At 42.9% G+C, this 72,089-nt stretch overlaps 1 protein-coding gene across 5 annotated transcripts; it reads right to left on the minus strand.

The window, feature by feature from the left end:
• Positions 1-4,522: 4,522 nt before the first annotated feature.
• TP53INP1 (tumor protein p53 inducible nuclear protein 1) lies at positions 4,523-24,437 on the minus strand. 5 transcript variants are annotated; one of them, XM_060195981.1, is made up of 5 exons: positions 18,567-20,647; positions 17,449-17,708; positions 15,708-16,065; positions 11,612-11,649; positions 9,513-9,651 (listed from the first exon to the last, which is right to left on the minus strand). In XM_060195981.1, the coding sequence occupies exons 1-4, from the start codon at positions 18,590-18,592 to the stop codon at positions 11,628-11,630; spliced, it is 666 nt and encodes a 221-aa protein (XP_060051964.1). In that variant the 5' UTR covers positions 18,593-20,647; the 3' UTR covers positions 9,513-9,651; positions 11,612-11,627. The 5 variants fall into 5 exon arrangements, with proteins under 5 accessions (XP_007532230.1, XP_060051962.1, XP_060051961.1 ...); XM_007532168.3 differs by lacking the exons at positions 11,612-11,649; positions 18,567-20,647 and adding an exon at positions 24,327-24,437 and having other exon boundaries at positions 4,523-9,651; XM_060195979.1 differs by lacking the exons at positions 11,612-11,649; positions 18,567-20,647 and adding an exon at positions 24,039-24,430 and having other exon boundaries at positions 4,523-9,651.
• Positions 24,438-72,089: the final 47,652 nt, after the last annotated feature.

Genomic DNA, 72,089 nt, shown 5'->3' on the forward strand with positions numbered 1-72,089 from the left:
GTCCAGTGTTTCATTCACTGTGTCACCTCCTAGGCTGCAAACTAGAGAACTTCTTAGTGAACCCAGCTAAACAGTCTTTCTGATCAGTGCTGTTGACATAGTTCAGGCCTCATCAGACAGACAACAACAGCAGGTGGTCTTCCTGACTCCAGCAGCCCAGACTTAGTTTGCAGTGGGGACTCCTAGCCCAGTGCTCTGGAGGTAACGGGGACAGGATAGATCCTGAGAGATTGGCCTCAAAAGATGCTGTCCAGTCACCATTTAAAACCCTTATTGCTATTTCAGAGGTTTCACTTCTCACAAAGCCTGGTCTGTTATTAACTATTAGTCTTTCCTTCACTTTTACAAATTTCTCTCAAAAACTCTTGTAGCCTGTGGGATAGCTGTGTAAAATGTCACTTTGTTACTGTTCTGACCTAGCTTTTGAATGATTGATTGTGTGCAGTCTTTAGGACTTGCTCCATCATTTTCAGAAAAATTTAAAATTCAGTCTCGAATCTACCCACCTGACTTTTGGCCACATTTAGTCCATGCCAGGGTAGAGAGAACTCTAAACACTTTGGAATATGTTGTCCCTTCTCTCCAGGCCACTTGGTGGCACCAAACATTAATATGCTGTCTCTTGAATGCCAGTTTTCAGTATCGTTAGAGCTCTCAAGTTCTAGTTACACTTTTTTATCAGAACTCATTCCCCACATATGTCGGGATCTATATGTTAGGACCAAGATTCTAAATAAAGCTGAGCTAACTCAAGGAGTCATATACACGCTTTTTTTAAATTAGTGACTTAATGGTGATTTACAAAATAATAAGATATAGGGGGTATAATTTTGCACCGTTCCTCCCATCAGAGTTCTGAATTCCCAATCTCCCCATTGGAAGGTGTAGTAGTTCTCCCAAGGTTAACTATTGTTTCTGTAACTATCTGTATATATTTGCCCATTTTTAAAAATGGTCCTGCCTTCTCTTTCTTTCTTTTTTTTTTTTTTTTAAAGATTTTATTTATTTAGTAATGAGAAACATAGGAGGAGAGAGAAAGAGCCAGACACCACTCTGGTACATGTGCTGTGGTACATGTGCTGTGGGGGATTGAACTCAGGACCTCATGCTTGAGAGTCTGATGCTTTTTCCACTGCGCCACCTCCCAGACCACCTGCCTTCTCTTTCTAAGTCACACCTACACTTATTACTACTTCCAAATGCTCTTCCTTTTTTCTTGTTCTTTTTCTGTGTCCTGATAGAGTTTGAGTCCAGAGCCTTTTGGTCATCTTCCCCTATTATTTTTCCCCCACTGGGATTACAGATCAAAAAAAGTTTGGGGGGTTGCAGAAGGTGGGAATTCTGGCTTCTGTAATTGCTTCTCCATTGGCTATGGTCATTGGCAGATAAGTCCATATTCCTAGCCTGTTTCTTCTATCTTTCCCTAGTCGGGTAGGGCTCTGGACAGGTGAGGTGAGGTCATCTGCCCAGGGAAATCAGGATGGAATCATAGTAGTATCTGCAATATGGTGGCTGAAGATATAAAGCAGGCTCTCTTTCCTTTCTGGACCTTTCATCTTACTGATAAGTAAAGCTCTAAGAAATGTCAAACATTCGGGAGTTGGCTGGTAGCGCAGCGGGTTAAGTGCACGTGGCGCAAAGCACAAGGACTGGCGTAAGGATCCCAGTTCGAGCTCCCTGCTCCCCACCTGCAGGGGAGTCACTTCACTAGCAGTGAGGCAGGTCTGCAGGTGTCTCTCTTTCTCTCCCCCTCTTTGTCTTCCCCTCCACTCTATCCTATCCAACAATGATGACAACAATAACAACAATAATAACTACAACAATAAAACAAGGGCAACAAAAGGGAATAAATAAATATTTTTTTAAAAAGAAATGTCAAACATTCATCTAACAAGGAAAGCAAATGGATATAAGGTGTGACAGTATAGCACTATATACAACACTATATACAGTATAGCACTATATACAACACTAGATGTCAAGACACATTAAGTCAGATCTAGTCAACTCCAAGTGCCCCTCTCATTGGCCCAAGGACAGCAATCACTGGGGCTCCTCCCTACTTCCTTACCAGTGGCAATCCAGAAAGCCAGGGCATGGCTGCGTCTGAACTCTTGCAGTTCAGTGTGGCTGCTGACTGCTTCCTTGAGGCTGAGTGCTGTTTTAGAGCACACACTGGCCCTTAGCCCCCACGCAGAGCAAGCAGAAACCTTGAACATCCCACAGCAATTCCTCATTTGGGGTTACTCTATTTAGGGATCCCCCCTCCTCAGCTCCTGGCTTTTTGATGGTGCTGAAGTCAGTAGAACATAATAGGACATAGATATACACAGATTTTTTTTTTATTTATGTCTTTATTCCCTTTTGTTGCCCTTGTTTTCATTGCTGTAGTAGTTGTTGTCATCGTTATAGGATAGGACAGAAAGAAATGGAGAGAGGAAGGGAAGACAGAGAGGAGGACAGAAAGACAGACACCTGCAGACCTGCTTCACCACCTGTGAAGCGACTCCCCTGCAGATGGGGAGCTGGGGGCTCGAACCGGGATCCTTAAGCCAGTCCTTGCACTTGTTGCCACATTTGCTTAACCTGCTGCGCTACCGCCCAACTCCCACACAGATCTTTTTGGATGAGTGTGTTTGGTTCCTTAGCCTGTTTCTATCTTATGAAAGTCTTTTTGCATATTTATTATTCTATCTTCCTAGCCCTGCGTGTTCTGTTGTTGAGCCGCTGTAATGGGCTCAGACTTTTTGGAAAGGGGTTAGAAGTTGTGACTCAGTAGGGAATCTCCCTAAGGTTTATCTCCCATATCCTGCAACAAGCTGGCTCTTGTTATCCACCAAATACTTGTTTAGTCCTAGTTCATACATAAAATAATGACAAATGCTAAGGCATTCCTTCAAGTAAATTCTACTAATTATAACAGTAGATTTGTATAGCTCTTTTGTTTGATTTTTCCAGTACTCAGCTCAATGACTGATTTCCATTGCTTGGATTACTTGCCTTCTTCCCTCAGTGAGGTAATTATTTCAGTTACTCCTCCCTGTCCACTCACAATGATTGATTTTTTTTTTTTTTTTTACAGGAGGAGGGGGTGTTGGAAGGATCACTATGATTCTAAAAGCTTGGGACTTAGCAAAATGGTCATGCAAAAAGATTTTCATGCCTGAGGCACCAAGGATCCTAGGTTCAATCTCCAGCATCACCATTAGCCAGAGCTAAGCAGTGCTCTGGTAATAGTGATGATGATGATGATAAGAATCTTTCCTAGGGAATAACATTTTGGGGCTAGGCAGTAGCATTATCTGGTAGAATGCACATATTATAGTGCACAAGGATCCAGGCTTATGGTCCTAGTCCCTGCCTGCAGAGAAGAAACTTCATGAACAGTGAAGTAGTGCTACAGGTCTCTCTCTCTCTCTCCGTATTGTCCACTTTCAATTTGTTTTTATTTATAAAAAATAAAAACTAGTATAGTCAAAGGCCCTTTGAAATAGAACTAAAATAGGCCTACTAGCTATCTATAAAATAGAGATCCCCCCCCAACTCTTCATCTGCACTAGTCCAGCCTTTAAGTTCATGATTAGTCAACAGTTTGTTTGGCTTTATATGTTAACTCTCTTTTCAGCCACCAGGTTCCAGATGCCAGCATGATGCCAACCAGACCTCCCTGGACAGACAATCCCACCAATGTGTCCTGGAGCTCCGCTTCCCCAGAGCCCCGCTCCACTAGGGAAAGAGAGGCAGGCTGGGAATATGGATCAACCTGTCAATACCCATGTTCAGCAGGGAAGCAATTAGAGAAGCCAGACCTTCCACCTTCTGCATCCCATAATGACCCTGGGTCCATACTCCCAGAGGGTTAAAAAATAGGAAAGCTATGGGGGGGGGGGGTGAGATGCAGAGTTCTGATGATGGGAATTGTGTGGAGTTGAACCCCTCTTACCCTACGGTTTTGTTAATATTTCATATATATATTAAAAAAAAAAAAAGCTAATGCTAGGAAGAGGGTACTCAGAGAGAAGTTGCTTTTTCAATGGCCTTCAATAGGAAACCAATCTCTTTAGATTCTGGTTTATTCTGATTTTTACACAAATGAGCAAGTGTGTCTCTGTGTGTGTGTGTAATAAACACATAAATTTTGGGGCTGGGTGGTGGTGAACCTGGTTGAGTGCACATATTACAATTCACAAGGGCCTGGGTTCAAGCCCCTAGTCCCTACCTGCAAGGGGAAAGGTTCCCAAGTGGTGAAGCAGAGCTGCAGATGTCTCTCTCCTTCTCTGTCTCCCTCTTTCTCTCAGTTTCTCTATCAAGTAAATAAAGATAATAAAAATAAACATTATAAAAATCTTTTAATAGAGCAAATGAAAGATATTACAGCACCAAAGCTTCCTTCATTACAATGGGGGCCAGACTCTAACCTGGGTTCCACATGGCAGTGCAGGTACACTTTCCAGATAAGCTATTTTGCCCACTCTTTTAAGACTCATGACCATAAAGATTAAGTCAGAGAATCTGACAAAGGTGAGGTTAAAGGACATTTTATTTTACTGACAGATTAAAAACTGTAACTCCAGAGAATGCAAAATGCACCCCTGTACCCAAATACAAAGAACTGGTATTCATACACAATGTTTAAGCAATGCTACACTTATTTTTGGCAGAGTGCTGTATTATTGATTCTCTGTATAAAATGAACCATCTATGAACCAATCTGTATAAAAAAGTTCTGTAAAAACAGAAAAAGAATTTAAACAGTGGCTCAAGAAAACAAGCTGCCATTTATGCATAGATGGATATACAGTATTAGTCTCATCAAATGTCCCTTTTGAGTTTTCAAGTTGCTGAAGAAAAAAAAAAAATTGTGTCCAGAAACATATCAAGAAGGCACATAGGACAATCTACAATACTCTTCAGTTTCTATAACTGATGCCCTGCTTTTGAACAACGAATGTTTTCACAATTTTACTTAATAAAAAGCCACTTTTTTTTTTTTTTTTTAAATAACACACACAATCATTGATCAAAGTTTAAAACTTCTGGAAGAAAACACAAACCAAAAAAGCAAGCAAAACACTCATACACACCAAGCCTGAAAGCACATCAAACCTCCCCCAAGTACTGGTTTGGGCTGAAGAATTCCATTAGAAAACAAATGCTAATACTTCAGGCAAAAAATACAGAACCGAGTATTTAACAATCACACAACTGAAAAAATATATATATATTGACATACACAATATTATGCGCTTAAGCTACTTTTCTCTGATTAGTACTTTCTCTTTCCACATAATAGATACTGTTGCAAATGGAAAAAAATATCCTTATCTATACGCTTTCCAGTACATCTTTCTCCACAGGCCACCACAGTTGGTGCCAAATTTCAAGAGGAAACTGGTACATGTCAAGACTGACAACATTGTATTATGAACATTTTCTAAATAGAGCATTTTATATAACATTTTTAAGCATTAAAACAAGTTGTTGATATGGATATCATTTATAATACGTCTACATGGCTGATGACAAGAAAGCCATCTATAACAACAGCCCAACTTTTTTTAAAAAAAGATTAATGGGTATGTATGAACCTTATAAAATAAAAATAAAATAATTCTAAGGTAATATTATATATACTAGAATCTCCCAGTGCAAGGAGCAGTCTCTTACTGGATTCTTGGAAAAAAGGGAAAAAGGAATACCTGGAAATCCAAACATTCTCTATTGGTAAAATCTAAATTTCTATCTTACTGGAGTCCCTTTATGTTATATTTTGTCTCTAATCCAAAGGAAAAGGAGCTAAAGAAGATACTTTTTTCCCCCCTTAAAAGTGGATAAAGACAATATATTTCCTTGAGGAAGAAATGGCAAAGACACTCAAAACAGTGTATCACAGAGTTGAGAAGGAAAAACAATAAGCAATGATATATAGCCCTCCAGTTTTAAATAAACTGTCTTTTCATAATCAAAGTACTGATACAAGAGAAAGTATGCAAACAGGAACAGTTTGGGAATTGGAAAATGTACAGAAGTTTTTTTTTAAAAAAAAGCTTCCTAGAATAGAAAGCCAATAATCCAATCATTTTGCATCTTCTGCAAAAATTTCCTTACTCAGCTAGTCATACAAATGTATTGCCACAGGAGATAAATGATAGATGGCTATTCTTCAACTTAACAATGCAGTACATAGCTCAATTAGTTTATGAAAAAAAAGGAACATCTATTATAAAATGTTTTATTAACAAACCACAAATACTGAGAAACATGGTGTGTTATTTAAAAAAAAAAAAAAAAAACCAAAAAAAAAAAAAAAAAGCCAAAACGGGAGTCGGGCGGCAGCGCAGCGGGTTAAGCGCAGGTGGTGTAAAGCGCAGGTGGCGCGCAAAGCGCAAGGACCGGAGTTCGAGCCCCCGGGGAGTCGCTTCACAGGCAGTGAAGGTCTGCAGGTGTCTTTCTCTCCCCCTTTCTGTCTTCCCTTCCTCTCTCCATATCTCTGTCCTACCCAACAACGATGACAACAATAATAACTACTACAACAATGAAAAACAAGAGAAACAAAAGGGAAAATAAATAAAAAATAAAAAACCAAGAAACTCACTCACGAAGCACTGCTTGTGTGCGCCACATCTTCCAGACTTTTTCTTAGTGATATTCTCTATTTCCACTTTAGAAATAGTCTACGCAGTAAACTCAGAGGGGCCTTATTTCTCACTGCTTGAAGTTTTAAAGGATATGCGCTAAAGCACATTGTAAACCACTAATATTTACAAGAGCAAAGATAACCCATAGTAAATAGTCTGACCAGGTTTCAAAGAATACTTCATAGATCAACTTCATTCTGTGTTATTATTGGTCTTGTACTCAGGAGATGTCTGACAAATGTCTATGACCAAGAACTTCCGATGAATTAATGTAACCACTTCATTCAATTTTCCAGGTGCCAATTTTAGATAGAAATATAAGAGGCTGATACAAAAGCCACATTAAGATATTATGGATCAGGTGCGTTAACCCTTACCCTGAAGAGGAAAAAAAAAAAAAAAAAAAAAAAAAACCTCAAAAGACTAAAATTGTTTTCTAGGTACAAAACGTGAAAAAACTAGGCCCAGCTAAGAAAGTAGTCAATAACTGATATAGATGTACATGTATTTAAAGAAATATCAGATCTGAAACAAATAAACAAAAACAAAACAATAAAAGGCCGTTGCAGTTTTATATACAAATCTTTTGTTCATGCTTCTAAACAAATCCTAATGGCTGAACTTCTGAAGCTTGTGAGGTACTGACAATGTGCATGTGATACGAAGAAAAGAGAAATCCCATGTATTCAGAGGCTTACATCCAGAAAACATTTAGCTGGGCTATTTTCAAGTTACCAACATATGGCCCTGTAACAGACATGGTGTAGAACGTACACACCTTCATGAAAGCTATACCTTAACTCCCAACTCTGGTAAACACAAATAGTAAAATAATGTCTATCCTTTAGATGAGACTTGACCCCTACTTAGAAAACAAATAAATAAAGGGGAAGTCAGAATGAAGGGACATAAGGAAAGAGTGTGTGTGTGTGTGTGGGGGGGGGGATCTAGACTCTTGCTCTAGAGATATTCCTAGCACTTTACCACCACTGGAAAAACCGCCTAATGATACCATCTGAGGATGCTACTTCACCTCTTCTGATGAGAGGCCCCTGTGTAGTAAGAAAAGAACATAACTCTTCACTTTAAAAAAAAAAAAAAAAAAAAAAGCAAGCTCCTGTGGGTCCTCTACACCAAGCCATGCAGGGTTACAGAGAAAAAAAAATAAGACTAACACTTTATATAACTTGAAAATACTTTGTAGATGTGTATTTACTCAATTTGAGTTGAAGAGGAGATGGGAAAATAAGACATTTTGATGACAGCGAGACTACTATTGATCAGAAGAATGTGCTTTGGATTGCAGATACAAATAACATAGTTTCAAGGGAAATGGTTGAGAGTGTGAATGGCTCAGGAAGGCCCATCACCACCGTTAAAAATAAAGTGACTGGCTAGAGGTCTGAAAATACATTTTCTATGCATCAAGTTCATTGGCCTCTGTGTGCATTGAATCCTGAACTTCAACCTCATTAGCACCAACATTCCTGACGAACCGTTATGGCAGGAAATTTTCCAGAGGCCCCACCTCATGACTGGATTTAGTAGACAGGCCCCTGGAATTTCATAGAAGGTCCAGTTCTGGATAGTTCCTCTCCTTCAAATCATATTTCTAGCCCTTACAACAGGAGGTAATATTACTATCTCCTATTTGTGGAGGAAACAGAGGCCAAAGTGGTTATAGATTCTGCTTCAAGTCCAACTTCAAACAGCTGAAAACATAATGAAAAAACTGGTCACTCTTCTGCTATAAAGATGTCACTGGGAACTTCCCACCACTATGGATTGCTACTGGGCAGGGGAGACTCCATAGCAGAGGATTTGTCATGGTATCAGAAACACACAGCCTCTCTCTCTCCCTTTGAGTAGATAAAAATATGGAATAACTCAAGAGCTTGGACAAATGCTTTTGAATTTGTAGCTGACATTCGGCGACCAATGGACAGAGCTGGCAGGAAAGAAGCCAAAGGACTTAATAGTGGACTAATGGATTAGTTACAGAAAAACATTCTTCCAAATATAATTTCACAGGTCAAATTTTACCCCTCTGCATGCGAGACCAGTGTTTTTGTCCCACAATACCTGTACTAAGTGTACCATGTCACACAGTCACATCAGAGTAACTAAATGAACCTAACTGTTCAATAAAACTTAATGTACCTGAAATGCAAAATGAACTGTGTGGCTAATCTGGGAGGGAACATACACGCAAAATATATCAAGTTTTCGTTCAAAACAAAGTTCAGCCATAATTCCATTACATGGCAACTACCATCTGTTAATGCTTAAGTTAGTGTGTAAAATGTTTTCATAATATACAGAAAAGATTATCAAGTACTGGTCAATAAAATGATGGCTGACCCTGAGAATAAATTTTTGATTACTCAAAAGCTTGATTTTGTAATACAAACTGAAACTGAAAGATACCTATTCTTGTACTTGGGAAGAAATGTCTTTAAATTGCTGACTCATTCATTACACCTTCACAGATGGAAAGACATCCCCCAACACTGCAACTGTACTGATATGTTTCAAAAAATATTCTGAAGAAAGTCTACCCAAAAAGTTGCTGTTAAGGACAAGGCATTATGTGATGCACAGCATGTAAGTCTGGTTTTCACAATAGTGTCTAAACACACAAATAATAAAACTATGTGATTGGTCATCAGTTGGCTGTAAGGAAACAATGTCTTCATTGTTCTCAGACACACATTCACACACATGCACAAACCACGAAAAACCAATCAGCCAGTCTTGCAGCTCTCAGTAATTGTATTGACGTGGGCAGGGCTGGTGGACGGCCCAGCCATTATGTTTGATTTGCCGAGAGTGGCAATCTCGGGTAAGATTTTGGCGACGAAGGCTATTTCGGTTCAGAGACTGTCTTTCATTATGCTCTTTTATCCACTGGGAAGGGCGAAAGCTCTTGGGTTGTTCCATAAAAGTTGTATGAGCAGCAAGAGCTGCAACATAGCAGTGAATGTGCTGTCCTTTTTCATTTGGAGCTTCCACTCTGAAACAGAAAGAAATAGGGAACTCTAAATTATCAAGTGCATTTAAAAAAATATTTATTTCCTTTTGTTGCCCTTGTTGTTTTTATTGTTGGAGCTACTGACATCGTTGTTGGATAGGGCAGAGAGAAGTGGAGAGAGGAGGGGAAGACAGAGAGAAGGAGAGAAAGACAGACACCTGCAGACCTGCTTCCCCGCTTGTGAAGTGACTCCCCTGCAGGTGGGGAGCCGGGGGCTGGAACTGGGATCCTTATGCCGCTGGTCCTTGTGCTTTGTGCCACCTGCGTTTAACCATGAAGTGCATTTTTAATGAGACTGAAAAAGGTTCTTGGCAATTCAGTTTCTCATTAGTTTTAACAGTGAAATGAGAGCTTAGTGTCTCCTGAAGTGAGGCAGGAACAGACTGACCTGATAGTGGCAGAAAATCGAAGCCAACTTTTCATTGAAAATACGCTATTTGGCCCACAGGTGGTTAATCAACACTGCATTTAAAAAAGCTTTCTAGTTTAAGCGAATTTCAAATACACAGCAAATATTTTAAGTTCTTCTAGAAGGGGATCTACATTTATTAAATATCCACATCTGCCAATTATTTTATACATATATTTTAGTTCTCACCAAAGTCTTTATATATATAATATGTACAGATATCTACATGTTTTCTTTCTTGTCTTTTTACAGAGCTGGGTCATTGTGCATATGTGATTTCATTGCTCCCAGACTGCTATTTCATCTGGGAAAGAGAAAGTGAGAGAGACAGACACAGACACAGACAGGCAGACACCACAGCACTGCAGCTCCCCCTGATGCTGTCACACCCCTATGACATCCTGGGGCTGGAACCTGTGCCATATGCATTTATATAAAACACGTGTTTGTTTTATATGAATTTTTATTTATTAAATAGAGACAGAGAGAAACTGAGAAGGGAGGGGGAGATGGAGAGGGAAAGAGACAGAGACACCTGCAGCCCTACTTCACCACTCGTGAAACTTTCCCCCTACAGATAGGGAGGGACCAGGGGCTTGAACCTGAGTCCTTGTGCACTGTAATGTGTGCGCTTAACCCACCATATGGCCCTTTCACAGCTTACTTGTTGAGCTGTGTCTCTGTATCTCTCTCATTTTATTTATTTTACTTTAATAAGAGAGAGTTAAGAGTTACAGAGGGAATGAGACCAGCTCAACTCTGGATTATGGTGGTGCAAGGGGATAGAACCTGGGACCTCAAGAGACTTAGGCATGAAAGTCTTTTGCATAACCATTAGGCTGTTTCCCCTGCCCCCGAGCTATGTCTCTAGCACAGAAAGAATTTTAATTTTCCCAGTTTTACTGATCAGAAAACTATCACTCCGAAGTGTTAATCTATTAAGTGACCTCACCAGGACTCTAACAAAGGTCTTACTCCAAAGACCCCTTTAGAAGCAGGTTTAATACTGAGGGACTATGACAACGGCAACTTCATATTCACAGGGAAACAAGCTTTACATCTATATTTTATAGAAATATGCATAACTTCTGTCCACTTTAGTTTTTCTAAGTGAGAAAACACTGCTTACTACAGAAGACGCCTGTAAATTCTGAATTAATTATCATCATTGGGAACAGTTTGGAATGACATTTCCATAGCAATATTATACCCTCCTCTCCTGGGAAAACACACAACAATATAAGACTATACAGACTATATCATTAGTGTTTTCTACATTAAAAATGAACCAAATAAGATAACTCCATTATATTAACATGTAAAATGAAGAGTTTTAGGATTCTCCAATGTTATTTTAAAGAGGAAGGATAGTTATATAGTCCACCTATAACTACTAGAACTATACACACACACACACACACACACACACCAGAATTAAAAGAGTCACATCAAGAAACTAGCTGCAAGGAACTCTTCAACTCCCTGCTCAGACTGATACCCATATCACAGTCAGTCTCAAAGGGAAATACTTACTTTGTGCCAGTGAGTCTTATAAGCAGCTTTTTCTGGCCCTACAAATGTTAAATGGTCAACTATTAAATCACTAGTAAGATTTTAAAGTGCTATTTAATTTTACTGCTAGGATGTGGTCAACTTTTCTTTATTAAAACTTGGTTTAATAGAGGTCATTAAAGGTACATATATTACTTAATTTAAGGTTATGACAGCACAAATCTTCACAAACTAAGGCTAAAATGCAAGAGAATGTACATCCTAAAGACCACTTTAATTTTATAGGCTTGTGATAATATCCCCAAGAATAGGCAGAATGGAAACAATCTTACTGTTGAAAAGCACATGATTTATTTCCTGCTCAGAAAATATAGGGGGCCGAGCAGTAGTGCACTGAGTTTAGCGCACATAGTATGAAGCACAAGGATCCCAGCATAAGAACCCAGTTCTCCATCTGCGGAAGGTGGGGGGTTGCTTCATAAGTGGTGAGGCAGGTCTGCAGGTGTCTATTTTTCTTTCCCCTTCTTTATCTTCCCTTCCTCTTAATTTCACTCTGCCCTATCCTATAAAGAAAAAAAAGGGGAAGTCGGGCGGTAGTGCAGCGGGTTAAGCGCACGTGGTGTGAAGTGCAAGGACATGCGTAAGGATCCTGGTTTGTGCCCCCGGCTCCCCACCTGCAGGGGGGTCGCTTCAAAGGCAGTGAAGCAGGTCTGCAGGTGTCTTTCTCTCCCCTTCTCTGTCTTCCGCTCACCTCTCCATTTCTCTCTGTCCTATCTAACAAGGACGACATCAATAACAACAACAACAACAAAAAAGTTAACAAAAGGGAAAATTAAAAAAAAGTCTTTAAGGAAAAAAAAAAAAGAAAAAAATGGCCTTTGGGAGCAGTGGATTCATAGTGCCAGCACTGAGCCCCAGCAAAAACCCTGGAGGCAAAAAAAGATATTTATTGTTTTTTTTAAAATTTTTACTTACAAAATGGAAATATTGGCAAGACCATAGCATAAGAGGGGTACAATTCCACACAATTCCCACCACAGAACTCTGTATCCAATCCCCTCTCTTGATAGCTTCCCTATTCTTTATTCCTCTGGGAGTATGGACCCAGGATCATTATGGGGTGCAGAAGGTGGGAGGTATAAAACTGTAACAGTTTATAGTACTTATGTTCAGAAGGAATTCATGTAAAACTAAGTGTATTGCTTTGATCTTGTATTTTTTAAAAACATATTTATTTATTCCCTTTTGTTACCTTTGTTGTTGTGTTGTTGTAGTTACTGATGTTGTTGTTGTTGGATAGGATGGAGAAATGGAGAGAGGAGGGGGAGAGAAAGACACCTGTAGACCTGCTTCACTGCTTGTGAAGTGACTCCCCTACAGGTAGGGAGCCGGGGGCTCGAACCGGGATCCTTACGCCAGTCCTTGCGCTTTGGCTTATGCTGCTGCGCTACCTGATCTTGTATTTTTAACTTATCTTTGAGATAGTTAAAAATAAATAAATAAATAAATAAATAAATAAATAAATAAAAATGAGAGGGAGACCAGAGCACTGCTCATCTCGGGGTTATGGAGGATTGAACCTAGAGCTCAGGGGTCTCAGGGCATGAAAGGCTGGTCTACAACTACTATGCCATCTCCCCGACCCTTCTGATCCAATTTATATTTAAGCATGCATATTTAGCTATCATTTAAATTTCATCAAAAATGTAGTAAGATTTTTAAAAAATTTTGACCAGAGCACTACTTAACTCTGACTGACAGTGGTGCTAGGATTGAACCTGAGACCCTCAGGCATTGAGCCTCAGGCATGAAAGTCTCTGCATAACTGTTATGCTATGCCCTTGTATTCCACCAAATAATCATTTTCATTGGCTCAAAACTGTGGACCAGAGTGATGGCTTAGTGGCAGGTATCTGCCTCACATGTATGAGTCTCTTGATTTGATCCCTGGCACCACAGAGAAAGCTCCATAGATGATGGAACAGTGCTATGAGATCCCTCTGAGAAGAAAGTTAAATCCAGGAGGTGGCACAGTGGTAGTGAAATCTGTGAAATCTTGGGTTCAAACTCTGGCACTATGTAAAGTAAATAAATAAATAAATAAATCACAAAAAGCCTGAAAACAAAACCAGATACAGAACATAGGGCTGAATAGTGGTTTGGACAAACTGTTCAGACACAGGCGTGGATTATTCTGGGCTCTAGTGCAGAAATCTGAGTATGGCTTACGTAGTAGAGAAAATGAAATTTTCTTTTTTTATTATTAGTATTAAGAGTTCACTGCCTAAAGAACCAGAGAATAAAATAGTATATACTAGCTTGACCCCACTTAGGATAAAAAGTGTGTGTGTGTGTGTGTGTGTGTGTGTGTGTGTGTGTGTGTGTGTGTGTGTGTAAAAAGTGAGAGGCTATGTCTCAGGGCATTAATAGTATTCATCTCTGGGTATTGAGAATGTCATTTAAATTTGTGTGTATTTGCATTTTCTGACTTTCTGCTATGCATACATACTCCTTCAGTAATATCAGGTCATTTGTACAGCTGCAAACACACACACACTTTAGATGCTACAAAGTAAACAGTGTCTGTAAACTTAAGTGATTACTAACCATGCTAAATTGAGAGAAATTTATTACACAGGTGAGATCAGAAGCAGATGGGAAGAATTTTTTTAAATATTTATTTATTCTCTTTTGTTGCCCTTGTTGTTTTATTGTTGTTATTGATGTTGTTCGTTGTTGGATAGGACAGACAGAAATGGAGAGAGGAGGGGAAGACAGAGAGGGGGAGAGAAAGACACCTACAGACCTGCTTCACCACCTGTGAAGCGACACCTCTGCAGGTGGGGAGTTGGGGGCTTGAACCTGGATCCTTAAGCTGGTCCTTGCGCTTTGTGCCACCTGCGCTTAATCTGCTGTGCTACCGCCTGACTCCCTAGATGGGAAGAATTTTTAACAACTGAAGAAACTGATATAGTAAATCAATACCGCCTCCAAGAAATCATGTTTAATTTTTTTTGAATTAATTATGACACTGGCCTCTTTATAAACTTAGAAAACTGAATACAGTGCCAGTTAAAATAACATTGCCCACTAAAGGTCTCACTCAGTATAAAGCATAGGTAACTATATGAGCAAAGTGGTTCTTGATCTGGTGCAAGCACAGGCTTATCCTCATGCAAAATAATCTGCAATAAAGAGACTGGGAAGCAGAGCAGTAAACTCCCCCTAAAACTTTTAACAGAGTAATGAACTGGGTTTTGTTTATATTGAGCAAACAAGAAGTAGAAAATATAATGTTCTTGTAAGTAGAGCTGGAATCAACTATAGTCCGAAAGAATGCCCACTGGATTATGACACTAATGAAAACTATTCTGAACTGTTCCCAAGTTAAATTCACCTGCATCCTTGACTGAATCAGTGCCAGCAGCTTAACACCACAGGAACATTTTACTAACCCCAATCTGAGACAGTGTGACTTTGACCTAATTAGCATAGCCATGGACTTTATTTTAGTGGGTGGGAGCACTGCTGACTCTATTCCCTGGATAAAGGCCATAAAAAGCATTTCATTGTTCCATTTGCTATGGAACAATTTTTACCAACCTTTCTAGGTCCTTAGCCCACCGGCCCACTCAAGAGTCTTTCAGAGTACTTAGGACCCTCAGATGACAAGAAAGCATCATCTGGGTGTGAAATTTTTTCTCTCTGGCAGAAAGCAACAATTTGAACCCCAAGTTTTTTTTAAGGCTCATTTCATGCTAAAGATTTTTCAGGCTTTCAAGGTTAAGTACCACTTGGTGTGACCTCGCTACTACTACTTAGAAGAAAGTAAGGGTTGTTTTAAATTATATTCATGTTAAGTTTAAAGACCCAAATAGATAGTCTGTATACTGCCACAGTCATATTGTAAGATACTTAGCAGAAATGAGAGGATTTTTTTCCCCCATTCAATATCATAATGTAAAATAGACAGCTTTCTACTCTATTACTGGGGCTATGCTATAAATAAGGTTTTTATGCCATCAAATACCCTGTGCACTGTTCGTATGTCTCCATAAATCTAACAAGATAACTTTCCATATTCTAAAACTTTTAAACAGACTGAAATATAACGTACCTGGGACTAATTGGGTTATGAAATTCATCAGTCCCACAGTTGACCTCACTGAGACCGGGGCAAGAATTATGCACAGCATAGACAGACATACTGGGGTGTTCGATGAGAAGGTTTTCCATAGGACTGGTTTCCACCTTGAGAGTGCTTAAGCCACCTGCAGTGAAACACGGCGGAGGCGTGATAAACCAGCTCTCCTCCATTGGACAGGACTCAAACTGAAGAAAGCAGGAATCACTTGGATCAGCCAAGCACTCCAGAGATGCAGGTAAACAAGAAAAGACTGCAGAGTGCTCAGAAGAAGACGCTTCACCCATTTCTTCCTCCTCATCTTCTTCTGTGGAGAAGCCGGTGCAAGTATCTAATCGAAGTCCACATTCGTTGTCAGGAGACCCACAGGAGGATGATGGCCACATTGAAATCCAAGTCAGAGCACACACACACACACACAAAAAGATAAGTGATACTATTAGCTGCCGCTCACATTCTCTTCATTTAAGTCAGAAACAAAGCCACCTCTACCCGCTGGTAAAGATAATTTCTGAATCTAGTGTATGAGGGCATAACCTGTGATGTCATTGCATGGGACAGAGTATGCTGGTTTTCCAGGAATGCTTTTTTTTTTTTTCTCCTTTATTAGGGGGATTAGTGGTTGACAGTCAACAGTAAAATACAGTAGTTTATACATGTGTAACATTTCTCAGTTTTCCACATAACAAGTCAACCCCCTGTAGGTCCTCCTCTACCAGAATTCTAGAGGAATGGTTTGCAAAACCTTTTTCTTTTCTTTTTGTTCTTCTTTTTTTAATTGCCACCAGGATTATAACTAGGGCCTGGTGCCTGTACAATGAATCCATGGTTTTGGCTGGCCATTTTTTTTTAAATAATTAATTTTATTTGATAGGACAGAGAGACATTGAGAGGAAGTGGGAGAGAGAGACAGACAGACTGCTTCACTATGAAGTATTCACTTTGCAGGTGGAGGCTAAGGGCTTGAACCTGGGTCCTTGCGTATGCGACCCCCCTTTTCTTAATAGACAAATGGAGGAGAAGATAGAGGAGAGACTGACACCTGTAGCACTGCTTCACCATTCATGAAGCTGCCTCCACCACACACACACACAGGTGGGGATTGAGATCTTGAACCCAGGTCCTTACACATGACAAAGTGCCCTTTACTGGATGTGTCATCATCTGACCCCCAAGAACATTTCCACTGTGATGCATAAACACACAATGGCTTGTACGGGTTACGGCTTCTCTAGTATGAGGGTTTCCTGGTAAAGAGCCTCTGATTTGATCAGGGTGGAAGAGTTGCAAAACTGGAAAGTCTGACGTCAGTCAGTTTCCCTGAGTGATCATTTGGCACAGGATGTTTCCTGTAATTTTTTTTTTTTTGGACAAACTCTTGTCTATTTACTTAAAAAAAACTTTATTTATTGGATAGAGACTACCAGAAATCAACAGGAAAGAGGGAGGTAGAGAGGGAGGGAGACAAGATAGACCTGAAACGCTGCTTTACCACTCACTAAACTTTCCCCCTGTAGCTGCGGACTGGGGGCTTGGACCCAGGTCCTTGAGCACTGCACCATGTGTGCTCAACCAAGTGCACCACCGCCCAGTTCCTGTCTATTTACTTTTAAGACTGAAAAGCCTGCAGAGTTACTGGTTTACTTGTACAAAAGTTGAAATGCTTGAGTTTTCACCGTTGCTTTGACAACAAGCCCCTGGGAACACACCTTACCTATGAAGTCAACGAGAATCCATTCATCATCTTCTTTCTCACTAAATTCTGGTTCTTGGTTGGAGGAAGTATTGACTTCACCCATGAACATTTTGCTCAGTTTCTGGAACATTGTTAAGGCAAGATGGAGACTTTGGCTGGATATCTGTATCACTGAGTTTTCTGTCCTTGTCTTCAGCCAGTCAAGTGGCACCAACAGGAGATTAAAGTGCACAAGGTGCTCATTCAGCTGAGGTGAGAAGCTGGCAGAGTGATCATCCCTAAAGTAGAGCAGAAGAGGCTTTTCAAATCACTGTATATTTATGGAATAAGTACATATGTGTGTTTGCCAACAGGGCTTACTGGGGCTTCTCTGTGAGGTTAGTTCCACCATTCCCACTGAATTCCCTCCCCCCTTTTTTTCCTTCAAGACAGAGGGTGAGAGACAGTTCACAGACTTTGTCAACTATTATTCTATAAATATTTACTGGGCACCTACTACACATCACCGAAGGCTGTAGTGAATGAGGCCTTCCCCAGATGAGGCTAACGACCCAGTGTGATGAGTGCCCAGAAAGGAGAAATACTGCGCTTGTGGTAAGTAACTTTCATCTTAAGTGTGGGGGAAGATTAAAGATGGAGCTGAAGGAACAGTGGAAGGCTGCAGGTGAGTGGGGACTTGGCACCTTTAGTGTGGTTCTAAAATCCAGATAGAGAGGCTGCTTCAAGCAGGCCGGATGGGAGAGGGGGCAGTATAGGAACCAGGTCCTGCCATACCGTGGGTTGGGAGCCGGAAACTAGAGGGAGAGGAAAGGATGGCCTGGGTGTACAGGCCGGTCCAGCTGGGACCATGTGGGGTTATGCAATGGAACAGAAATAGTGCAGAGGGCACAGGTTGGGCACAGGTTGGGCACTGTTTGAAACAGATACCTAAACCTAGGAAAATCTACAAGATGTACAAGAGGTACTTAATAAGCATCTACAAGATGCTTATTAAGTACCTCTACTGGAGGTACTTAATAAGCAGCCGGATAGAGGGCTGCTTAGGGAGTTCAGGAGTATGTGCCGGCCCGGGGAACACATTTACAAGGTGTTAACACACAAATGAGCAACGGAATCATAGCTGTAGACGAACTCACCCCTGGGATGGTGAAGCACACCACATTGAACAACACTGCTCTTTCTCACCAGCACCAGTCTTCAATCCGAACTTCAGACTCCTGCCATTCCACTTTCAAAACCATCACCTTTCTCTCTCCTCGTTTTAATTATCTTTGTTTATTGGATAGAGACAGTCAAAAATCCAGAAAGTGGGAGATAGAGAAGAAGAGAGATAGAGAGACACCTGCAGTCCTGCCTCACCACTTGTAAAGTTTCCCCCCTGAGGATGGGGTCTGGGGCTTTGAACCTGGGTCCTTCTGCATCGTAACATGTGCACTTGACAAGGTGTGCCACCACCCGGCCCCAAACCATCATCTTTTTCTAGAAAAAAGACTGGACTCTGCAACTGATGAGTTTCCTGGTTTTATCCTTTATGTGCAAACTGGACTGTTAGAACTGTTTGGCAAGCTACCATAACAGTAAAACATTTCAAATCAATGACATTTGGACACTTTTGTGGTCATGAACTGTCATCCTTGGCCATTAATTATTAAAAGCGGGTAAACAGGAAGTATCACTTGCATAACCAGTCTTCCTGAACCCCTTCTGGAAAGACATGGCCAAGTTGTAAAGGCTGGAATTCTGGTCTGAGAAGTCAAATTCAGCTTTGTGGCCCATGCTAGAGGGATCAGAAGAAAAATGTGTTGTTTGTTTGTCCTACTGTGGAGTTATAGTTATATCCCTAGAAATGAAATTTGGTATAGATCACAGAGCCTGATATAACCAAAGGTTTTGAGCATACTGGCTAGAAGGGAAAGAAGATAGCTTTTTTTTTTTTTTTTTTTTTTGCCTCCAGGGTTATTGCTGGGGCTCAGTGCCTGCACCATGAATTCACTGCTCCTGGAGGCTATTTCCCCCCCTTTTGTTGCCCTTGTTGTTGGAGCCTTGTTGTGGTTATTATTGTTGATATCCTTCGTTGTTGGATAGGACAGAGAGGAGGGGAAGAGAAAGACAGACACCTGCAGACCTGCTTTACCACCTGTGAAGTGACTCCCCTGCAGGTGGGGAGCTGGGGCTTGAACCGGTCCTTGCGAATTGCGCTGCACTACCGCCCGACCCCCAGAGGATAGCTTTTAAGATAGCTGTCTTCTTTAAACGTGGGGGTCAATACTGGGCCCTAAGTACAGTTCTGTTTCTGTGGAATCAGTTGAGGAAATAAACCCAGTTCCCTAGAGTAGAAAACTAAGATCTGACCCCACATAACCTAGGAATCTAGGGCTGCTGGTGGAGAGGGGAGCACCCCAAAGGGGAACCATTGCTCATCCTGAATAAGGAGCTTGTCCCTCGACTCTGATACCCCACAAGGGGAAGTTCCTTGGCGGGTCAGAGACAGAGTACATGGCTGGGGCCGCTGTAATGGGGGTAGTTGTTGAGTTCTCAGCTGCAAACACTGCTAGGCTGAGAGGGTGCACAACCTTGCCACAGGAAAAGTACCTCTGGGGGTTTCCAAAGAGCGGCCAAGTGAATCTTTTGCCTTCCCAAAGTCAGAAATGCTCCCCGAAGCTGGGTAAATGATTCGACTTGCAGAGCATCAGGTTCAGATGCCTCAGACTCCTAGTTTAATCCCCTGGCACCACCGGTACCAGAGTGGTACCCTGGATTCTCTTTCTCCCCCATCTTCTCTTCCTTATACGAGACCTTCTCTTATAATTAGTAAAAGAGAGAGAGAAAAAAAAGCTGCCTCCAGATGAACTGACTTTGCTACAAGGCCACTGGCCTTGGACAGCTGAGGTCTTAGGAATTCAGCCAGGAAAGGTGAGAATTGGTTCTTATCTCTCCTGACTCACTTTTTTTTTCCATCACACCCATTGAAGTCCCTTGGAAAGATCATAAAGGGAGTCTTGTGAGGGTAGAAGGAGTGTTGGCCTCAGTAACAGAGTTCTGTTCCTGCCACAAGTGGTCAGAGCACTACAACTGAATTATTATTATTATTATTAGCCTCAAGGGTTATCTCTGGGGCTCAGTGCCTGCACTACGAGTCCACTGCTCCTGGAGGCCATTTTCTCCCCGTTTTTGTTGCCCTTGTTGTTGTCATTATTATTATTGTTGCCACTGATGTTGCTGTTGGATAGGACAGAGAGAAATGGAGAGGGGAGGGGAAGATGGGGAGAGAAAGACAGACACCTGCAGACCTGCTTCACTGCCTGTGAATTGACACCCCTGCAGGTGGGGAGCCAGGGTTTCGAAAGGGGATCCTTACTCTGGTTTGTGCGCTTTGCGCCATGTGCGCTTAACCCGCCTAGCTACAGCCCAGCCCCTGTAACTGAATTCTTAAAAGAGTCTGGCTTTCCCCACTGGGAACTTTTCAGTTGCCCACAGACCTCTAGCACAGAAGTAAGGCTGTTCTAAGCATGAGTATCCCTTAGGTCCTGCTGTCTGTAGTCCTGAAGTAAAGGGCTGTTAGAGAAACCCCTCTGCTCCCCAGTATACTAAAACTATTCAGGGAAGGCAGATTAGACAAATGAGTATTTGAAATGTGATTAGGAAACTGAATTTTTAATACTTTTAAATTTAAAAGCTTATCATTAAGGCATTTTCCGGGAAATTTTCAGGTATGTTTGGAACAACTGAGCAAGAATTTTTAGTGAAAAATTTATGAGTTAAAATATGGGTGTGTGTATGTGTAAAATATACACAAGAATGTATTTCAAAAACCTGGTACCGAAAAAAATCTCATTGTCCCCAGCCAGTCACTTCTACTCTTGACCTTGGCTCTGCCTAGGACTATAGGCTCTCCATGGGGCTGGTCCTATGTGAAACTAAAAGGTAAAACAGAATCTTAGACTTTATTCCTCAGCACAAGACATTAGCTTTTTGATATTCACAAGTCTCATCTAATGACAAAACTAAAGCAAAATTCTAGAAAAAGACCAAATTTACAAAGGCAGTTCTAGAATTCTGCAAAGTGACAGGTGCAGTGAAGGCTCCATGGACAAGCTTTCAGGAGGACCAACCTCAGGGGGGCAGTCGAAACTCAGAGAGGTGGAAAAAAAATTGTCTTGTCTTATCCCTGTTTTGCTTGGGCCAAAATGTCTCAGTCCCTCCCTTAAAAAGTGTTTTTTTCATTATAGGATGGACAAAACCATCTTACAGAAATTAAGAAAAAGATTGTTACTCCATGTCTTGTTGAAATCACTTAGTATATTGTTTACTTTCTTGTGCACATAAGGTCTCTTTTTCTCATAGTTGTAGTCTAGTGACTATACAATTTTGCATTCTATTTTTGCTACCTGACATTTTATCATCAGGATTTTCACATTATTATGAGTAAACAAGTTTTGTGGGCAGAGAAAGTAGCTGAGTTTACTGCTGATTATTATTATTACTAACAGCTTATTAATACATTTTCTAATTTTTTTTCAGTGTTGCCCCAGAATGTATGCTGAGATTTTGGGCTTTACAATTCTGAACTTCTATAAATTTAAAAAAATTAATGACTTGGTGCCTCAATTTTTCTATTCCTAAAAGGGGGGTGATGGTAGCAAACATGAGGTTTGTTGTAAGTCTACATGCCTGACACACGTAGACACCCAGTAAGTATTAAGTCAGGATCCTAAGTATTGAATATGATTTGGAATGGCATAGCTCATTAAGAGCCAGTTATGTGACTGAACCATTTATTATTTCTGGGCCTGAAGCATCTGTGATATGTTTACATAATAATCAATTCTCTGGATGTTCATGTATGTGACAGAAACTCATTTGTTCCATTTTATTAATAAGAACTGGAAGCTCAGAAATTAAATAACTTGCTAAAAAATAGCAGCCTGGGAGGTGGGGGTGGGGAAGAACACAGGTTCTGAGAGTCTTGCTTTTTAACCCAACATAAGATCCCGCAGGCTCACTTGGGAAATTTGATCTCAACTGTGGCTGGTGAAGTTCCTAGGCCAGCACTTTTCAGTTTCTTTGGGCTGCCAGTAGGCGGCTCCAGAAACATGTGTAAACTTCAAAACAAAGCAAAACTCCACAACTTTGATGATCTAAGTTTCTGAGTACATTGTGGCTTCTTGTCAGTTTCAAAACATCAGGTGGTTGAACTGACATAACTTGGTTGAACAGCAGCCTCAAAATTGCCTTTACTTCCTATTCTCTTGGTGGCCTAGAAAAAAATAAATATGCTGATGCAAGTAATTTAAAAGTGATTTTGAACTTAAAAAACAAATCAAACCAAAAACCTTTTTGATCTAGTGTTCCATTCACCCCCATCACTACTCCTTACCACCTAGTCCAGGAGGAGGCTGAGTGACAGCAATAAGTGGTCTTTATAGCCTGTTAACATTTATTTATTTATTTATTTACTTACTTACCTGACCACTGCTCAGCTCTGGCCTGTGGTGCTGGGGATTGAATTCGGGACCTTTGGTGCATCAGACATGAAAGTCTTTTTGCATAACCCTTATGCTGTCTCCCCAGCCCTTAATCTTGAATTATGAAACTAAGATCATTTCCCATGAGAAAGCCAAGGGAGCATCAAGAGTGAATGCACAGAAGAGAGATTAAAAAGAGAGACAAGGTGCAGGAGACAGCATAACTGTTAAACAAACAGACTAATGCCTGAGGCTCCAAGATCCCAGGTTCAATCCCCCACACCACCATAAGTCAGAGCTGAGAGTAAAAGAAAGACAGAGACAGACACAGACAGACCTGGGTCCAAGAAGTTAGTATGGTTCCAGCCAGTTCCAGTCTGGGGCCTTTGAAAAGTTCAAAAGCTTTTCAGTGATGTTCACATTTGCAATCATATATATATATATATATAATTTCAGTGACCAAGCAAGTCATTCTGGATCTTGGTAGCACTTATTTAAAAATATCTACATTTTAAATTTCTTGTTGGATAGAGACAGAGAGAAATCCAGAAGGAAAGGGGAGACAGAGAGGGAGAAAGACCTGTCCTGAAGCTTCCTCCCTACAGGTGGGGACCGGGAGACTTAACCTGGGTACTTGCGCACAGTAGCATGTGTGCAGTCTACCAGGTGCGCTGCCACTACCCAACCCCTTGGTAGCACTTCTCCCTCCCCTTTACCCAAACTACTTTGCATTCAGTGTCGGTTCTCTCTCCCTCTCTCTTTCTCTCTTTCCAAGGGGCACTCCACTCCTGGGAAGCTACAGATGGAAAGGGGCTGTTTCAATCTCCTCTGAATTGAAATGAATACAGGAGGTAAGCATAATTAGGGAAAGAAAGAAAGAAAGAAAGAAAGAAAAGAGGAATCCTCATCTTCTTCCCCCTCCCCCAACAAAATGCATTTGCAACTTGAAAAAGAGAAAACGTTTGCTTTCCACGGGCTGTGTGGCCTTGACTTCAATGGTTTTAATGGCTCGTGTTTCCTGCCCGGGAGGCGGCTGAGAGCATCAGCCGGGGGTGCAGGTGTCACAGTCCGGGTGTGTGTGTGTGTGGGGGGGGGGGGGGGTTGCAGGTGGCGGGCGAGGCCGAGCGCGGCCACAGGTGTCACCTCGAGGGGGCGGCGGGGCGCAAGTCCCGGGGGCCGCGGGGCGCGGTGCAGCCTCTCGGGGCAGGGCGGCACCGGCCGCTCGTTCGGGGGCCGGGAGCCGCGGGCGGGGCTCGGAGCTTCGGGGCTCGGAGCAGCTCGGGGCGCCGGGCTCCAGGAAGGAAGCTGAAACCACAGTCCCAGCCGCCGACCCTCCGCCCGGCTGGGCCTGTCGGGTCGCGATACTGGCGGCCCGGTCCGGCCCGGAGGACGCGAGCAGCCGGGCGGGCGGGCGCGCAGCCCCGCACTTACGTGGCCGGGGCCCGGCGCGCGTGCGGAGGTGGCCGCGGTTCCCGGGCGGTGGCGGTGGCGGCGGTGGTGGTGGTGGTGGTGGTGGTGGTGGTGGTGGTAGCGGCGGCGGCGGCCTCTGCGCTCAGACGTGCGCCGCTGCGGGCCGCCCGGCAGCTCCTTTTGTTGTCGAGCGGGGCTCGGAACAGCTGATCGCCGCCGCCCCGCCCCGGGGCTGCGCCAGGTCCGGCTCCACCAATCAGCGGCGCGGGGGAGCCCGAGACGAGCGGCTACAGGTTGTCGCCAACGCACGTGACCGGGCGGCCGGCCCGGGAGACGGCGCTCAAGTTAGAAACAAGCCCGGGCAACAGACGCCGGGGTGGGGGTAGAGGGCAGGGCGGGGAAGGGAAGGTGGGCGAGGAGGGGTGCAGCGGGCCAGGGAGAACAGGGGCTACGGTTGAGAGAGGGGTGGGGGGGAGGGAAAGAGGGAGAGATGGGGTGCGGTGGGGGAAGAGAGGAGGAGGGGTGGGGACACGGGCTGGAAGGATTTGGGAGAGAGGAGGAAAGGAGGAAGTGAAGGAGGGAAAGATGGCCTTGGGGAAAGGAAAGGGTGCACATGGGTCAGTGGGTGGGGACCCTGGAGATACTAGGAGAAAAAGAGGGAGAAAGAAGACAGGCCAGGCGTATTGCACCAAAGTAAAAGACTGGGGTGTGTGTGTGTGGGGAGAATACAGGTCCAAGAAGGATGACAGAGGACCTAGTGGGGGTTGTATTGTTATATGGAAAACTGGGAAATGTTATGCATGTACTGACTATTATATTTACTGTCGAATGTAAAACATTAATTCCCCAATAAAGAAATTTTTTTTAAAAAGTCCAGAAAGTGAGGAACCAGAAGGGAGGGAGGAGAGGGGAGAGGGAGAGAGAGAGAGAGAGCGCGAGCCAGAGAGAGAGCCAGACCTCAGGCCATAAGTGAGGTTTGGGACACAAGTTACATTTTGTAGGGAGGTGAAGGTGACAGAGGCCAGAGGACCCAGCGGTTTCATGCCAGAGCAGCCATGAAACCATAAACACGGTGCTGAAAGACTTGCCACTTAAGGGCTTTCCGGAGAAGGAATGTTGGAGCCCAGATTTGAGGGGGGGCACACACCTCGTTTATAAGACATGCATTCCCCCCCTCCAGTCAGTGTGCTCAAGCATCCTGCGCTTGCCCGCAGGCTCAGAAGCCTGAAGAGGCCTCAAAGAGCAGAAACAGACAGAGGACAGGCTCTCTCCCTCCATCAGGCCAAAAGAATCCAGCTTTCCCTCCAGACTTTGCATGGAGTCCTCACGTGCAGTGCAGAGGTTATGACCACTCCTACTGTTCGTAGAACTGCAGGCTGGGTCTTAATACACAGGGCTGCTGGCTCACATGCTTCTTTATAGTGAGAAGAAAATGAGACAGTGAGCTTGAAAATGCTACTCCATCCAAAGCCCTCTGCTTTGCAGATGGACTCAGGCGGTCTGGCAGTGGAACAGGGATGTGTTACATTCAGTCTCATGGGGACCTGGGTAGTCTGACAAGCAGCAGTCAGGAAGATGCCTCAGCCAGTAGAGTGCAGGGCTTGTGAGGCTGAGGCTTCTAGTTCCATCTGGGCATTGCATGTGCCATAGTGGGCCCTTGTCCCCCCCTGCCACTGTCTCTCTCATGAGATAAGTGAAATGTGTGTGTGTATCTTTAAACAGTAAAGCAATTCTCTGACCCAGGCTCATATTCTGAGCTTCAGGAGAGTACTCTAGGCAGTCCATTTCCAACAATGCCAGTTTCAAGACATGCAAGTCAAAGTGCAGGGGTTATCTGACAACATTTTAGAGTAACTATAAAAATACAATGACCATTTAACATTTTCTGAGAGGGTTAGCAATGGCTGTGACTTGTGGATTTGACAGCCTCACAAAACTGAATTTGCATTGGGTGTTTTTTTTTTTTTTTTTTTTTTTTTTAGCAAATCAGGCTTATCATAGTAAAAAAAAATTTTTTTGCCTCCAGTTACTACTGGGGCTCAGTGCCTGCACTACCAATCCACTACTCCCGGAGGCTTTTCCCCCCCCCCTTCTGTTGCTCTTGTTGCTTATTGTTGTTGGATAGGACAGAGAGAAATGGAGAGAGGAGGGGAAGACGAAGAGAGAAAGATAGACTCCTGCAGACCTACTTCACTACCTGTGAAGTGACCTCCCTGTAGGTGGGGAGCCAGGGACTTGAGCCAGGATCCTTAAGCCGCTCCTTGCGCTTTGTGCCAAGTGTGCTTAACTCACTGTGCTACTGCCCAGCCCCCGTCATAGTATTTTTCTTTTCTCTCAAGTGTCACTTATTTTAGGAGCCCTCAGCCTCTCTTATTCCTTCTAAGGAATCCATGAAGAGACCACCTTCCCATGCAGAGCCAAGTCAGTTTGAGACTTAAATTTTCTCAACTTGATAAAAGTTTATCACTGTTGAAATGTATAACTGCAATACCTTGTTATGATAGAGTAGGCCATGTGACATGGTGTTCCAAATATGATTACAGGAACAGCTCCTCCATGAAGTTGTCTATTTTTCCCCTCCTTGGATCTGTGACTAGATGTTGCTGTTGTTTGAACTAACAAAATATAATGGAAATAACCAGTCTCAAAGGACTGATGACTTCTGCATTGTACTCTGGGGAAAACTAGCAGACACAAAATCCAAGTTCACCAGTGCTATGAGGAGGCCCAAACTAGCTATGTGGAGAAGGTGCTTGGGAAGAAATGTCTGGCTAGCCACTCCTAGATGCTCAATTCATCCCAGTTGGGATACCATACATAGCTATGAAAAAACCTAGAAGGTTCTAACTCCAGCAGACACCATAATGGAAGGAGATGAGCCCCATTCTCAGCCCTTCCAAGACTATAGTCTTGTAGTCTTGTAAGCATTGTTATTTTTAAATATTTATTTATTCTCCCTTTTGTTGCCCTTGTTGTTTTTGTATTGTTGTAGCTATTATTGTTGTTGCTATTGATGTTGTCGTTAGATAGGACAGAGAGAAATGGAGAGAGGAGGGGAAGACAGGAGGAAAGAAAGAAAGACCTACAGACCTGCTTCACCGTCTGTGAAGCGACTCCCCTGCAGGTAGGGAGCCGGGGGCTTGAACCGGGATCCTTACGCCAGTCCTTGCACTTTGTGCCACTGCACTTAACCCATTAGGCTATGGCTTGACTCCCGTGAGCATTGTTATTTTAAGATGTGAAATGTTGGGGTGATTTTCTAAGCAGTCAAAGGTAACCCAAACACAAAGCCAAAGAACAGAAAGCCTGTAATAACTACTTCTAGATCCCACAAATTGGAGTTTGAGAATAAAATGATTTTTTATCTTATCTGGGGAGTCATTTACTTTTTGTTTACTTTCTTGCTGGTTTATAATATTCCCACCTGGTGCTTGTTTATCCCAGAGGACTGTGTGTGAGGGTGGGGTGGGGGGAGGTGATGGGAAAATCAGCCCCAGTGAGGGAGGAATATTTTACCCCAGCAATGTTTGCACAGTTGGAGCCTGAATATAGTAAAACACAAACTGACTTCCACTTCACTTTAACACTGTTTTTAAATTCTCTATAGATACACACACATAGAGACTCACTGCTTTGGAGTCACACTGGTATGGATGGCTCCCAGTGCCTCCATCCTTGGTCTGTCACTGGTTTTCATACACACAGGCAATTCCTTTCAGGAGTAATGTCATCTCCACAGCACAGAACTGTCTGGACACATCCAAACCATCAAATCCCACAGCTGCAAATCAAATCCCACAGCCTCTTGTCTGTGGGCTGACAAAGACCCAGCCAGCTTCCCTGCCTGGGCCAGCCGTAAATCCAACCATCCTTTGATTCACAGCATAATTCTCAGTAGGTTGCTATAGTAGTTCCCACTTCCAGCCTGACCCCTTGCTGTGGGGGTAACCCTTTCCCATCTGTCAGTGTCCTCCTTTCTGTTCTCCATGGAGCTCACTACACTCCCTTATCTACTTCAACAAAGGGGATTCAACCTCATGTTTTGTTCTGCAGGCCCACATTTATGCCAGCATCCAAAAATAGTACAAGGAATGCCCCTGCCCCCTGTTTACAAAAGCAGGCTGTGGGCATCAGTGCTCCTGCCAGTTACATCAAGACGGTGAAAAGAACATTGTCTTAATACCAAGGACAGATGGGGAACTCCATAGGGCAGCTTCTCAGAGCAGCCTTGGAATAGCAAAGCAACAAGTTGTCACCTGCCCCAGCTCCTTTCTCTCTTTCTTTCTTTTTTCTTTTTTTTTTTTAATTTTTATTTATAAAAAGGAAACACTGTGGTCGAGGAGGTGGCACAGTGGAAAAAGAACACTAGATTCTCAACCATGAGGTCCCAAGTTCGATCCCTGGCAGTACATGTACCAGAGTGGGAAAAAAAAAAAAAAGAAAACACTTACAAAACCATAGGATAAGAGGCGTACATTCCACCCTATTCCCACCACCAGAACTCTGCATCCCATCTCCTCCCCCGATAGCTTCCCTATTCTTTATCCCTCTGGGAGTATGGACCCAGGATCATTATGGGGTGCAGAAGGTGGAAGGTCTGGCTTCTGTAATTGCTTCCCCACTGAACATGGGCGTTGACAGGTCGATCCATACTCCCAGCCTGTTGCTCTCTTTCCCTAGTGGGGCGGGGCTCTGGGGAAGCGGAGCTCCAGGACACATTGGTGGGGTTGTCTGTCCAGGGAAGTCTGGTTGGCATCATGCTAGCATTTGGAACCTGGTGGCTGAAAAGAGAGTTAACATACAAAGCCAAACAAATTGCTGACTAATCATGAACCTAAAGGCTGGAATAGTGCAGATGAAGAGTTTGGGGGAGGGGTCTCCATTTTGTAGATAGTTAGTAGGCATATTTCGGTTATATTCCCAAGGGCCTGTGGCAAGATGTTTAGGAATGACAGAAGAATTTTTTTAAATTTATTTTTCATTAGTGATTTAATATTGATTTACAAAAATTATAAGATAATAGGGGTATAATTCCATACAGTTCACCCCACCAGAGTTCTGTGTCCTCATCCCCCTCCATTGGAAGCTGCAGTAGTTCTCCCAAGGTCACCAATAAGGGCTGACTCTATATAACTATGTGTCTATATCTATGCATGTGTATATTTTCCCCCATATTTAAACAGCCCTGCTTTCATTTCTAAGTCACCCCTACACCTACTACTACTTCTCAGTGTCTTTTTTCTCCTCTCTCTCTCTCTCTCTCAAAAAAAAGAGAAACAGCACCTGGCTTCCTCTGGTGTTTTCCAGATTCATTTCTCCTTCATTGATGATGTGAAAATAAGACTCCTGGTGACAAACATTTCAGGTCCTGGTGGAATTGGGGAGGGGGGGGGGTTGCAGAGTCCTCTGGTTTACTTCCCCTATCACTTATCCTCTGAGAGTATGGACCAAATTTTTCAGAAGGTGGGAGTTCTGGCTTCTGTAATTGATTCACCATTGGACATGGGTGTTAGCAGGTTGATCCATACCCCTAGAAAAGGAAGAACTTTCTAGAGAAAGAAAAGTCTGTTTGTCTTAGCAGGGAGTCTGGAATAGAAGGAAAGTAAAAGTTTCATGAATTTCACTTTCTGAAATCCTTCCTCAGGAGGGCCACTCAGGAAGAGGGCAGAACATGCTTGTGATATTGTAAGATGTCTTGGGGTTGGAGGGGCACATCGCATACCGTCCCAGCAAGCATGGGCAACCGTTGACCACCATTTGTGATGAGGACGAAGAGTTGCTGAGATTCTTAACGAATGAGAGGTTCCCTGTAAGTTAAAACCATAATCTTGTGTTGATTTAGTTACTGACCTTCCCCCTTCTTCCCCTCTCTATCCACCAGATTTATTGCTGGGGCTTGGCATTTTTCTTCCACACTCAGCAAACTCTTACTTTATTTTTACAGAGAGGGTGATAGCGAGGGAGAAGAGAGAAATGAAAAGAAGGAGAGAGCGAGAGATTGCAGCACTGCTCTACCACTTGTAAAGCTTCACATATGTAAGTGCTCCCATGCAGTGGCTAGAGGCTCATACCCAGGTCCTCACCAGCGGTAAAGTGTGAGCCATCTCCTGACCCCTTAGTTCCTGACCTGCGTACATCACCACCCATCACTTCTGTTGGCTGCATGGTAGAGCGAGAACCTCAAATAGTCTCACAGAACCATGCATAAGTGCTAGGTTTGTTTGTTTTAAGAATATGGGGCCTTCTTTAAAAAAAAAAAAGTGTTGCCTGAGCACAAACCCAGGACCTCTTGTTTTTGAAATAACGTTGAGCTGCCTCCCCATACCACTATTTTTAGTCTATATTTTAAGAGAGACCAAAGCATCACTCCCCCATGCATATCATACCCTAGGTGCTGTCTGTGATTCCCCTCCTCTCTCCATTTCTCTCTTGTCCTATCCAACAACAACGACATCAACAACAATAACTACAACAATAAAACAACAAGGTCAACAAAAGGGAATAAATAAATATTCAAAAAATAATAAAAAAAGAGTTAAAGAGAGACCTTTAACTGCTTCAAGCAGTAGAGTACACACATTACTATGTAAGGACCTGGGTTTGAACACTGCCTGGGTCACCACATTAAAAGGAAAGCTTTGGAGGCTGGGCGGTAGCGCAGTGGGTTAAGCACACGTGGTGCAAAGCACAAGGATCCGCATAAAGATCCCGGTTGGAGACTCCGGCTCCCCACCTGCAGGGAAGTCGCTTCACAAGCAGTGAAGCAGGTCTGCAGGTGTGTCTATCTTTCTCTCCCCCTCTCTGTCTTCCCCTCCTCTCTCCATTTCTCTCTGTCCTATCTAACAACAACAACAATAGTAGTAACAACAACACTGATAAACAGCGAGGAAGGGCAACAAAAGGGAAAAAATGGCCCCCGGAAGCAATGGATTCGTAGTGCAGTCACCAAGACCCAATAATAACCCTGGAGGCAAAAAAAAAAAAGATTTAAAAGGAAAGCTTCATGAGTAATGAAGTGGTGCTGTGGTGTCTCCTTTCTCTCCTCTTTTTTTGTCTCTCACCATTTCTCACCATGTGTCTAGAGAAGAGAAAAGGAAAAAATGGCTGCCAGGAGCAATGAAGTTATGCAGCCACTCAGTCTCAGAGATAACTGTCTCTGGTGAGGGAAAAATGGTGGTAGCTGGCTTGGAATGCTCTCTCTGGTTTCTTTGTATTTGAGGGCTTTTTAGTTTTTAGATGAATGTGAGCATTCTTCCCTTCATAGATGGGATCTAGCTAGGTGATATGGAATGTTCTTCCAGTCCCAAGGATCTTGGAGCTTGACAGGACCCTTTTATGTGGACAAACCTGAGCCATCGTGGCCCTGGGGTGTGTGAGTGTAGTGTTTCATCACTCCCACTGCCAAAGCACCTCTTCAATCACAAGGCTACTTCTGGGTCACTACTCAGTAGACCACCTGCACCATACACAGCTTGAGATGGGGTCTGTAGCCATGAAGTTTTCTATTTTGGGGACTGTGTGAGCAAGACGTATCTTCCTGCCCATCTCAAAAGAATGATACAAACGATATGATTGCTGTGTATGCAGACTTCACACTCTAAATTCCCTGCCTATGTAAAGAGAACTTGTTTATTGGGCCTTGTTGTTGTTTTGCTGGAATCAGCTACCTCAAATCTCCATTCTGTTTTGCAAGGATAATTTGTCTTTTTTTTTTTTCTTGCCTCCAGGCTTATCACTGGGGCTCAGTGCCTGCACTAAGAATCCACTGCTCATAGAAACCATTTTTTCCATTTTGTGGCTGCCGTTGTTATTGCTGTTATTGGATAGGACAGAGAAAAACTGAAAGAGGAGAGGAAGACAGAGAGAGGGAGAGAAAGATAGACACCTGCAAACCTGCTTCACCACTTATGAAGTGACCCCCACCCCTGCAGATGGGGAGCTGGGGGCTCAAACCAGGATCCTTGCACAGGTCCTTGAGCTTCGCATCATGTGCTCTTAGCCCAGTGTGCTACCGCCCAGCTTCCAATTTGTCTTCTTAAATGTCCACATTTGTCACCACACGGTGATGATCTAAGTCAGTGTTTTCTATTTCTCTCCTTTGGGGGCCTCACCTGCATTCCTTCTCTTTGGTGAGAGTTGACCTTTCTTTCCCTTTGCCATTCAGCAGAGAGAGGATATGAAGAGAAGAACTCCACCAAGGTGGAACATCATCTCTTCCTTGTATTCACAGCACTCCTCCAGTCAATCAATAGTTACATAATGAGTACTTTCTGTGCCAGGCACCAGACATACAGCAATGAACAAAATAAAGTCTCAACCATCTACCCAGTGGAGGAGATGCAAGGAGCAAATAACTATACAGTCTTATGAGTGCAGTATAGACAATGCTGGGGGGTGGGAGGAGTAGACAGAGGTGAGTGGGTAGTAAGGGGTTACCAGGGGACCTTCTTTGAGGAGGTGACACTGTAGCAGTCAGAATGGGGGTGGGAAGACGTGAAGGAGAAACTATGCAGACAGCCAGAGGAGCCAGTGCTAAGGCCAAGGCAGCTAAGTCCTTATGCTTGTGGGACACTGCTGTTCTCGTGCTAAATGGTGTCACTGAGAATTTGGCAAGATCTGGTATCGGACTGTTACCTGAGTAGATCTAGAGGTCCACCAGTTGAACAAGAACTTAAAATTTCTTTGCAGTCTTGAGGTTTTTTTGTTGTTGTTGTTTGTTTTTTTACAACATTTCCAAAAAAGTCAACAGGACTCCAAACATTCACATTTTATGTTAACTCTTATCGTGGAACTATACAATTCTGGAGCTATGAGAACAGGGGCCCAAAGGGTGGGCCTCAGCTAGTTGATCGTGTCACATGTTGGGGAAGACAAAACTGTTTTTTGGAGCATGTGCTCTCTGGTAAGGAAGGAAGAAACTGGAAACTTCTGGGTTTCTACTCTGTAATGGGGACAGTTACTTATCTGCGTGCCTCAGTTTTCTTAACTGGAAACGGGGGGAATACTAGTTCAAAGAGACCAATGAAAGAAGAAAAGTGCGTGACACACGTAAGTATTCAATAAATGTTCTCACCAGAACACACATATGTTTCTAACGCCTGCCTCTCTCCCCCCCTCCTTCTCTTCCTTCTATTCTTTCTCTTTCTTTCTCTCTTTTTCTTCTTTTGCCAAGGAATGAACACAGAGCTCATGCTTGTGATACTGCTGAATGGCCTCCCCAGCCCAATTTTCTGTTCTTTATTTTATTTTATTCTATTTGAGAGAGGGAGGGAGGGAGAAAGAGAGGGAGGAAGAGAGAGAAAAGACCATAGCTTTGTCCCACCAGCCCCAGAATTTCCTCTGTACTGTTCATGGTCCTCACATGCAGCTTTATATTGTGAACTCAAGGCCCCAGGCATGGCAATGAAGAGCTATCTCCTGGATCCTAAGAATTTTATTTATTTATGTATTTATTTTTCCTTTATTGGGGGGATTAATGCTTTATAGTCAACAGTAAAATACAGTAATTGTACATGTGTAACATTTTTCAGTTTTCCACATAGCACTCTAACCCCACACCTGGGTCCTCTTCCACCATCACGTTCCAGGACAGGATTTTATTTTTTATTTTTTTTATTATCTTTATTCATTTATTGGATAGACACAGCCAGAAATTGAGAGGGAAAGGCAGTAATAGAGAGGGAGAGAGATAGAGACACCCACAGCTCTACTTCACCACTCATGAAATGTCATTAAAATTCGGGGCTCCAGCAGGCCGGGCTAGCTTCGCGGCGGCAGACAGAGACTCGAAGACACACGGCTGGGCAGGGAAGCTGTATTTCTTTATTCACGAACAACGATTCATAAACTAACCCAAACTAATCACCACACAGATCTGTCCTGCATCCTTCTCCTCTCACAGATGCGCCAAGAACTCCCGCACTACGTAGCATAGGGGGCGGGGAGAAAAAAAGGCGTGAAACTAGCAAGGGCCAAACCAGATCTCTCAGAGGCGGGGGTGCGGGGGAGACCAAACCAATGTGAAGCATACAACAATGAAGCTTTCCTGTTGCAGGCAGAGTCCGGGGGCTCAAAGCAGGGCCTGTAACATGTGCACTTAACCAGGTATGCCATCACCTGGCTCCTCTTTTTTTTTTTTTTTTTTTAATTTTTATTTATAAAATGAAAATATTGATAAGACCATAGGATAAGAGGGGTACAATTCCACACAATTCCCACCACCAGAACTCCATATCCCCTCCTCTCCCCTGATAGCTTTCCTATTCTTTATCCCTCTGTGAGTATGGACCCAGGATCATTATGGGGTGCAGAAGGTGGAAGGTCTGGCTTCTGTAATTGCTTCCCTGCAGGATTTTATTTTTAATCCTCACATGGAAATTATTTTTAAAAGGGAAAATTAGGGACCGGGTGGTAGTGTAACTGGTTGAGCACACATGTTAGAATGCACAAGGCCCTGATTTCAAGCCCCAACCCCCACCTGCAGGAGGAAAGCTTTGCAAGTGGTGAAGCAGTGTTGCATGTGTGTCTCTCTATCTCTCCCTCTTTATCTCCCCCTCCCCTCTCAATTTCTGGCTGTCGTATCCAATAAATAAATAAAGATAATAAATAAAAAAAGAACTTCTAAATGGTTCTGACTAAAAATAATAATAATAATAATAACAAGAAGTTGAAACTGTGACTAGGAGACAGCAGAGTCCTGACTGAGGCAAAGTCCTGAGAGGCAATTACTTGTGAGTGGTTGGGGTTTGTGCTTCAGCCCAGGAACTCTGAGTTCTTTGACCACCAACTCTTGTCCTTGGAAGCATGCATTTATTTCTCCCTCCTTCCTGCCTCCCCTCAGGAAAGAAACAGATTGTAAGGAATTTCCTATGGAATTACAGCTGTAGTCTCTACTACCACCACAGGACATTCAACGGTATGTGGAGCTGAGAAAAGCTTGTAGAATCATAGAAGGGGAAGGAGGAGAAATAGAGGCTCTGCAGGACTCACTGATGAGTAATACCAACCCCAGTAAGTCCAGTTCCAAAAATTGAATAGCTTTGGAATCTGTGACCCAGTCTTGGCCTATTGCTTTGGACTGCGTGTGGCTTTCAGGTCACTACTGATTTCAAACAGTTGCATCATCAGCAATCTGCAGATTGCTACCATCTTTCACCAGCTACAAGGAGCTAGTGGTGCTGTGACTTTGCATCTATAAATTCTCTTATCAGGGGAGTCGGGCGGTAGCGCAGCGGGTTAAGCGCAGGTGGTGCAAAACGCAAGGACCAGCGTTGTAAGGATGCCAATTTGAGTCCCCTGGCTCCCCACCTGCAGGGGAGTCGCTTCACAGGCAGTGAAGCATGTCTGCAGGTTTCTTTCTCTCCTTATCTCTATCTTCCCCTCCTCCCTCCATTTCTCTCTCTCTTATCCAACAACAACAACAATAATAACTATAACAACAATGAAAAACAAGGGCAACAAAAGGGAAAATAAATAAATTAAAAAAAATTCTCTTATCAGAGCACTTGCCTGCCAAGAGCCCAGATGTTAACTAAACAAATCAATTGATAAATAAACCTTGCCTTCACATTTTGTATAGAAAATTTTAACTAACACACACCTTTAACTGTTGCAAGACCTCTGTGTCACATGGTCTCTGCCTGAAATATCACCTTGTGTTTTATTTTGGTTTGGTTTGGTTTTGGTGACAGCTTTATTCATAGAGTTATAAAATTGTGGTCCAATGGATGAAGCATTGGACTTTCAAGCATGAGGTCCCAAGTTCAATCTGTGGCAGCACATATATCAGAGTGATGTCTAGTTCTCTCTCCTCTCTTTCTCATTAATAGATAAACAAAATGTTTAAAAAAATTATAGAATTCACAACAAGGGACTGTACCCATTTAAAGTGTTAGATAGATTCTGGGCTGGGGAAATTGCATAATGGTTCTGCAAATAAAAACTTTCATGCCTAAGGCAGTGAGGGCCCAAGTTCAAGCCCCCAGTACCACCATATATCAGAGCTGAGCAATGCACTAGTTAAAAAAAAAAAAAGAAGAAGTAGAATTAATAAGATAAATTAAATTAAATAAGATAAAATTCTCAGCTTTGGAGGTGGCATGGTGGATACAGCATTTGACACTCTCAAGCATGAAATCCTGAGTTTGATTTCTATCACCGCTTATGTCAGAGTAATGCTCTGGATGTCTCTCTCTCTCTCTCTCTTTCTCCCCTTAATATAGAAATAACAATAATTTTTTTTTCCCTCCAGGGTCATTGCTGGGGCTCAGTGCCTGCACCATGAATCCACTGCTCCTGGAGGCCATTTTTCTCCCCTTTTATGCCCTTGTTGTGGTTATTATTGTTGTTGTTGTTGATGTTGTTCATTGTAGGATAGGAAAGAGAGAAATGGAGAGAGTAGGGGAAGACAGAGAGGGGGAGGGAAAGATAGACACCTGCAGACCTGCTTCACCACCTGTGAAGTGACTCCCCTGCAGGCAGGGAGCTGGGGGCTTAAACCGGGATCCTCATGCCGGTCCTTGTGCTTTGTGCCACATGCGCTTAACCGGCTGCACTATCGCCTGACTCCTGGTGCCTAATTTTTTAAAAAACTTTTATTTATAAAAAGGAAACATTGACTAAATGATAGGATAAGAGGGGTACAACTTCACACAATTCCCACCTCCAGAACTCCGTATCCCATCCCCTCCCCTGATAGCTTTCCTGTTTTTTAACCCTCTGGGAGTATGGATCCAAGGTCACTGTGGGATGCAGAAGGTGGAAGGTCTGGCTTCTGTAATTGCTTCCCCACTGAACATGGGTGTTGACAGGTCGATCCATACTCTCAGCCTGTCTCTCTCTTTCCTTACTGGGGAAGGACTCTGGGCGGTAGTGCAGAGGGTTAAGTGCACTTGGCACAAAATACAAGCAGTGGCATAGGATCCCTGTTCGAGGCTCTGGCTCCCCACCTGCAGGGAAGGCACTTCACAGGCAGTAAAGCAGGTCTGCAGGTGTCTATCTTTCTCTCCCCTTCTCTGTCTTCTCCTCCTCTCTCCATTTCTCTTTGTCCTATCCAACAATGATGACATCAATAACTACAACAATAAAACAAGGGCAACAAAAGGGAATAAATAAATAAATAAATAAATTAATTAATTAATTAAAAAAAATCTATCCATCTGTCTGTCGACCTGCTTACCAACCTACCTACCTATTTATTTTGCAGAACTGAGACCTTCTGCTTGGGCAATGTCACCACTCTAGGCTACTTTTTCATTTAGAGAAAAGAGATACAGGGGCCAGGTGGTGACACACCTGATTAAGTGCTCCCATTATGGTGCCCAAGGACCTGGGTTCAAGCCCCCTGATCCCTACCTGCAGGGGTGAGCTTCACGAGTGGTGAAGCAGGGCTGCAGGTGTCTCTCTGTCTCTTTCCCTCTCTATCTCCCCCTCCCTTTTCAGTTTCTATTTAATAAATACAATTAAAAAAAAAGGAGATACAGAGAGATGAGGGGAGAGACAACCTTCCATACCGTAACACCTGCCATGTGGTGCTGGGATGTTAAGCCTGGGCTGAACACATGGCAAGGCATGCATCCTACTCGCTGAGCTATCTCTTGGGGGGGGTCTCTGAGTATTTTTAGTCAAACGTGTAGAACCGGGTCCTTGAATTTGTTTCACATTTTAGTACCGACACTTTCCCCAACGGCTCCATGTCATAATCCTCTAAAGTGTTTGTTTTGAAACTACGTATGTCCTCTTCTCTCTCATGGAAACCACCTGTAACAGCAACCACTGGGACTGCCGCAAACATTTGTTTTTGATAATGGTGGATTTTGAACGCCTGTGGTTTCCATTTCTATTTTTGTCCCTTACTGTTGTAATTTTTCGATCTCTTTAGACCTTTTACGGGCAGTTTCCCCTCCCCCCACCCACCCCAGGCATTTCTACTCTGCTGAATCAATCAACCATACAAATAGTGACGAGACAATGCCAAGATTCCTCTGTCATTACTACCCCAGATGACTATCTTGTGCAAGACTCTGAGAGATCAGCATGTGCACATTTTAAGCCTTGTATTGATTCTAATAATCATACCCAAACATGAAAACTGTGCCATGAGAATATCCCCTTTTTGGGGTCTTTTTTAAATTATTATTATTTAGTATTTATTCCCTTTTGTTGCCCTTTTTTTTTTTAAAGTCTTTTGTGTTTATTTATTTTCCCTTTTGTTGACCTTGTTGTTTTATTGTTGTAGTTACTGATGTCGTCGTTGTTGGATAGGACAGAGAGAAATGGAGAGAGGAGGGGAAGACAGAGAGGGGGAGAGAAAGACACCTGCAGACCTGCTTCACCACCTGTGAAGCGACTCCCCTGCAGGTGGGGAACCGGGGTTCGAACCAGGATCCTTACATTGGTCCTTGCGCTTTGTGTCACCTGCGCTTAACCCGCTGAGCTACCGCCTGACTCCCCCCTTTTTGGAGTCTTAACCTGCAACATGGGGGGGTGGGGGGAATGTGATAAATTAAAGCAAGCCACTCCAGTGAGGGAACTTTCTCTCTATACCGTCAGGTTTCTCCAGGAAAACATGAACTGAGCTGTCATATACTCTTAAGTCTTACTTTTTCTCTGAATTCCAGGCCTGCCTCATAGAGATGTCTCCTCTGTTAGCATCATCCAACATTTCATTCATGCAGCAAGAACACTTACAATTCAGTATTAGTAGTACAGAGTCTTCTGTGTTAGTTACCAACTATATATGTATATGTATATGTATATGTATATGTATATGTATATGTATATGTATATGTATATGTATATGTATATGTATATGTATATGTATATGTATATGTATATGTATATGTATAAATTTTTATGTATTTTGGGTAGAACAGAAATTGAGAGGGAGGGGGAGACAGAGAAGCAGAGAGGAAGACACCTGCAGCCCTGCTTCTCTATTTGTGAAGGCTTGGACCTGGGTCCTTGCACACTGTAATGTGTGCGCTCAAACAGGTGAGCCACCACCCACGCTCCCAGCTGTATTATTTATATTGGTTTTCTCAACAGGTTGGTGAATAAAGTCAGGGTATCCAATATTATTTCCATTTTATAGATAAAAACAAACAAACAAAAAACCCCTAATTGTTCCCAGCTGGCGAGTAATAAAATTCATGACAAAATTCAACTTGTTGTAAACCCCCCTCCTTTTTATTTTATTTTTTTCAGGGTCAACTCAGAGGAATAGGAGAGGGGTTAGATAGCATAATAGTTATGCAAAGAGACATGCCTGAGGCTCTGAAGTCTCAGGTTCAATCTCCAAACCACCATAAGCCAGAGTTAAGCAGTTCTCTGGTAAAATAAATGAACAGGAGATTTAGTTAATGTAGTGCCTAAGGCTGACCATCCTAACAATCCAGACAAGGATGAGTAAGAATTTAATGTAGTGATAATAAAGAGGAAAAAAACAACGTCACCCTTCTGGAATAAAAACAACAAAATTTGGACATTGGTTGTTTGTGGAGGAGTAATGGGAGAATGACAGAGGTTGAAAGTTCCTAGACTGGGTAGGTGGGAAAAGCCATTTATGTGAAGGTGGAAAGACAGGAAATAGCAGGAGTTAGTAAGTGGAGGGGGAAAAGGGGGGACAGAGGATGGGGAGGAGAGAACTAAACGTATTTGACACTGATTACACACTAGGCACTGATATATCATATAATACATAAATTATATGTATAATATATATCATAAAAGTTCTGTGGAGGGGCTACGTTGTGGCACAACCAGTTGAGCACTACATTATCATGTGCAAGGACCAAGGTTCAAGTCCCCACTCCTCAGCTGAAAGGGGGCCACTTCACAACTGGTGAAGCAGTGTTGCAGGTGTTTCTCTGTCTCTCTCCCTCACTATTTCCCCCTAGCCTCTCAAATACTCTCTGTCCAAAAAACAAACAAGCAAACAAAAATCCTATGGAGAAGTTTTCTTTTCTTTAAAATTTTTTTTTTATTATCTCTCTTTATTGGACAGAGACAGCCAGAAATCAAGAGGGCGGTAGAGAATGAGAGAGAGAGAGACACCTGCTTTACCACTCGCAAAGCTTTCCCCCTGCAGGTGGGGACGGAGGGCTCAAACCCAGGTCCCTGAGCACTGTAACATGTGCTCAACCAGGTGCGCCACCGCCCGGCTAAAAAAATTTTTTTTAAAGATTAAAAAAAAAATTTATTCCCTTTTGTTGCCCTTGTTGTTTTATTGTTGTCATTATTATTGTTGTCGTTGTTGGATTGGAGAGAGGAAGGAAAGATGGGGGGGGGGAAGACACCGGCAGACCTGCTTCGCCGCTTATGAAACGACTCCCCTGCAGGTGGGGAGCTGGGGGCTCGAACCCAGATCCTTAGGCCAGTCCTTGTGCTTTGCGCCACCTGTGCTTAACCCGCTGCGCTACCGCCCGACTCCCCGAAGTTTTCTCATACTTGTTTTACAGCTAAGAAATCTAGTATTTGGAAGAGGGAGGGTGAAGAGAACTTTGAGGTCCTGCTGCATAACGATTAGAAAAGGACCAAGTTGTGGGTGAGAGTGTTCTGCAGAGAAATATCATGGGGAGATGAGAAACTGTACCCCTTTATCAACAAGTGCTGTGAGTCATTAACTTCAAAATACAATAAAATAAAGAAAACTAAGGGGGCCAGGTGATAGGGGGCCACCTGGTTGAGTGCAGTTACAGTGTGCAAGGACCCAGGTTGGAGCCCTGGCCCCCCCACCTGCAGGGAGAAAGCTTTATGAGTGGTGAAGCAGGTCTGCAGCTCTCTCTCTCTTTCTCCCTCTTTACCTCCCCTCCTTCTCTCAATTTCTGGCTGTCTCTATTCAATAAATAAATAAAGATAATAAAAAAATTTAAAAAAAAAAGAAGAAAGCTAAGGCTCAGAGATGCTTGTGTTCACTTGTGGTTATTCTGAGAGAAGTGGGGTCAGGAGTGCACACCGCACCCACCTGCTTCTACAGTCCAGGCTATTCCCACGCATGCTCTTAAGCACAGTCCACTGGGGATACGGCAAGTTACCAGGGGCTCTGAATCTGGAGCTTGAGAGGAGACAGGAGGTGGGAGCATTAATTTGACAGGTATTGTTGTTGTTGTTGTTGTTGATTTTGAATCAGATAGATGGTTGCTGCTCATGGAGTTTACGAGGCCAGCTAGGAAGGGCACAAGTGTGAAAAGAGAAGGCGAGAGATAGATCCTGAGGAAGTTGACACTGAAGGATGATGACATCAGTCAGCTTTGAATTGCACTGCAGGAGGTAACAGAAGAGTAAAGGAAGGGGACGAGGATCTGTAGTTCTCTCACTACAGAGGTTGCGAGGTGAGGTCCTCAGGCTAAGTAACGACGGGCTTGAGTATGACGGGCTTGAGTAGAGACGCAGGCTGTCTCTTTCTTTCTCCAAAGTTGACTGGGTATGCTGGTTCATCTGGAAATTTCCTTTCATGCCAGTGACCCCTTGAGGTGCCATCACTATGTTTCAGGAAGCAGAAAAAGAAAGAAGCCAAAGAGAAAAGGTATCTGCAAGTCTAGAGAACCCAAAACATTACATTACATTTTATTATTTTTACCAAAGCACTGCTCGACTCTGGCTTATGATGGTGCAGAGGATTGAACCTGGAACATTGGAGCCTCAAGCATGCAAGTCTCTTTGCAGAACCATTATGTTATCTCCCCGTGATGAGAACTCATTTTTAAGGAAACCTTTCCAGGGATCGGGTGCTGGTGCACCTGGTTGCATGCACACATTACAGTGTACAAGGACCTGGGTTCAAACTTCTGGTCCTTACCCGCAGAAGGGAAGCTTCATAATCGATGAAGCAATATTACAAGTACCTGCTCTCTCTATTTCTCCATTTCCTCTCCATTTTTCTCTCTCTCTATCCAAAATAAATAGAATAAATAAGTAAAATTTAAGGGAAAAAAATAAAAAGGAAATCTTTCCAGAAGATCCATCACTTAATTTCTCTCCCACTAGCTGGAACTTAAATCAAATGATGTATCTTCAAGGGATTTTGAGGAGTATAGTTACTGTTTTTTTTTTGTTGTTGTTTACTTTACCTGAATTGAGTTTCTCTTGAGAGGGAGAACAGATATGGGGGGGTGGAGTGGGGTGGGAAAAGACAAAGTGTTGGGTAGAAAAGAGAAAAACTTGAGCATTGGGGTGGAGGAGAGAGTGAAACCCTAAAACTATTTTAGTTGGGGAACTTTAGTGTCAAGTACTTAAAAACTCAACCCAGGTTGCTCAGATAATCAAGTGAGATTAAAAGGGCAGGTGTATTCATTAGAGCATTCTTTGCAACCTGTTATTATTCTATTATTAATTTAAAAAAAAATCTCTGGCCCTTCTGTGTTAGCCTTATAATCAAGCGGGCTTCACAAGTGGCATTAAAATGACAAAAGGAGTTCTAGGATTTTGCGCATACACACCGCATTGTCCAGGGGAAGATGAACCCTCTTCCTTACACAAGTCCAGAAATCCATCCATTTATTTACTCAGAGATATGCCAAATAGCTAGTTATTCTGTGTACCCCTCTAGGTGCTAAGGATACCGTGACTGAGACAAACAAGGAATCCTGCCTTACCGGACCTCATGTTAGTCATCTCGGATGTGTAACAAATTACTTCAAAACTCAGAGACTTAAAACAACAAACATTCATTACTGCATAGTTTCTGTGGCACCGGAGTTTGGACATGGCCTGACTTGGGGACTCTCAGAAGGCCTTCTAGTGAGGTTCAGGTTGGAAATGGGAATTTAAGCATCAACGAGTAGTTGGCATTTAGAGCCACACAGCTGGATGACCTAGGGAGCAAGTCTTACGGGGACAAGAAGCCAACTCCCAGGAAATTTGATGACGAGGACTTGGTGCGAGGGACCGAGAAGGAGCGCCTGATGAGAGAGTGGGGAAGTCGCTCAGTGGTAGAGTGTACGTCTTGCCTGTGTGAAGCCTTGGCTTGATTCTTGCACCACGTGTCGTGGAGCAGTGATCAGGTGTCTCTATTAATATGTCAACTTAAAAAAAAGAAAGGAAGAGGGCCACTGTGTTAAGCACACATAGTACGAAGCGCAAGGACCCGCTGAAAGACCCCAGTTGGAGCCCCCGGCTCCCCACCTGCAGGGAGGGTCCATTCACAAGTGGTGAAGCAGGTCTACAGGTGTCTTTCTCTCCCCCTCTCTATCTTCCCCTCTTCCCCTATTCTCTCAGTTTCTCTGTCCAATCCTATAAAAAAAAAAAAAAAAGGAAAAAGGGAAAAAAAAAAACGGCCTCCGGGAGCTATGGATTTGTAGTGCCAGCACCAAGCTCCAGCAATAACTCTGGAGGCAAAAAAAGGAAGAAAGAAAGATACTGTATTATGTAACTTCCTGTTGTAGGTGGTTTGGTGCAATTGTGCCTCCATGGACCTTAGCTGAAGCACTTCAGCAATCACAGGTGGGTCAGTTTCCCCTTCGGCGTCAGGCTGGTAGAAATGCATCTACAGAAAACTACACCTTGTATTTCTAGAATCCTTCTTGTCTGTTTCTTTTTCTCTTTTAAGTGCTGACTCACCTGCGAAATGAAGGCTTGTGCGGTTGGTTCTGAAACCAACCAACTCTATTATTTATTCCACTGCAGTGTCAACTTGACCTTGCTCCTTCACTGGTCAAATTGCAGCTATTTGACAAGTGCTGAAGAAGAAGGAAGAATGATTCTGAGAGCATGAGGGAGAAAGCTCTCTTGGAAAACTGCTTTCTGAAAATCTGAGAGGTTTTTTTGACCTGGTTCAGGATTCTAGTCAATGGCCGAGTAGGACAGGACAGAATTTCTCAAGGAATTCTTAAGTAATTATCTTGCATTTAGGACTGTAATGACAAAAGATCAACCACATAGGTGCACATCCTGGCTCTGTCACTAACTGCTTGTGTGGCGTTGAATGAGTTACTTCATTTCTTTGTTTCTGTCTTTTTCTCATCTTTAAATTGGAAATGATGATAGAATCTGCTTTGTAAAGTTACTATGAGAATGAAATGAGTTCATACACGTTAATAACTCTCAGCAGTATCTGCTATGTGACAGCCACTATAAAAATGCTTGCTTAAAAAAATTAACATAGTGCAAGGACCAGAATAAGGATCCTGGTTCCAGCCCCTGGGTCCCCACCTGTAGGGGAGTCACTTCACAAGCAGTGAAGCAGGTCTGCAAGTGTCTGTCTTTCTCTCCCCGTCTGTCTTCCCCTCATCTCTCCATTTCTCTCTGTCCTTTCCAACAACACAATAGTAACTACAACAACAAGGGCAACAAAAGGGAATAAATAAATAAATAAATATTAAAAAAAAAATTAACATGGGGTCCGGGAGGTGGTGTAGTGGATAAGGCATTGGACTCTCAAACATGAGGTTCTGAGTTCAAGCCCCGGCAGCACATGTACCAGAGTGATGTCTGGTTCTTTCTGTCTTTCCTCTTATCTTTCTCATTAATAAATGAATAAAATATTTTTTAAAAATTTAACAAAATGGAGTTGAGGATGTTTTGCAGAAAACTGAGAAATTTTGCACATATATCAACAACTGTATGTTTACTGTAAGCCATTAATCCCCCAATAAAAATTAGCAAGATAAAAGGAAATGCTAGTTTTTCTTGCATGTTTGCTACTAAAGTAATCATTACAATTAAGTACATAAAATGCTGTGTATGACAATATATAGAACTGTTGCTGTTTCTTCTTTTCCAGCTGTCCTTTTGTCTTTCATCCTAACAGATAACTATACTCTCTAGTACCTGTGACTTTGTCAAGAGATACTTCCGGAAGTGGGTGGAAGCAGAAGTGCCCAAAGCCAGGGAATCATCCAGTCTTTAAGAAAAGCTTAGATCCTGGGAATCAGGCGGTAGTGCAGCGGGTTAAGGGCACATGGCGCAACCGCAAAGACCGGCATAAGGATCCAGGTTGGAGCCCTTGGCTCCCCACCTGCAGGGGAGTCGCTTCACAGGCGGTGAAGCAGGTCTGCAGGTGTCTGTCTTTCTCTCCCCCTCTCTGCCTTCCCCTCCTCTCTCCATTTCTCTCTGTCCTATCCAACAATAACGACATCAATAACAACAACAATAATAACTACAACAATAAAACAACAAGGGCAACAAAAGGAAATAAATAAATAGAAAAAAATTTTTAAAAAAAGGGAAAAGCTTAGACCCAGGAAGTAACAGGAGATGCTGAGCTTTTCAAATGAGGTCTGTGGCTAGCAGAAAAGGGGAGAGAGAGAAAGAATTCTCTGAGAAGGGCCCAGAAGCTGGGGTGTGGCAGGCAGGGGGCTGTGTAGGGTCCTGAGTGGCAGTAGACACTGTGTAGTGTGCTAGGCAAACAGCATTCACCCCCCACTTTTAGTAATATCACTTCTTCTGTGGTTTTGAAAACCCTCATGTCTAGTCAGATCATGCACTAAAATAACAGGGTCAGGGACAGGCAACTCAGAACCTTTGGAAACTGTTCACTGGTGCCTTTATTAAAAAAGAAATTAGCCATTTTGATAAATATCCTGGCACAGTTCACTAGCCATTGGCACTGCAGCCAACCACACTGACCAGGCCTTTTATTTTATTTGCAACTTTTTTTCCCTTGGTTCTTCTGCTTTCTCCTTGGGAGAGTCATTAAAGACATTTCTTTCAACAGTTAGCATTTTCAGTTCACTTAAAAATGCAGACATGGTGCTAGTAGATTGCACATGTTGTCTTGACTGCATTCAAGCCCTCTGTCCCTACCTGCAGGGGAGGAAGCTTCACGAGTGGTGAAGTGTTTGCTTAAAAAAAAAAAAGTTAGGATTAGAGTGTCTTGCAGAAAATTGAAGACATTTTATACATGTACCAACTACTGTATTTTCTTTTCTTTTTTTAAAATTATCTTTATTTGGGAGTCAGGCAGTAGCACAGTAGGTTAAGCGCATGTGGCGCAAAGCGCAAGAACCAGCGTAAAGATCCTGGTTCGAGCCCCTGCCTCCCCACCTGCAGGGGAGTCGCTTCACAAGCAGTGAAGCAGGTCTGTAGGTGTCTGTCTTTCTCTCCCCCTCTCTGGCTTCCCCTCCTCTCTCCATTTCTCTCTGTCCTATCCAATAACGAAGACAGACAACAATAATAACTACAACAATAAAACAACAAGGGTGACAAAAAGGGAATAAATAAATAAATATTTTTAAAAATTATCTTTATTTATTTATTGGATAGAGACAGCCAGAAATCTAGATGGTAGGAGGAGATAGAGAGGGAGAGAGACAGAGAGACACCTGCAGCACTGTTTCACCACTCACAAAGCTTTCCCCCTGCAGGTGGGGATTGGGGGCTCAAAGCTAGGTTCTTATACATTGTAACATGTGCGTTCAACTAGGTGTGCCACCACCCAACCCCTGTATTTTCTTTTTAATTTTTAAAAAATCTTTATTTATTGATTGGATGGAGACCATTAGAAATCAAGAGGAAGGGGGAGTCGGGCTGTAGTGCAGCGGGTTAAGCGCAGGTGGCGCAAAGCACAAGGACCGACATAAGGATCCCGGTTCGAACCCCGGCTCCCCACCTGCAGGGGAGTCACTTCACAGGCGGTGAAGCAGGTCTGCAGGTGTCTATCTTTCTCTCCTCCTCTCTGTCTTCCCTCCTCTCTCCATTTCTCTCTGTCCTATCCAACAACGACGACAACAATAATAACTACAATAAAACAACAAGGGCAACAAAAGGGAATAAATAAATAAAATAAATATTAAAAAAAAGAAATCAAGAGGAAGGGAGGAGACAGAGAGGGAGAGAGACAGAGACACCTGCAGCACAGCTCTACCACTTGTATAACTTTCCCTCTGCAGGTGGGGTCCAGGGACTTGAACCTGGGTCCTTGTACATTGTAACATGTGAGCTCAACCGGGTGCATCACCACCTGGCACCAGAACAACTGTATTTACAGTGCTCCTTGCTTAGCATACCACACAGTATGTGCTACCACTCAGGACCCTGCACAGCCCCTTCCTGCCACATATAGCTCCTTGACCCTTCTCAAGCCCCCCCTTCCCTCTCAATTTCTCTGTCTTTATAAAAATAAATAAAAAATTTAAAAAGATAAAAAAATGCAACCAAGAGAGAACCCATTCTTCTTCTTTTTTTATAAATAAATCTTTTTTAATTAATTAATTTATTTTCCCTTTTGTTGCCCCTTTTTACTGTTGTTGTAGTTATTATCGTTGTTGTTATTGATGTCGTCATCATTGGATAGGACAGAGAGAAATGGAGAGAGGAGGAGAAGACAGAGTGGGGAGAGAAAGAGAGACACCTGCAGATCTGCTTCACCTCCTGTGAATCAACTCCCTTGTAGGTGGGGAGCCGGGGGCTCCAACCAGGATCCTTCCGCCAGTCCTTGCGCTTTGCGCTACTTGCACTTAAGCCACTGCGCTACCACCCAACTCCCAGAATACCACTTTCTTTTTTTTATATTTATTTTATTTATTTATTCCCTTTTGTTGCCCTTGTTTTATTGTTGTAGTTATTATTGTTGTTGTCGTTGTTGGATAGGACAGAGAGAAATGGAGAGAGGAGGGGAAGACAGAGAGGAGGAGAGAAACATAGACACCTGCAGACCTGCTTCACCGCCTGTGAAGCGACTCCCCTGCAGGTGGGGAGCCGGGGTTCGAACCGGGATCCTTATGTCGGTCCTTGTGCTTTGCGCCACCTGCGCTTAACCCGCTGTGCTACAGCCTGACTCCCAGAATACCACTTTCATACGGTTTTGCTTCACTGTAAATTCTTTCATGTCTACAAAGAGGACCAGAATAACAGAATGCTTTCAATACTGCTTACATTCATCAACTTTCTCTCCACTGTGAGTTATTTCATGTTGACAAAGATGACTGGCTTGAATCAATGTTTTGCTGTTTACTTTCTTTTTTTTTATATTTATTTATTTCCCCTTTTGTTGCCCTTGTTTTTTTAAATTGTTGTTGTAGTTATTAATAATATTGTTGTTGTTATTGATGTCGTTGTTTTGCTGTTTACTTTCATTGGGTTTCTCTCCACTGTGAGATCTTTCATGTCTCCAAAGAAAACTGGCTTAAATGAATATTTGATTACATTGTTTACATTCATGAGGTTTCTTTCTCTCCACTGTGAGTTCTTTCATGTAACTGAAGAGAACTAGAATCGTGGACACTGGGGGCTTTTACCCATAAACTTGTTCATGCTATCTAATTTTAATTATAAAGTTGCAAGTTATGAAACAGTGCTGCAGATGTCTTGCCCCCTCTACCCTCTTCTCTATTGATTTTTCCCTATCCTATTAAAGAAAATAAATGGTGTTAAAAATTAGCTGCAGACCGATAAATTATTTGATAGGCTAAAAATCATGAAATATTTAGATAAAAACATGCAGAACTCTCCTCCTGTAAGTTTTGTCAAAATGTTCATCACTACAAATTTAACTGCAGGGAAACCAAAAGCAAAAATATATGAATACAATTACATAAAAAAAAATAAACAATACCACTGGAGTCAGGCGGTAGCACAGCAGGTTAAGTGCCAGTGGTGCAAAATGCAAGGACTGGCATAAGGATCCTGGTTTGATCCCCAGCTCCCCACCTGTAGGGGAGTCGCTTCATAAGCATTGAAGCAGGTCTGCAGGTGTCTTTCTCTCCCCCTCTCTGTCTTCCCCATCTCTCTTGATTTCTCTCTGTCCTATCCAACAATGACAACATCAGTAACAACAGCAATAATAACTACAACAATAAAACACCAAGGGCAACAAAAGGGAATAAATAAATATTTAAAAAGAATGCCACTGTAGTTAACATGTTAAGTCTTATGTTAAAGTTTCAGAACAACTTAAAAAAAAAACTTATTGAGGGTGGGTAAACAGTGGTGCACCGGCTTAAGCACACAGTCTGAAGCACAAGGGATGATAAAAAGAGCCCGGTTCAAGTCCCCAGCTCCCCACCTGCAGGGGTTCGCTTCAGAAGCAGCAAAGCAGGTCTTCAGGTGTCTATCATTCTCTCTCCCTCTCTACCTCTCCCTCTCCTCTCAATTTCTCTTTGTCCTATTCAACAAAATGGAAAAAATGGCCACCAGGAGCAGTGGATTTGTAGTGTGGGCACCAAGTCCCAATGATAACCTGGAGGAAAAAAAAAAGACTTGCCAAGTACAAGAAACAAGCAAAGCAAGACAAAAACCAATGACATAAAAGTTTTTTTTGCGGGGTCGGGTGGTGGCGCAGTGGGTTAAGCGCATGTGGCGCAAAGCACAGGGACCGGTGTAAGGATCCCGGTTCGAGCCCCCGGCTCCCCACCTGCAGGGGAGTCGATTCACAGGTGGTGAAGCAGGTCTGCAGGTGTCTATCTTTCTCTCCCCTTCTCTGTCTTCCCCTCCTCTCTCCATTTCTCTCTGTCCTATCCAACAACGAATTGCGTCAACAAGGGCAATAATAATGACCACAACGAAGCTACAACAAGGGCAACAAAAGGGGGGGGGGGGAAATGGCCTCCAGAAGCGGTGGATTCATGGTGCAGGCACCGAGCCCAGCAATAACCCTGGAGGAGGAAAAAAAAAAGTTTTTTTTTTTTGTATGTGTGTTATATCTGTAAATGTTTTACTTATTAAAGCTGAAAAATTTTTTAAAAAACCAAAACACTGTTGTGAACAGATGTTGCTACTCACACTTGTGTCCTGAACATGCAGCTCTTGAAATGAAGATTTTCCAGTGTCACCAAATCCTTTGTGTGTCTCTTTCTGGAATACATTGCTGCTTTTTTTTAAAAAAAACTCTTTACAAATCTTAATTTATTGGATAGAGGCAGAAATCAAGAGGGAAGGGGGAGATAGAGAGGGAGACAGAGAGATGCCTGCAGCACTGCTTCACTGCTGGCAAGACTTTCCCCCTGTAGGTGGGGCCAGGGGCTGAAACCCAGGTCCTTGTGCATTGTAACGTGCGCTCAGCCAGGTGCGCCATGGCCCGGCCCCATACATTGCAGGAAGTAACTGCTATTCCAGATTTGGTGCTTACCTTCTCCAGGACTTCCTTCCTTCCTTCCTTCCTTCCTTCCTTCCTTCCTTCCTTCCTTCCTTCCTTCCTTCCTTCCTTTTTTCTTTCTTGCCTCCAAGATTATTGCTGGGGCTTGGTGTCTGAACCACAAATCCACTTCTTCTTCTAGCGTTTGCCCTTCTTCCGTAGCCAGTCGACAGCGTCAGGTTGAAAGCTGTCAGGAGCTGCTTGTTGCTGGCTTTGAAAGTGACTGGGATCCATGTGGATTCAGTCGGCTAGGAAGGATCGTCAGTTTCCCCAATGAATGGCTCCTCACGGGATGCACCACGAGAAGGTCGATCCCATTTTTCTTCTAAAAATCCACTGCTCCTAGAGGACATCTTTTTTCTATTGCTATCATCGTCATTATTGTTGCTGCTGTTATTGTTGGATAGGACAGAGAGAAATGGAGAGAGGAGGGGAAGACAGAGAGAGAGGAGAGAAAGATAGACACGTGCAAACCTGCTTCACTGCCTGTGAAGCGACTCCCCTCAGGTGGGGAGCCGGGGGCTCCAACTGGGATCCTTATGCTGTCCTTGCTCTTTGCACCATGTGCGCTTAACCCAGTGCGCCACCGCTCGCCCCCCTCTCTAGGTCTTTCTATGTAGTTTGTCTATAGCTGGAGATATTCCTGAAGACAGCTTACATTTTAGATTTTCTTATCATATCACAGAATGAACCAGGGCCTTGCACTTGTGTGACACTACCACTGAGTGGCTACCCTGGCCCTCCTTTCTCATTCTCTATAGACGGAGAGAAAAGAGAGAGGAGAGACAGCTCCACATTTCTCCACTCCACCATCCACCATCCATAATGCTTCCTGGTGATCTGTCTTCTGGACCCATGTTTAAAATTGTTTAAGCCAATGCAATCATATACTATATGTCTGCAACTATTTTTGGTTATTCTTAGTTCATTTACTCTTACAGGTTAAGAGTGATTACCTCAGGAGCCAGGCGATGGTGTAACTGGTTAAGCACACACATTATGGTGCACAAGGACCCAGGCTCAAGCCCCATGTCCCCATCTGCAGGGGGAAAGCTTCACGAGTAGTGAAGCAGGGCTGTAGGTGTCTCTCTGTCTCTTGCCCTCTCTACCTCTCCATCCCCTCTCAATTTCTCCCTGTCTGTATTCAATAATAAATAAATAAAAATATTTTTTTTTAAAAAGAGTGGTCATCTCACAACTTCCCAAATCAAGGGTATGTTTCTTCTTCTTTTCAAATTTTTTTATTTATAAAATGGAGATATTAAAAAGACCATAGGATATGAGGGATAAAATTCTACACAGTTCCCACCACAAGAACTCCCTATCCCATCTACCCACCTTCCCCCCCAAAGCTCTCCTATTCTTTATCCCTCTGGGAGTATGGACCCAGATCATTATGGGGCGCAGAAGGTGAAAGGTCTGGCTTCTGTAACTGCTTCTCCACCGAACATGGCCATTGGTAGGTAAATCCATACTCCCAGCCTGTCTTTCTCTTTCCCTTGGGGCAGGGCTTTGGGTAGGCAGGGCTCCAGGACACATTGGTGGGGTCGTCTGCCCAGGGAAGTCAGGTTGGCATCATGGTAGCATCTGGAACCTGGTGGACAGCTTAGCTCAGGATCTGGTATGAGTGTTCAACGGTGTGTTTCCATGAAGTATTATTAAAAACATTTTTTTAAATATTTATTTTCCCTTTTGTTGCCCTTGTTTTTTTTATTGTTGTTGTAGTTATTGTTGTTATTGATGTTGTCGTTGTTGGATAAGACAGAGAGAAATTGAGAGAGGAGGGAATGACAGAGAGGGGGAGAGAAAGACAGACACTTGCAGACCTGCTTTACTGCCTGTGAAGCGACCCCCCTGCAGGTTGAACTGGGATCCTTATGCTGGTCCTTGAGCTTTGTGTCACATGTGTGTGCGCTTAACCAGTTTTACTACCTCCCGACTCCCAATGAAGTATATATATTTTTTTCCTCCAGGGTTATTGCTGGGCTCGGTGCCTGCACCATGAATCCACCGCTCCTGGAGGCCATTTTCCCTCCTTTTTGTTGTCCTAGTTGTTGCAGCCTCGTTGCGGTTATTATTGCCATTGTTGACGTTGCTTTGTTGTTGGATACGACAGAGAGAAATGGAGAGAGGAGGGGAAGACAGAGAGAGAGGGGAGAAAAAGATAGACACCTGCAGACCCGCTTCACCGCCTGTGAAGCGACTCCCCTGCAGGTGGGGAGCAGGGGCTCCAACCGGGATCCTTACACGGGTCCCTGCGCATTGCGCCACATGCGCTTAACCCACTGCGCCACTGCCCGACCCCCCCCAATGAAGTATTTTTTCAGCATGCCTTGATAATCTTATTCCCAGTCTCTTCAGGAGGATAGCACAGTGGTTATGTAAAAGACTTTCCTGCCTGAGTGTCTGCGGCCCCAGGTTCAATCATCTGGATCACTATAAGCCAGAGCTGAGCAGTGCTTGACAGAAAAAGGAGGAGGAGGAGAGGGAGGGAGTGCGGTAACGGGAGGGGAAGAAGACCAAGATCTCATACTTGTGAAACATGCATTCTGGCAGTGAGCAATATCCCTGGCTCAAATTCAAAATCCCTTTATTTGTAAGCCACTCACTCTATGAGATTGTTACATCAGCCTAAACAAATCTTCATAGTGTTATGATTATTGTATCTCAAGATTAGAATCTGTGGTTTCTTTTATTTGCCTGTAGACCAATTTTCAGACATTGGGAACTAGCTGACTTATAGAAGACTCACTACTAAGACAAAGATTGCTGCACCATACAGTCAAGCTGTATGGAGAGAAATGGTCTCATCACACCACTAGAGAAACCATTTGTGACACTCAGATGACCACAGAAAGCCTATCAGGAAGTCTAGATTGGTTTCATTGTGAGCAGTACCAGCCGTATGGGATGAAGCAAATAGAACTTAAGAGTTGCTACTTGCTGAAAAGTTTAAAGGGGTGGGGGAGCTACTCTTGGAGTTTGCTTGAAAGCCTGATTGTTTGGTTATAATTCCAAATTTTGTCTGAAGTCATGTTTTTTTTTTTTTTTTTTTTTGCCTCCAGGGTTATTGCTGGGACTCGGTGCCTGCACCACGAATCCATTGCTCCTGGAGGGTATTTCCCCCCATTTTTTGTTGCCCTTGTTCTTTCAGCCCTTCTTGTTGTCATTATTGTTATTGTAGCCATTGATGGTGTTGGGTAGGACAGAGAGAAATGGAGAGAGGAGGGGAACAGAGAGGAGGAGAGAAAGATAGACACCTGCAGCCCTGCTTCACCGCTTGTGAAGCGACCTCCCTGCAGGTGGGGAGCCAGGGGCTCGAACTGGGATCCTTACGACGGACCTTGCGCTTTGCGCCTTGTGCTATTAACCTGCTGAGCTACCACCCGACCCCCTAAAGTCCTATTTTCTTTAAAAGTGGATATAACATTTGTTTACAGAAAAAATATAGCAACCTCCATGAGCATAGCTTCCCCTTCCACTTGTGCAAGGGCTTCATATAAGTGGATAAAACTACTAAGGAGGGGGTCGGGCGGTAGCACACTGGGCTGTGGCGCACAGGTTAAGTCACAGAACACAAAGTGTAAGGACCGGCTCAAGAATCTGGGCTGGAGCCCATCCCCAGCCGCGTCCCCGGACCCTGGCGTGGGGAGTGGCTTCACAAGCGGTGAAGCAGGTCTGCAGGTGTCTTCGTTGTCGTCGTCCCCTCCCCCCCACCTTCCACTCTCCTCTCATTTTCTCTCTGCCCTATCCAGTGGCAACAACAGCAACAACAATGGAAAAAGGATGGGCTCCAGGAGCAGTGGATTCATAGTACAGGCACTTAGCCCCATTGATAACCCTGGAGGCCTAAATAAATAAATAAGTAACTGCTAAGGAGACAAAAATTATCAGGATGCATTTCATGACATTTGCACATGGTCTGTGGACTTTTGGAGACTGCTGTCCTGGCAGCTGAAGTTGAATGGTGATGGTTGTTGACCTCTGATATACTCTCTTTTTAATCAGGATGATGATGTTTTGGCTCCCACAGATGCATGTTAATGACCCACAACTTGTACACAGACAAAAATAGAAAAGAGAGTCATTGAATCAGAGAGGGGCAAGGGTCATGGTGAAGGCTGATATTCCAAAAGGTTCTCCCTCCCCTTTGGTGTGTGTTGACTTCTTTTTCACTCTTGAAAAAATTTTTTTTCATCTCTCAAAAGTGAGAAAAAGAACCCTTTTAAATAGCAATCACAAATGTAACTTAGGCTGCCCAGTTCTAGAGGCTAAGCTGCCTTCTTAAAGACTCGCTCCCTATTCCCCTATGGGAAATGTGTTGATTAAATGTGCTTTAAAAGGAGAAAGGGAGATACACTTTTTGCTTTATGTTCAAGGCTCTGGGGATTAAACCCAGGGTCATACACATGCAGTCTGAACTATACTAGTGAACTGAATTTCTGATGTAAAGATTTGCTTATTTATTTTATATTTTGGTAGAGAGGGAAGGAATGAGGGAGGGAGAGAGAGAGAGAGAGAAAATATGCCGTAAATAAAGATCAAGCTGAAGGCTTCACCCATGCAGGTTCAGAACTCTGCTCAGTGAGATATTCCACTAAATGTGAAGATGTTTTTAAGTTTGGGAACATAGTGAATTTCATGGAATGAGCATCGGATGGGGAGCCAGAAAATTCAGACTTTGAATGACTTCAACATAGCCATTTATTTGCTTCGGTGTTTTCATTTATAAAAAGAAATAGATCATCTACAGATGAATGGACAAATAAGATGCAATATTCCCATAATAAAACACTACTTAAGCATAAAAAGGGCTGAAGGATTGATCCATCCTAAAACATTATGCTGAGGGGAAGAAAGTAGGGGCGCGAGTGTGTGCGCACACACACACACAGATAGATGCCTTACGTGATTTTATTATGTAAATGTATAGAGGGACAGACTAGACAAGCAGATTAGCTAATATGTCAGACTATGAACTGTATTTCCTAGGGTGATGAATGTGCTCTAAAATTCATGGTGGGGAGTCAGGCGGTAGCGCAGCGGGTTAAGCTCATGTGGCACGAAGTGCAAGGACCAGAGTAAGGATCCTGGTTTGAGCCCCCTGCTCCCCACCTGCAGGGGAGTCACTTCAGAGGCGGTGAAGCAGGTCTGCTGGTGTTTTTTTCTCCCCTTCTCTGTCTTCCCCTCCTCTCTCCATTTTTCTCTGTCCTATCTAGCAACAACGACAACAATAATAACTACAACAACAATAAAAACCAGCAAGAGCAACAAAAGGGAAAATAAATAAATATATATTAAAAATTAAAAATGAAATAAAATTGATTGTGGTGGGCCAGTGAAATAGCTCGCCTGGGAGAATGTAAATTAGTCCAACCCCTGTGGAGAGCAGTCAGGAGAACTCTCAGAAGGCTAGAGGTGGACCTTCCCTATGACTCTGTAATTCCTCTCCTGGGGATATATCCTAAAGAACCAATACACTCATCCAAAAAGATTTGTGTATACATATGTTCATAGCAACAAAATTTGTAATAGCCAAGACCTGGAAGCAGCCCAGATGTCCAACAACAGATGAGTGGCTGAGTAAGTTGTGGTCTATATACACAATGGAATAGTACTCAGCTATTAAAATGGTGAATTCACCTTCTTCACCTCATCTTGGATGAAGCTTGAAGGAATCATGTTAAGTGAGATAAGTCAGAAAGAGAAGGATGAATATGGATGATCTCACTCATAGAAGTTGAAAAACAAGAACAGAAGGGAAAACACTAAGCAGAACTTGGACTGGAGTTGGTGTATTGCACCAAAGTAAAAGACTCTGGGGTGGGGGGGAGGGTTCAGGTCGTGGACTATGACAGCAGAGGAAGACCTAGTGGGGGTTGTATTATTATGTGTAAAACTGAGAAATGTCATGCATGTACAAACTATTATATTTTACCGTTGACTATAAACCATTAATCCCCCTATAAAGAAATTTAAATGGGGAATGTTATGCATGACCATTGTATTTACTATTGAATGTAAAACATTAATTCCCCAATAAAAAAAATAAATAAATAAAAGAAATTTAAAGCGCAAGGACCAGCGTTAGGATCCCGGTTTGAGCCCCTGGCTCCTCACCTGCAGGGGAGTCGCTTCATAAGCGGTGAAGCAAATCTGCAGGTGTCTGTCTTTTTCTCCCTCTCTCTGTCTTCCCCTCCTCTCTCCATTTCTCTTTGTCCTATCCAACAACGACGACATCAACAACAACAACAACTATAACAACAACAACAATAAAAGAACAACAAGGGCAACAAAAGGGAAAATAAATAAATATATAAAAAAAGAAATTTAAAACAAAGAAAAGAAATAGCTCACCTGGACAGTGTGCTGCTTTGCCGTGTGTGTTTCTGAGGTTTGAGCCTGACCCCACTTCACTAGAGGAAGCTTTGATATCTCTCTCTCTCTCTCTCTCTCTGCCTTTTGCCTATCTCTAAGTAAATTAAATAAATAAATGTGGTTGTGATGATGTGTGTTTTCATTTTCATACCAAAATGTGAACCATACAGTTAAAATGGATGAATTTCATGCTATGTGAAATTTGGTATGTGTTATTAAAAAAAAAAAAAAAAGGAAACGATTTCTATCCTGGTCAGCCATGTTGCAAAGCTCAAATGAATTGTTTCACATATAAGCAAAGTATTTCAAACAGAGTGAGAAGACATTTATGCTCCAGGGAATAGTGTTCACAAGACACTGATTCCACAAATGCCTTAATCTTGGCCTTCCCAGAGCTTAAATTTGTGAAAAAGTAATTTTCCTCCCTCACGCTACCCCTCCATCCTTCCCTCATTTCTTCTTCTTCTTCTTTTTTTTATTTATTTATTGGGGAATTAATGTTTTACATTCAACAGTAAATACAATAGTTTGTACATGCATAACATTCCCCAGTTTCCCATTTAACAATACAACCCCCACTAGGTCCTCTGTCACCCTTCTTGGACCTGTATTCTCCCCACACACACCCACCCCAGAGTCTTTGACTTTGGTGCGATACGCCAATTCCAGTTCAGGTTCTACTTGTGTTTTTTTCCTTTTTTCCTTCTGATCTTGTTTTTCAACTTCTGCCTGAGAGTGAGAACATCCCATATTCATCCTTCTGTTTCTGACTTATTTCACTTAACATGAATGTTTCAAGGTCCATCCAAGATCAGCTGAAAATGGTGAAGTCACCATTTTTTACAGCTGTGTAGTATTCCATTGTGTATATATACCACAACTTGCTCAGCCACTCATCTGTTGTTGGACACCTGGGTTGCTTCCAGGATTTGGCTATTACAAATTGTGCTGCCAAGAACATATGTGTACACAGATCTTTTTGGATGGGTGTGTTGGGTTCCTTAGGATATATCCCCAGGAGAGGAATTGCAGGATCATAGGGTAGGTCCATTTCTAACCTTCTGAGAGTTCTCCAGACTGTTCTCCACAGAGGTTGGACCAATTGACATTCCCACCAGCAGTGCAGGTGGGTTCCTTTGTCCCCACACCCTCTCCAGCATTTGCTGCTGTTCCCTTTTCTGATGTATGACATTCTCACAGGAGTGAAGTGGTATCTCGTTGTTGTCTTTATTTGCATTTCTCTGACGATCAGAGACTTGGAGCATTTTTTCATGTGTTTCTCAGCCTTTTGGATCTCTTCTGTGGTGAATATTCTGTCTAAGTCCTCCCTCCATTTTTGTATGGGGTTATTTGTTGTCTTGTTGTTGAGTTTGGCAAGCTCTTTATATATGTTGGTTATTAAACTCTTGTCTGATGTATGGCATGTAAAGATCTCCCATTCTGTGAGTGGTCTCTTGGTTTGGGTAGTGGTTTCTTTTGCTGTGAAGAAGCTTTTCAATTTGAAGTAGCCCCATAGGTTTATACTTGCCTTAGTCTTCTTTGTAATTGGATTCATTTGATGGAAGATGTCTTTAAAATATATGCGGAAAAGAGTTCTGCCAATATTTTCCTCTAAGTATTTCATAGTTTCTGGTCTAACATCCAAGTCCTTGATCCACTTGGAATTTACTTTTGTATTTGGTGAAATACAGTGGTTCAGTTTTATTCTTCTGCATGTTTCAACCCATTGTTTCCAACACCATTTGTTGAAGAGACTCTGCTTTCCCCATTTAATAGTCTGGGCCCCTTTGTCAAAGATTAGATATCCATAGGTGTGGTCATTTCTTCTTTTCTTCTATCCTACAACAAACACCGAGTGATCGCTGTCATTTATACACACCAGAGAAGTAGAATTCCCTGCAGTGCTGAGTCTGAAGGTCAGATAAGAAGGAGCAGTTGAAAATCTGTTAAGGCGATGAGAGGGAGGGAACAGTAGCTGTACTGTAAGTTCCTTGCGGTCAGGGGTTGTTTTGTCTTGTTCTCTTTTGTAAGGGCAAGACTTGGTACACTGTTGAGCTTGGTAAGTGTGAACGAATGTCTAAATGGATAATGAATGAGTGGACAGGGAAACCAATGAACTGAAAGGGTCACCAGATGAGAATTAGAAAATACCTTCATTCAGCAAGCAAACCATTTTTATCAGCCCAAGTGTTCAGTCTTTTGCTTTAATATTCACCATGACTCGGGGGTGGGAGTGGGGGGGTGGACGGGAAACTGTGTATCTTACTTATTCCATAGCCACGGCAGTACTAATTGTCAAAGGGGAAAAGAAATAAGACACAACTAATGCATGGCAGAAATAAGAAATAATGCTTTTACTGTCTTTGACTCCTTTTCATGCGGTGCCAGTGATTGAACTTAAGACCTGAGGCGTAGTGAAGCATGCTCTTTATCTGCTGAGCCACTTCCCAAGCCCCTAAGATTTTAGGGGGTGCTGAAGATTGAACTTGGGGGTCTCACACAGGCATCCTAATGCTAAGCCACATCCTTGACTCAACTTTCTATTTTATTTTATTACTGTCATTTTTTTTTTTAAAGAGATAGAGGCAGACAAAGAAGAGCAAGGCACCTAAAACACTACGCCATGGCGTTCCCTCACTTGTTTTTGTTTCTTCTGTGAGCCACAGATCTAACGTAAGGCTTCATGGATGCAAGACAGGTGTTGTCCTGCCGAGTCACCTCTTTGGCTCCAGGTTTCACTCAATAAAAACTGTATCAGTGTCATGACGAAGCATCCTTCCATCATTTCTACTAGTTGTGATGAGACAAGGAGGGGGTTGGTCTCTAGAACAGAAGTATCATTAGATCTAGTCTAGTCTTGTTGGGGCACCAAGGGCCTATGGGACTAGGTGGGAGGTCAGTTTCATTGTAAGTCAAGGACAAAACCTTCCTAAGGTGGTTTGGATTGAGAGCAACAATTTTGTGCAGTACCAGCATTGTAAGTCATTGCTATGGAGATAGAAGTTACCAGCCTTGGAAATAAAAAAATGCTCTATTTTTACATTTTTACAAGATATGAAAGAACTCTTGAGTTTAACTCAAGTTGCCATAAGGGTCAACCAGCGAGTGCCATTTGCAGCTGAAATCACAGGGAGAGTAAACCAAGGAAAGAACTTTTTCCCTTTGTAATATGAGTTCTTGAGCTTCCTTTCTCTCACAGAACTTGGGAGGAGTGCGTGTGTGTGTGTGTGTGTGTGTGTGTGTGTGCGTGTGCGTGTGCGTGTGCGTGTGCGTGTGCGTGTGTGTTGTTAGGTCCTTGCACATGTGCAATTTTTTCCCCCAAGTAATACACTTTATTTATTTATTACCAAGGCACTGCTCAGCTTTGGCTTATGGGGATTGAACCTGGGACCTTAGAGCTGCAGACATGAGAGTCTGTTTGCATAACCATTATGGTACTTCCTCCATCCTGTGTAATTCATCCTTTTCCTCCCTCCCTTCCTTCCTTCCTTTAATTAATTAATTAATTAATTTGCCACAGGCTTCACTGCTCCAGATCAACTTTTTCAGATACAAAGAGAGAGCCCATGGCGGGTCAAGTGAAGAGGTGGAATACTATAGTAATTAAAAAATAAAAAATGGGGTCAGATGGTGGCACACCTGGTTAAGTGCAAACATTACAGTGGGCAAGGACCCAGGTTCAAGCCCTCAGTCCCCACCTGCAGGAGGAAAGCTTCATGAATGCTGAAGCAGGGATGCAGGTGTCTCTCTTCCTCTCTGTCTCCCCCTCCCCTCTCAATTTCCCTCTGTCTCTATTCAATAATAAATAAGTAAATAATAAAAATAAACTAAAAACAAAACACTTTGGCTGGTTTAAACAAATGGCAGGTTTATTACATTGCAGGTTGTCTAGGTACATAAAAACCGTGGCGGGAGGCGGGGGTACGGAGCAGCAGCAGCTGTGACTCTCTCCTCTCCTCACCCGGGTCAGCTAGGAATACCAAAGGAGCCCACCTGGGACCGCAACAAGACAGGACTAGAACGTCTTCAGGAACCCACCAAATCACCGGAGTGAGGGATTAAGCTAGAAGTCTGGTACGTGGTGAGGACTATAAAATTATACAACCCTGTGGTCCAGGTGGTGGTACAGTGGATGAAACACTGGGCTTTCAAGCATGAGGTCCTGAGTTCAGTCCCTGATCTCTGCTCCTCTCTCTCTCTCTCTCTCTCCTCCTACCTTCCCCATTAATAAATAAAATATGTATTTTAGATTTTTTAAATATTTATTTATTTATTTCCTTCTGTTGCCCTTGTTGTTTTATTGTTGTAGTTATTATTGTTGTTGTTAGATAGGACGGAGAGAAATGGAGAGAGGAGGGGAAGACAGAGAGGGGGAGAGAAAGAGAGACACCTGCAGACCTGCTTCACCACTTGTGAAGCGACTCCCCTGCAGATGGGGAGCTGGGGGCTCCAACCGGGATCCTTAAGCCGGTCCTTGTGCTTTGTGCCACCTGTGTTTTACCTGCTGTGCTACCGCCTGACTCCCAATAAAATAATTTTAAAAAATTACACAACTGTTGGAGGGTGATTTGTAAAAAAAAAAAACAAAAAAAAACTATATTGTAAACACTTTAAATTATACTACAGAAAAAGTTTTTTAATAAGCATTACAGGGGGCTGGGTGGTTATGCAGTGGATTAAGCGCACATGGCATGAAGCTCAAGGATTGGCGTAAGGATCCCAGTTCGAGCCCTCAGCTCCCCCACCTACAGGGGAGTCGCTTCACAGGTAGTGAAGCAGGTCTGAAGGTGTCTATCTTTCTCTCCCCCTCTATGTCTTCCCCTCCTTTCTCAATTTCTCTTTGTCCTATCCAACAACAATAAGAATAACAACAACAATGATAAACAACAAGGGCAACAAAAGGGAAAAAAATAGCCTCCAGGAGCAGTGGATTCATAGTGCAGGCATCGAGTCCCAGTGATAACCTTGGAGGCAAAAATAAATAAATATATAAACAAACATTACAAATGCTTAAACCCTTCATATATATACTCATTCACACAGTACAAAAATACAAAAAGAATAAGGAAGCTCTTCTTGTACTATTATGGAAAGATTTCCAAGACAGATTAAATGAAAAAAGCAAAACAGAACAGTTGTCTGTTCCTTTGACGTAAGCATGGAGACTAACGAATATTTATACACAACATAATATATACATACGTGTTTGTATTCTCTCTCTCTCTGTCATCACCAAGATTGCACTGCTTCAGACCAATTTTTCCAGATAGAGAGAGAAAGACATCAAAGCCCTGAAGCTTCCTCCAATACGGAATATGGAGCTTTCTCCAATATGGCCAGACTCAAAGTTGGGTCATGTGCCTGACAAAGCAAGTATACTATCCAAAAAGCTATCTTCATCTTTATATATACCGACAATCTTATTTTTCCTGGCTTGCCTTCCTGGCTTTTCATGTCCATGTGGAAGACATCAGTGGAAGAAAGGATGGAAAAATGAATGACTTTATATAGTGCACACAGTTCCCTTAGGCAAGTTATTATTTTTTTTGTTCAGGCTTTTGAAAATTAGAGTTTGTGGGGGCCAGGCGGTGATGCAGCGGGTTGAGTGCACATGGCGCGAAGCACTTGGACCAGCTTAAGGATCCCGGTTTGAGCCCCTGGCTCCCCACCTGCAGGGGTGATCGCTTCATAAACAGTGAAGCAGGTCTGCAGGTGTCTATCATTCTCTCCCCCTCTCTGTCTTCCCCTTCTCTCTCCATTTCTTTCTGTGCTGTCCAACAACAATGATAGCATTGACAATAACAATAAAAACAATAATAACAACAACAATAACAAGGGTGATGAACAGGGAAAACATAGCTTCTAGGAGCACTGGATTTGTAGTGCAGGCACTGAGCCCCAGCAATAACTCTGGAGAAAAGAAAGAAAGAAAGGATGGAAGGAAGAAAGGAAGGAAAGAAAATTAGAGTTTGTGTGCTATGAAGCCACAGAACACACATGGTCCAAGAAAATATCCAGAGGCTTAGGAAGAGAAAGCAAAAGATAAGGATTTTTCTAGCTGTCACTGCTGCCCAGACTCCTAGACTGTCTGAGCATAAACAGAAAGCTTCTGGCCTGTCAGACTGGTCACTAGGATAGTGTACTGCTTAACCATGTACACACCCTGGATCGAGCCTGGCCCCCACTGGGTTAATGGAAGCTTCAGTGTTGTCCTCTATCTATCCCCCTCTATCCATCTCTATGCCCCCCATCTATCTCAATCTCTCTCTCCCCTCCCTTCCTCCTCCCCTTATCTAAAACAAAAGAAAAATCTAGAGTCCACTTATTTGTGAAGTTTTGTCATCCAGTTCAGTTATACTGTGTGATCCACTGTTTTCTTAACTGTGTGCTACCTTCTCCCCCGGCCCCACCATAAGGAAATCTGTTTTACCCTAGATTTACTTTCATTTTTTTTTTTTTCTTTTTCCTTCTCCAGGGTTATTGCTGGGCTCGGTGCCTGCACCATGAATCCACCGCTCCTGGAGGCCATTTTTTTCCCCCTTTTGTTGCCCTTTTGTAGCTTCGTTGTGGTCATTATTATTGCCCTTGTTGATGCAATTCGTTGTTGGATAGGACAGAGAGAAATGGAGAGAGGAGGGGAAGACAGAGAAGGGGAGAGAAAGATAGACACCTGCAGACAAGCTTCACCGCCTGTGAAGCGACTCCCCTGCAGGTGGGGAGCCGGGGGCTCGAACCGGGATCCTTACGCCGGTCCCTGTGCTTTGCGCCACATGTGCTTAACCCACTGCGCCACCGCCCGACCCCCCCTAGATTTACTTTTTAGTGGCATTATATAGGCCTTGAGGGACGCAGCTCATTCGAACTAGTCCAGATCTCAAGTCCTTCAATTACATATTCATAGTTCTTGTATGCTAAGAACTGAAATAGTCCTATGAGACATTCTTTTTTTTCTTTTAAATTACTGATTTAATAAGGTTTAGCATAAGATTATAGGGATTTAGTTCCACACTGCACCTACCACCAGTTTTCTGGGTACTTGAGAGAGAGAGAGGCCAGAGACTATTTCAATTTCCTTTCTTTAAAATCTATTTATCATGTGTAGTTTTTCATATGTGTGACTGTATTCTTATGTAAAGTATTTTAAACAGTAGAAATATATGGTATAAATGTATAGTTCTTGGCTAACACTTTTTTTTCTCCATTCCCTACAACCAGTCTTGCTTCTCCTACATTGTGATCAGTCCAACCCATCCTACATCGTGACTTGTTTGCTGTGTCAGATACCAGTTGTCAAGATCAATGGCTAGTGCTCAGCCTCTGTCCTCTTTGAGATTCCTAGAGATCTTTTCCCAGGCTTCTTCTGTGACGAAAACATTCTTCTGCCTTGCTCCTATTTCTTGGCTCCTTTACCATCTCCTCGCCTTGAAAAGCAGTATATGATGGTGAAGAGGGACTTGAGTTTGTGATGAGAGAGGTGTGCAGACACCTGTCATGGGGAAGTGGGAGACAGTACTCATGTATCAACAGTTGTCCTGTAAATCACTGTTTACCCCAATAAAATCATTAAAAAAAGAAAACAAGCTTGGGCTGGGGAACTAGCACAGCAGTTTATGCGACAGATTTTCATGTCCGAGGTCCCAAAAGCTCCATAATGCTCTGGTTTCCCTCTGTCTTTGTGTCTTTGTCTCTTATTAAAAATCAAAAGAGGATTGTTATTGTTTTAAGAAAAATAGACTGGGGAGGGGATATTCAGTAAGCACTGGGGACAACAGAACCCCAAATCACAAGGAGCTCAAGGTTTTAAGGGTGTAGCAGTCAGCCAGACAAGTGTTAGCTACAATTCCTTTTGTCTGTGTGTATCAGTTTTCTGGAGCTGCCATAACAAAATGCCACCAAATGAGTGACTTAAAAAACTGTTCTGAAGACCGGAGGGCTGAGGTCATAGTGTTAGCAAAGCTGGTTACTGCTGAGGCCTCTTTCCTTGGCTTGTAGATGGCAGTCTTCAGGTTCATAGGGTCTTCCCCATCTCTCTCTCTCTCTCTCTCTGTGTGTGTGTGTGTGTGTGTGTGTGTGTGTGTGTGTCTGTCTGTCTGTCTGTCTCTGAGCACCATCAGTTATATTGGACAGTGCCTACCTTGAATCGAGGAACAACAATGTAATATTGTAAAGGAATATGCTTGCTGTTATGGGCAGAATTGTGTCCTTTCCATGATATCTCTGTTGAGGTCGTAGTCCTTAGAACCTCAGGATGTAACTAACTGTATTCAGTTACAGAGTCTTTAAAGAGGTGATTAAATTAAAATGAGATTTTTTAAATTAATTAGGTGGGCCCTAACGTGTAGGACTGGTACCTTTATAAAAAGAGATGAACACACAGTTACACACACAGAGGAGTAGACAACCATCTACAAACCAAAAAGGAAAGGCTCTACAAGGAATCAGCCCTTACTCTTGGACATCAGCACTGTGAGAAGATAAATGCCTTCTGTTGAAGATCCGCCACTATCCCCCATCCCTGGTACTTTGTTATGGCAACCTTTGCAAATAAAGTTGAAGGGATATGCCCCTTGCTTTACAGTAAATTAAATAAAGAACTTATTTTAGAAAGAACCCAATGTTCAGAAAAATGAATCAGAAAGAGTCCATTGCAGAAGTCCTTCTGGAGAACATGACGGACACAGACACGGGTAGCAAGTTCCCTGTGCTTTTTCACATGCAGCCAAAGGCCAGGCCAGTCCCTGCCAGGGCCAGCACCACCTCTGCCAGGAGTTCATCAGGTACTTGAGCAAAGAGAGGTGGAGGGTAGGGGGTGGGAGCCGAGAAAAGACAGATTATGAGCACACACTGTAGAAGGAGGAAATGATCATTTCTTTCACTGATAGACATGCTTGGAACATCCCCAGTGCGATTCTTAAAGGAACCGTAAATATGATATGGATTCAGAATCATTTCAGTGATTTTTTTTTTGCTGGGATTTAAAGTTTTCAGATTTTAGCTATCATTCTTGTTACAACATGTCGAGGAGCTGGCTCTCAGTTGTCTTATTAAAAGGATTCACAGAGCTACCTATTATTAGCATATATTATTTTACTCAATGCTTCAGACACTCCGGCATGCATTTTACCGTTGCCACAGGAACCCAGCCTGTAATTAGCAGCTCTTTTAATTTTCACAATTAGGCTTATATAAGAGAATATTTTAATGAGGTGATGAGTCTGGAGAACCCAACCAGAGGACTAGTGGAAGAAGAACATTGTTCTCCTAGCGGTCACACAATTAAGTGAGATTATTCTTTGTTACAACTGCCTTCTTTCACAACTACTAAGTGTTCACTATTCAGGCCTTCTGGAAGATCTGTGTTTTCCCATGAAGATTGGAGGTTTGTTTATTTCTAAGAAACTATATTCCCATCCACTCTAGTCTCCCTTTTATACTGTTCTCCAGGTTTGGGAAGATACAACTTTCCCAATTTTGCTATAAATCAGAAACATTCTACGTATAAGGAGCTAGTGGTGGTACTCCTTGTTTAGCACACATGTTACAATGCACAAGGACCTGGGTTCAATCCCCCAGTCCCCACCTGCAGGGGGAAAATTTTGCAAGTGGTAAAGCAGTGCTGTAAGTATCTCTCTGTCTCTCTCCACTATCACCTCCCACCCTCTCGATTTCTGGCTGTCTCTAGCCAATAAATAAATAAATAAAGATAATAAAAAGAAAAAATTTTATCTTTTAAAAAGTCTTTATTTACCTTTAAGCTTCATAGACAATTAAAAAACCACTTTTTAAAATCAGTCAAGAAAAGATAATTATGTCTTTCTGTGTGATGGAGTATTCAGAAGCCAGTAGTCTTGTGTTTCTCATATTTACTGCCAATAAAGTATTTTAGAGGAATACCTGTTAATTTTGGTGATAGGTAACCCATGCATAAGGCATACAAATCAAGAGGCAGAGAGTGAAATCTGAGTGTTCTTCTTTTTTTTGAAGAATTCTTTATTTTTCATGTTGTAGTTATTGATGTCGTCGTTGTTGGATAGGACAGATGGAGAGAGGAGGGGAAGACAGAGAGAGGGAGAGAAAGACACCTGCAGACCTGCTTCACTGCCTGTGAAGTGACTCCTCTGCAGGTGGGGATCTGGGGGCTCGAACCAGGATCCTTACACTGGTCCTTGTACTTTGCACCATGTGCGCCTAACCCACTGCGCTACCGCTGGACTCCCCTGAGTGTTCTTCTGCCTATTCCCAGGTGGCAAACATTGTTACTCATGTCCTTTGCATTCTGGTTACACACACACACACACACACACACACACACACACACACACACACACACACACAGTGGCAGCATATAACACACTGTACTGCACCTTTTTTCCACTTCTGAAAAATTAGGATGCTTGAATTATTGCTATTTTATTTCACTGCATAAAGAACAATCATGCTCTCTATACAGCAGTTATTTAGCAATCTTGCAAGGGTGCTGCAAGCATCCTGTGGGGCCCTGACTAAAGTCAGGTGAGGACCACAAAGTCCCCACTCTCAGGAAGCCACACTAGACAAGGCAGACGCTTGCGGAAGTGACTGCTGTCCAGCCCTCGATGTGGCCGTGATCCAGGTTTGGGAGGGAAACATGCAGGAGGGTCTGTCTTATGCAGAAGGGCCACAAAGGGCCCAGAAGCAAGACATTTGAACAGCAAAGCAAGGACTATCCTTGATACCACCTGCCCCCTCTACTCTGGGAATAAAAAGAGGACATTCAGTTGAGATAAAGAGAACACTAAGTGCTAAGGTCTCAGAGGTATCAAACAATCTGGGGTTTGAGGAACTGAAAGTGGTTTTTTATGACTGGAGAATAGGGTGTGTGTGTGTGTGTGTGTGTGTGTGTGTGTGTGTGTGTTACAGTAGTTCAGTGGCTCTCAACTTCTTTATTATACCTAGAGTTAAGAAATACATTTCACATCACCAGCCCAGTGTGCGCAAATCGGAAATGAAATTTCATGAACCAATATCCTTATTAAATGTACTCTGGGATTTTTTAAGTCCTATTCTCTTTATCTCTCTCTCTCCAGTCATAACTCACTGCATTGATTTTCCAAGTCACTCACAGGCATTACCTATAAGTGGAAAATTTCTGGACTACATACTGTTTTAAGACTCTGATAAGGCTATAAACTAGTCAGACTTTTGATTTGCATACTTGTGATTGTTTTTAAGAATTAGAATACAGTCAAGAGAGTCAAGAAATTTATTAGGGTATCTTTTTGAGAAATAATTATTCATTACCTATAATGTCTTAGATATTGTGGTACATGCTAGAGATACAGTTGCAAGGAAAAACAAACATGGTTCTCTTACCTTTATTTATAATTTTTAATATTTATTTATTTTCCCTTTTGTTGCCCTTGTTGTTTTTTTATTGTTGTAGTAGTTATTATTGTTGTTGTTACTGATGTTGTCATTGTTGAATAGGACAGAGAGAATTGGAGAGAGGAGGGGAAGACAGAGGGGGAGAGAAAGACCCCTGCAGACCTGCTTCACCGCCTGTGAAGTGACCCCCCTGCAGGTGGGAATCCTTTCACCAGTCCTTGCGCTTTGCGCTTAACCTGCTGTGCTATTGCCCGACTCCCTCTTACCTTTTTTAAAAATACATTATTTATTTGTTTTTTTTTTTTTAATGAGAGATATAAGTATATATATGGAGGAGAGAGAGAGAGAGAAGAGAAGACCAGAGCACTGCTCAGCTCTGGCTTATGAGGACTGAACCCTGAGACCTAAGTCTTAGAACCAGAGTCTAAGGCATGAAAGTCTTTTTTGGGAGGTCAGGCGGTAGCGCAGTGGGTTAAGTGCATGTGGCGCGAAGTGCAGGGACTGGGTGTAAGGATCCTAGTTCAAGCCCCCGGCTCCCCACCTGCAGGGGAGTTGCTTCACAGGTAGTGAAGCAGGTCTACAGGTCTCTGTCTTTCTCTCCCCCTCTCTGTCTTCCCCTCCTCTTTTGATTTCTCTCTGTTCTGTCCAACAATGAGCGACATCAACAACAACAATAACCACAACAAGGCTACAACAACAAGGGCAACAAAAGGGGGAAAAATGGCCTCCAGGAGCAGTGGGTTCATGGCACAGGCTCTGAGTCCCAGCAATAACCCTGGAGGCAAAAATAAAGAGTCTTTTTTGTATCCATTATGCTATGTCCTGGCCCTTTTGTGTATAAGTATTGTGCTTGTATCAATAGTATATGATATAGAAAATATAAAATATAGAAATATCAATATGGAAATGGATAAATAGAATTACTTGACTTGATTGACTCTGATCTCTTGAGAATTATCTTAGGAGAGTGCAATTCAGCTACCAGGGCTTGCTATCTGTAGTATGAGTGAGGGTTGATATTATGTATCAATTTGATTAGGCTAAGGGATGCCAAGAGGTATTTCTGGTTGTAAATGTGAGGCCGTCTCTGGAGATTAGCATTTACCCAGGCAGACTGAGTCAAGCAGGCCATCCTCTCCGATGAAGAGGGCATTATCCAGCCTGTTGAGGGTCTGAGTAGAACCTAAGAATGCAGGATGGATGAATCGCTTTCCCAACTTGAGCTGGAACAAGCATGTATATATATATCCCTTGGAGAGTGGAGCTTCTGGTTCTTGAGTTTTCTGATTCAGGTAGGACTTCCACCTTTGCCTCCTGCCCTATCTATCCTAATCTCGGGTCTCTGGGCCTAACATCAGATGAAGTCACAGCACCGACTTCCCATGTTCTTTAGATGCGGACTGTGGGACTCAGCTCCATAACTGTGTGAGATGACTCCTAGAATACATCCCTTTCACACACCTCTCTTTCTAGTTTATTGGTTTTGCTTCTCTAACACAACTCTAACTCGAACACGTTCCTTTAGAGAGTAAGTCTAATCAAGTTTCTGATTAAAATGAGGCTCTGAGTCTTTGGTGCATTACCTGATATAAAAGCTTTGTGTTGACATCCTAACTGATCAACCAGCCAACTGGCATCTCCATGTTTTAACTTCAACAGGAAGACCTTCAGGTGAGCAAGGACACAGAACAATGTTATTATTGCTGAAATGATATAGTCATTCTTGGTACTTTGCCCAGATGACTTTTGCCTGATTCTGATTAGACTGTCTAGAGAAAAGACTAAGATTTTTTATTCTTGGATAAACTTCTACTTCTATCTGTCTGTTCCGGACTAATTTTTTATTTCCCAACCAGTGTTATTGCTGGAGCTTGGTGCCTGCGTGATGAACCCCCAATACTGGTAGTCATTTTTTCTTTTTTTTTTTCTTGTTCTCATTTGATAAGACAGAGAGAAATTGAGAGGGGAAGGGAAAGATAAGGATAGAGATAGAGTTGATGTATATAGAGAGACACTTGCAGCACTGCTTCAACAATCTATGAAGCTTCCCCCCCAGGAGGTGGGGACACTTGGGTCCTTGCACATGGCTCAAGGATCTTGGTTCAAGCCTCGGCTCCCCATCTGCAGAGGGGTTGCTTCACAAGCAGTGAAGCAGGTCTTCAAGTGTCCATCTTTCTCTCCCCCTCTCTGTCTTCCCCATCTCTGTCAATTTCTCTCTGTCCTACCCAACAACAACAACAACAACAGCAACAATACAATAATGACAACAGCAATAACAACAAAATGGAAAAAATGGCCTCCAGGAGCAGTGGATTTGTAGTGCAGGCACTGAGCCCCAGTGATTACCCTGGAGGCAAAAAACAAACAGACAACTCTAAAGGGGACTGAAGAGGAAACAGTGTGAGGAAGTTGGGTATGGTCACATATCCATAGATAAGGGCAAGAGCTGAGTTGAGTCCTTTTCCATTCATTCAACAGTTATTTCCAGAGTATCTGTAGGTTTGGGGGAGGACAGACATGGGGATCTCAAGCTTGGAAAAAAATCTGACCTCCTGTGTAACACAAGGACTGGGATAGGACTGAACAGACTCTGCAGAAGCAGGGAATTTTCCAGTCACTGTACTGACCCCAGGGCTAAACACACACAGAGGATCAGATTGATGTGTACTCACTTAGTCAGGAGGCAATTTGGACACAAGGACTCCAAATTTAGTGACTTCTACACAGTCTGGATTACGTTGCATTTGACTTTCTTTACGAGTGACTTTGTATTTCCAGTATATTTGGATCCTAGTCTATTTATACAGTGTTTCTGAACCTGTTCCGCATTCTTTCTACACTTCCTGATAAAAATACCTTTTGCTCTCTGTCTAGAATTTTTCTTTTCCATAGACACCATATGTCCCTTCCCTAATATTCCTCTTCTCTTCATGCCAAGGCTATTCACAGCACTGTCTGTTGAGTAAGTGCTGTGAGTGCCTCCAGAGCAGACACTGACTCTTGCCTACCTCCCTCTTCTGCTCTGCACAGCAGCTGGTGCACAGGTGTTGGTGTGCTTCTAATTTTGCTTCTAAAACCCTTTCTGTTTCATTGGTTTAATCCCCTCTGCTTAACACTGTATTCTATTTACATAACCATTGTTAACTAAGCAGGGCATTGGTTTAATCCCCACTGGCTCACGATGTCTTTTTGCTCCGCCCCCTCTCCTAGTACACCCTGATTTCCACCAGTCTTTTTTCGCTCCACCCTCTCTATGTCACATCCTGTTTCCACCCTACTTGGCGAGTATATATAAGGACAGGATTGTGATTAGAGGTAGCTTAGTTTGGATTGCACTGCGTTCCACATGAATAAAGACTGAACTGCTTCCCAGCTCAGCCATATGTTTCTGGTCGTCTCTGTCTCCTGCCCGTGAAGCTAGCCCGGCACACAGGAGTCCAGTTGATAACAGACAACACTTGTTGAGCACCTTCCAGACAGAAGGACTGCATTCTACTAGGCACACACTGCATGCAGTTTTTACCCAGCTAGGGAAATGTGACTAGGAACACAAACAACAAAGATACGAAGCCTTCTCTCTCAAGTGCCGATCCAAGTCCCAGGCCATAGCTTTGAGATTCCAAGAATGATCCAAATAGCTTTGAGAATTCCATAACATTGCTATGGGAGTCAATGTTCTTGAACTGAACCTGCAGTGGTGTTAGAGCTTGGACTTCTGGTTGTCCCTATCCAATAAATAAATAAAGATAATACAAATTTAATAATAATAATTTAGGAAAACACTAAAGTTACAAGGTAACACTGGTACAATTTTGTACCATCCCCACCACCAGAGTTCTGTATCCCCAGTGCCTCCACTGAAAGCCAAAGCAGTTCTCCTGAGATTGAAGATATGGGTTAATTATTATGTCTACAACTATCTGTCTGTTTGTATATATTTCCCCATTTTTCCTATGGTCCCATCTTTTCTTCCTTTCCAAATTACAGGTACACCTAATACTACATCCAAATGTCCCTTCTTTTTCCCTCTTCTC

Source organism: Erinaceus europaeus, chromosome 8 (assembly GCF_950295315.1).
Source record: "Erinaceus europaeus chromosome 8, mEriEur2.1, whole genome shotgun sequence".
In the NCBI taxonomy this organism is placed as follows: domain Eukaryota; kingdom Metazoa; phylum Chordata; class Mammalia; order Eulipotyphla; family Erinaceidae; genus Erinaceus; species Erinaceus europaeus.

What these genes read in the sequence shown, in the direction of transcription:
- TP53INP1 (XM_060195978.1), bottom strand. Translation starts at nt 18,592, where the DNA reads ATGTGGTGTGCTTCACCATCCCAGGG. An exon ending in GATTCTCGTTGACTTCATAG is followed by an intron (nt 16,066 to 17,448) that starts GTAAGGTGTGTT and finishes GACTTCGATTAG; the next exon opens with ATACTTGCACCGGCTTCTCC. An exon ending in CATAACCCAATTAGTCCCAG is followed by an intron (nt 9,652 to 15,707) that starts GTACGTTATATT and finishes TTTCTGTTTCAG; the next exon opens with AGTGGAAGCTCCAAATGAAA.